Source organism: Phascolarctos cinereus, unplaced genomic scaffold (assembly GCF_003287225.1).
Source record: "Phascolarctos cinereus isolate Bilbo 61053 unplaced genomic scaffold, phaCin_HiC Scaffold_3;HRSCAF=262, whole genome shotgun sequence".
NCBI classification, from domain to species: Eukaryota; Metazoa; Chordata; class Mammalia; order Diprotodontia; family Phascolarctidae; genus Phascolarctos; species Phascolarctos cinereus.
The window spans coordinates 175094069-175166157 of NW_027555736.1; the positions used below are offsets into that span (position 1 = coordinate 175094069).

A 72089-nucleotide genomic window follows, 5' to 3' on the forward strand; every position below is an offset into this window, starting at 1 on the left:
TATCCTGTAGAAACAGCCCCAGGAGGGCAATAGCAGCCCAGCAATTGACCGTGTCTCTTTTCAGAGCTTCATCCTTTGCCAATGTAGTCAGTCCCACAGGGCAATGGAACCATGGGATGGACTGTTACTAAGAGCTACTAAACATCTTTCCTTGGATATCTTTATCAGAAAGGACCATTACCTCTCTCCGGGGAAAGTTTGAGGACACCTAGAGCCTAGCACAGTGACTTACACCTTAAAAGCAGTTAATAAATGTTTTATGAATTGAACTAAATCAAATTGCATCTAATTTGAGAGACTGAACAAGATTAATGCATTTGGCTGGGTTTAGCAACAGGAGAGAGATGGAGTCAAGTCTTGCTTACAATACCTACTAACTGTATGACCAGGGGCAAGTTTGAGCCCATCTGAGACTCAGTTTCCTTGCTTGTATAGTAATACTTGTGCTGTTACTACCTCACAGGTTATTATAAGGCTAAAATATGAGAATGTGAATGCAAGGTACTATATAAAACTTATGTGAAGACGTTGAATGGAAAATGATGATAATGTGTTTCACTTAAGTGTATTCCATTTTTTAGCTTGAAATCAGTTCTGCAGAGAGCAGCCATATTTTGAGCAATATCGGTATTTCATGGCAAATAAAATGTGCAGAAAATAATTAACGTGATAATTACAATGTGAGTTCCTTGAGATCAGGGGCTGTTTTGGTTTTGTCTTTGTCTCCCCAGCGGGGGAGGAGATAAGACAGAGAAACAGCTCTGTTATATAAAAGTTCGTAGCAAATACATTATGCAGGATTGACATAAAGTGCTATGTGAGATCAGGGTAGGGGGGATAATCATTTACAAGGGGCATTAGAGAAAGTGTGCAGGTGGAAGTGCACTTCAGCTGACTCTTCAAAGCTAGGCAGGAATTCATCAAGGAAAAGGTAATCAAAAACATAGACATAGGAAAGAATAAAGCATGTTTGAGAGACAGAGAAAAGTACAATTTTTCTGGAATATGGATTATTTGGAGGGAAATAATGAAATAACTGAAACAATCAGCCTTTACTTAAGGTACCAAAGTATATATGTATTTGAAATTTGTATTTTAATTATTAGATAACATGAAAACCATACCAAAAATATTGATAATGACTGGACCTGTGGTTTCATTGGTATAAGAAACTTCAAGGTGAGAACATTCCCTCACCTGTTCAACAATTTCTCTGAAACTTATGGTCTTAGAGTGGCCTGAAAAATTGAAAGGTTAAGTGGTTAGCCCTGGGTTGACCATGCACCGGTATGTATCAAAAATGTGACTTGAACCGAGGTCCTCCTGGCTCTGAAGTTAACTCTATTTATTATGCCATGCTACATAGCATTGGTTCTTTACCTTCTATTATTCCTTAAATAACTGGCGGAGAAACAGCATGGCAGAGCTAGCCTCGAAGTCAGGAAACCTGAGTTCCACACATATCACTGACATATACTAGCTGAATGATCCTGGACAAGTCATATAACCTCTCAGCACCTTAGGGAACTTTCAAGACTTTAAGTAGATGACTTTTGGTATCTCTCCTAATTGAATCTATTCCATTTTGCAGATAAGGTTCTAGAAATTTCCTCATTGGGAGTTCTCAATACTAGTAAAATTAAAGTCCAGTTTTTATTTTAAGGCACAAAATAACTACATTAGTTTAACCACAATAATTCAATTATATTATTTCCCTAAAAAGTAAATATATGTGGAATCTTGCTAATAAAGTTGCATTCAGGATCTATTTTGTGAAACTGCCTTATAAGAGATGCCACCTTATAAAAGATCCTTTCATTACTTCATTAGGGTCCATGATAGATTCACATTTTATAGAAACAGCATATTCATTCATCACTTTCATTGTTAATAGTTCATATTTAAATAATGCTTCAAGTTTTGCAAAGCATTTTCTTAGAAACCTTAGAAAAAGAAGCTAGGTGACACAGTACATAGAGTGTTGGACCTGGAGTCAGGAAGACCTGAGTCCAAATCCTACCTCAGACACCAACTAGCCGTGGCGATCTGGCCAAGTCATTTAATCTGTTTCTGGCTCAGTTTCCTCATGTGTAAAATGTAGATAACAAAAGCACCTGCCTCTTAGGATTATTATGAGGATAAAATGAGAGGTATTATTTGTAAAGTGCCTTGCACCCCCAATGCTTTATATAAATGGAAGCTATTATTATTAAGCCCCACTGCTTTGTAGGGATTTTTAGATAATATCATCATCATTATTGATTATCTCAATAAGCAAAGAGAGGTTCAGAAATTTGTGACTTTACCAAAGTCATGGTAAGTAGCAGAGACTCATCCATGCCTTCTTATCCTAAATCTAGTTCTCTTTGTTTTACATATACACCTGAAAGATGAGGAAATTAGGAGATGTCAGATAAGTGAAATCTTTCTTATTAATGAATTTTTCACTTATCTGAACATTACCTTTTAAAGTACTAAAATTTCAAGAAAAAATAATGGAAATATACATTTAATGACACTACACATTTCTCTGTCTTCTTAAACATATTCAGCATAATTTAATCTTTTCTTTAAATAGTGGCTCACATTTGCATAGTACTCTGAGGTTTTGTAAAGCACATTTTTTCACAACAGAAGAAGAAAGAATTTTGGCTCTGGAATTGATAGATGTGAGCCAAATCAAAGTTTTGTATTTAGTAGCAGAGATCTGCAACTGAACGTGATCTTCGAAATCCTCTAACAACCTCACTTTAAGATAAAGTGAAGTCCAGAGAGGTTTAGCAACTTCCCTGTGACCATGGGTAGCCAGAAGCAGAGCTGACTCAAACTCAGGCGCTCCCATTTCAGAGACAGTGTTTTTTCTACACTTCACTGTCACTGCCTAACTGACTAATTGATTTGGATATATCCCTTCACTTAACTAAGCCTTAATTCCCTTATCTGGAAAATGAAAATTGTTGGACTACGTACTCTCTGAAGCCTCCTTCAGACTTCAGATTCTATGATCCCAGGGAGGTAGTACAAATTTTATCATGCCCGTTGTGGAGATCAAGAAACTTAGTCTCAGAATTGTTACTCGAGTTTTTTACCCTAGATTTGAATCCATAACACTTGCCTCCAATTCCCGTGCACTTTCTACCCTGAAAGTGTAGAATACCATTTCTAATTATTACACTATTTTATGACAGCAATTTTGCCTCTCTAATTCTGTTCTGCTTATGCCAACATCAAAAATTGGCTGTATGCTTTGTGCAATGCTACCTGATGGCAATCTAAGGTAGCCTCTAAGAGACAGAGTTGGGTTGAACCAGAATTTACCACAGATTTTCTACAAGACAGATTATAAATCATCCTACTGTCTCATTTACTTTATTTCCATCCTTTCTCTCACTTGGGTTCGGGTCCCAGACAAACAATGCTTCTACTCTCCCAGCCTTTCACCCGGGTGAGGCAGAGTATGTCAGACCATATGGACTCCTGGCTGTAATCTCTAGCCAACTACATCAATGACTTATCCTGCTCACAGGATACATTGGTATCCTTATGTATCCTTAGTATCCTTTGCTACATTAGACACAAAGAGGAGAGCACAACACCTCTCGATTAGGCGCACTTCTACCAACATAACCACTGTTCTCTTCCTCCACTTTTCAGTCCCTTGCCTCTCAGTCCCTTCAACCCCCAGGCCCCAAATAATATTTTCAGCATTTGCTGAGGAAAACATGTGGCTAAAAACCAGATTTTTAATGAGTCCCCTTGTGATTCAACTGACGAGGCCTAAATCCCTAAATCACCTGACACCAGATTCCCCAATATGGTCAGTGGAAATACAGGATTCCCTTGACTTCATTCTGTCATCTCAACTGGCAAGATTTCTTAATAGTCTTCTATAACTATTCATACTGCCTGTTCACCATGACCATAATTTCTGAGAGGCCAAACTCTGACGTTTAAAGGTAGGTACTTTCGACACTGAGAGATGAAATTATGGATCGAAAGATGCATGAATGAAACCCATGCTCCACCCTAATGGAGTCTTGGTCCACAGTACTATTTATATTATCATTTCCCCCAATGCTCATTATTTTCTAAAAGTTAAATTAATTTCTTTTTAATTCAGAACAATTCTAGCTTATGGAATCTATGTTTTCCTAGGGAAAGATTATTCTGCAAAACATGCTTGATAAATTTAGAGAGGAGGAGAGAATTAAAAAAAGTTACTGCTTAAGAGTCAGTGAAAATATTTTCAAATATTTCTTCTGTCACTTGCTTCATGTATGATATTGGACAAGCCACTTAGCTCCTCTCAACCTCAATTTTCTCATCAGCAAAGTAAAAGAATTGAATTAGAAAGTCTCTAAGTTCCTTCCAGCTCTAAATCTTGGATTCTATAATCATCTACCAGGAGTATTTTAAGGGGGAATACTTGCATTGGGAAAGAAGTTGAAAAAGTGACATCTAGGGTCACTGGATTATAAAAACAGAGTTAATGGTGGAAGGGACCTCAGAGTCCATCTAGTTTGACTCTCCACATTTTACAAATGAGTAAACTTAATCCCAAAGAGAAAAGGTGCTTTGATCCCTTCTAACCTAATACTCTATAGATATTTTTCATGAACACAAACTTCAAAGAGTGTTAGAATTGGAAGGAAACTTAAGGAATGTTTAACATGCCTCTTTATTTTTCAGAGGAAGAGGAAATTGAGGTCCAAAAGGTTATTTGACTTTCCCATGGATATCTCAGTAGTAAAAGAGCTATGATTTCCACGATGTGGTTACTTCCTCTAAGATCGTGTTATATTCCTTTGTGTCTTAGTAAATAGTCTTCAAAAGTTGCTGTGGTAAACAAATAAACAAACAAGCAAAAATACACACAAATTATTGCCTGGTGATCCATCAGCCTTCTAGTAACAGGCTTCTCTAATTTGGCTAGTACTAGGCTAATTCACACATGATCCATTGTAAGACTGGTTCACTAAAGCCTTTTAAATTAGATAGGAAATGTCAGTTTGTGGCCAGTTAGTACAGACTAGTAGAATCTATACTCCATTTCACTTTTGTGATATAAAGAGGCACAATAATGGTATAAAATAAGAATTTTAGTCCAAGTTTACTTCTTGAAAATAAGTTTTGAGTAAATAAACAATAACCTAAATATGTATTTTCTAGTTTTAAATAAATTTAATCATTTTTTCCTCTAAGCTGAAATATTCTATTCTTTTGGATATTATTAAATGTAAGTATATGTTACATAGTTGATGTAAAATAGTATTTAGGGATTCAGTTAAACCTGTGATTTCATTAGTGTTTGGAACTCCCAGGTAAGGAAACTCTCTCTACCAATGCAAGTCAGTGTCTTCTATGCAACTTATGTCCTTAGAAAATTGTCTAGAGCAATGACAGATCACATGACTTTCTCAGGTTCACACAGCCAGTTATATGCCAGAGGTGGGAGTTAAACTCAGGTCTTCATGGCCAACTTTCTACCCACTATATTACACCACCTCTTAAAGTTGCCTTTAAATTTTTTAAAAATGCACCTTTTATGGAACATTAATTTTTTTTCTTGTTATTCTCATTATTCAAACACACGAAGTGATATGTACCATGATTATGCTTAGGTACTTTTTAATTAGAAGCAAAACTAAATATTTTTTGCTAGCTTGCTCTATACTTCATCACATGGAACCTTCCTTGGTACTCCCGCCCTTCATAGTCAGAATATGTACTCTCTTTTTACTGGCAAAAATCCTTTACCTTTCCTTCTGATTGTTCATTATCACAGTCTGGTAAAGGTCTAATGAGTTTAATATTCAAATTGGGGAACTACAATTGTTTCTGAGCATTTAATTTGTAAAGTCTTTGATCTTTCTGTAAACCCTTTCATGACATTGGGTGCTAAGACTGAAGCCCAGTCTCCTCCATTCCAAAACTGAGGTGGCAGGTTAACTATAGCAATAAGAAATAAACAGTAACAATAACAGAAACAGAAATAAATAGTTGATCTTTCCATAGTGCTTACATTTTAATAAATGCATTGCATTTTTTCCCTCATTCAGACTTCACAACGACTCTGTGAAGTAGGTATGGATATTAATATACCCACTTTGTAGATAAGGCAATTGGTGTTTAGAGAAGTTGTGTCTACGCCTGGTCACATAGCTATTAAGTACTGACTCAGGATTTGGATTCAAGTGCTTTTAAGTTCAAAATAATGCTATGTACCATGACATACTGCTTCACCCACTTCTCTGCTCAGTCAGATTCCCATCAGTCTAAGCAGGATGTATTAGTATGGGAGCCATGTTATCACCATTTTCCCCTCCTTAAGCATTTCTAGCTATTGTTCATGTACAGATTGATTTAAACTGAGACAAACTAAAATAATTTTATGTGAGACTCTTTACAGGAAGAGAGTTTCTATCCTGGGGTTTGAGATAAATCAAATATTTTCTGCACTTTCATTTCCATTAAGGTAGACACATAAGGGTCAGAGACCTGAACCTTTGCTAGTTTTGGTGCCTAATACATGCATGCATCAAATAACTCAATCTCTAGGAAGACAGGCCCTTGAGTAGGTCCTCACACCAAATCAGGACACAGGGGGCTTGGGAGGGTTGTTAAGGCAAATCCATAGCACATTGGCTTAGCTGGATATATAAAAGGCAGCATGTACTGTGGAAACTGCAATAGTTCTTCAGTAAGAGAACCTGGGTTCAAATCCTGGATTGAACACTTAATTATGTGACTCATTATAAATGTCTTAGCCTCAGTTTTCTCATCTGAATAATGGGAATAAAAATACATATGCTTCTTACCTCCCAGGAATGTTTGGGTGAAAAGTAAAACCTTAAACCCCTATAGAAATGGGATTAGTTATAAGGTTTTGAATAAAGAAGCATCTCAGAAATAATACTTTAAGAATTCCATTAATTATGGAAGTATACAGTCATGGCAGAACTGAAGCACTCCCTAAGAGCCAATAATTCCAGCCCATAAAAAAAATCAACAGTTTCTTAAATGTCAAATTCAGTGACTTTTTCCTTCCTATTTCTCATCCTCATGACTTCTCTGTGGTATTGGAACTGTCCTCCTTGGTTTCAAGAGAACATACTTTCCTTCTCTTCCTACCTTTCACAATAATAATAATAATAATAATAATAATAATAATAATAATAATAACAGCTATCGTTTGTATAGTGCTGTAAGGTTTGTGAAGGGATTTACACATATTATCTCATTTTATTCTCATAACAACCTTGGATGGTAGGCACTATTAATATAACTATTTTAAATATGAGGATACTGAAACAGTCAGAGGGTAAGTGGCTTGTCCAGGGTCATACAACTAAAAAAGTGTTACGAGGCTAGACTTGAAGTCAGGTTTTTCTGAATCCAAATTATGTTTTGCCCTGTCTCATAAAGGTGGTAAGTGCCGAGACTGGTTTTGAACTCAGCTCATTTTGAATTCCAACACTTTATCTATTGTGCCACCAAAGTGCCTGCAAGCTGTACTTTGTAAACATTTTTCTTCTTTGCCTACTTCATGGCATTTCCTTCTTCTTATTGACCCCCTTAATATGGATGTTCGCTAAGGTGCTGTCCCAGCTTTCTTCTCTTCTCCCCCTTTACATAGTCTTTCTTGAAAACCTGATTGTCTTTCAAGGTTTCAATGATTATATTTATACCAATGACACCTTTCTATATCTCCAACCCTGAACTCTTTTCTGAGAACCAAACCTGAATCATGACATCTTTAGAATATATCTACACCAGGATTCCTACCCCAGATTCAACATGTCTAAAATCTAGTTGCTTGTCTTTGTCTCTAAACATGCTCCTCGGTATAACTTCATTATTTCTGTCAGTGGCACCACCATTCACTCACTCTCTCCCGTTTGAAGGTCCTATCCTTGACTCTTCTCTCTTCCTTTACTTCCCTTCTCCTTTACCAGAACAATGCCAAAATTCACTTATTTAGAAACTCTTTTATAAATACCTTTCATTCTGTGCTACATTTTGATGATCACAGACACAGGAGAGTGACATAAATTTACATGTAAATTTCTAGACTGTAATTATTGACTCTTAGGGAGGCTTCAATTCTACCATGAGTGTATACTTCCAAAATTAATAGAATCATAATTAATAGAATCAGTTATGTTACTTATCTGCTCAAAAATTTTGACCACTCCTTACTGCTTACCAAAAAAAAATAAATACAATTCAAGCTTTTTTTATCCTATTGTTCAAAGCCATTCACAATTTGACATAAACTTCCTCAATTCTATTTACATTTCTGTCTCCCATGAACATAGACCTTTTTCCCTGCCTCCATACATGTGCTTTCATTGTTCTCTATTCCAGGCATGTTCTCCTTTTTTCTCTTCAGCAGTTGAATTTCTAACCATCTTTTATATCTTTTTAAATCCCACCAGCTACATAAAGCCTTCCCTATTTTCCTCACCATAACTTTTACCTTCTTGTACTTGGCATAACACTTAGCTGTATACTGCACTCATGGATTTTTATGTATTATTATGCATCACAGATATCTTTATACATGTCTGGTCCTACAATAAGACTTGAAAACTCCACCAGGGCACAGACTGTGCTGTTCATAATGTTTCTTCATATATTTGTACTCAGCAACTACTTACTAAAAGTTTTGTGAAGTGAATGTCCTAAATCAAAAAAGAAAAACATAGTGGATGAATGCTTTCTGAGAAAATTATCAGCAACAATAATTAGCATTAATAGTCCTATCTCATCTTATAGGGCAGAGTTTTGACCCTAAAAAGTATTATGTTTTGCTATGAATCAAATCTGTCCCCTCCAGTTCACAGATGCCTGATGTTTTTACCATAAAAACTTTAATCCTTTAGTTTTAGACTATGATCTCTGTTAAAATGCAATTCTTCCCAAAAATATTTATTTTACACATTAGTAAAATATGTTTCAGATACTTTTTTGAAAATAGGCATAAATAGTGAAAACACCGTACTCCCAAGTAGGGAGGGGGGTCCCTGAAATGATCAAATGAGATCATATATGAAAAGCATCTCTAACATCTCTCATATCTATTCCTTTCATTCCACTTACATGGCTACTGTCCTAGTTTAAGCCCTCATCATCTCTCACCTGGACTATTGCAATAACCTTCCAATTGGCTTCTCTTTTTCTAACCTTGCTCCTCTCTGATCCGTCATGTATTCAGCTGCCAAAAGACATGTTTGTAGTATGAATTGGCCCATGTCACTCCTTTGCTCAAGAAGCTCCACTGAGTCTCTGTTGTCTCATGAATTGAAAGCATATCCTTCTATTTCATATTGCATAGCATTTGACCATCTGGCTCCAGTTACAGTTTCTAGGGTTATTTACTGCATTTGACCTTCTTTCATGGCCTCTACATTCCATCCAAACTTGCTGTTCTCTGTACTTGGCATTCCATTTCCAGTCTTTGTAACTTTAAACTTTATGGTCATCCTTTATGGCAGGAAAACACTCCATCTTAACCTCTATTTCTTAGCTTTCTTCTATGTTAAATTCAAGTGCTACCTACTATAGAAGATCTATTCTGATCCCTCCAATAGATAGTATTTTCTGAAGCCCTTCAGACATCATTTTTCATTTGTATATAGCCAAAATAACATAGCAGATAGAGTCAATCTCAGAGCCAGGAAGACCTAGTTCAAGTTCCATCTTTGGCACATTCTGGCCTCTCATCCCAGCAAATCACTTAACCATTTATTGCTCTAGGTACCTCTCTAAAACTGTGGGTTGCAGAGGTACCACCCTGCATTTGCAAAGAGATTTTCTTCATCTTTGTGTTCCTCATATCCAATGAAAATACACATCTAGTCCATCTCCCTATATTCCATATTTACATGAGTTTTCCCCAGAATAAAATGTAAATTACATGACAGAAGTTATGTTTTTGTGTGTTTGAATCACTAGAATAGTGCCTGATAGATATCTAATAAATGAATGCTTGTAATGAAAACTTAAAGTGCTCTATAAATGTCAACTGGTAGCATATATATTGTTATACTTATTGTAATGTACTATTATATAATATCCAAATGGACTATATTTATAATATAATATGGACTATATTCAATATATCCCTGTAAAAACATACTATATACTAACATGCTATGCTTATTATAATATCACATCATATTAATATGCTATATACTAACAGACTATATTTATTATAATACACTATATGCTATACATATTACAATATACTATTATTATATTATTGTCAAGAAAAGTACACAGATCAGAAGGCTGGGAACCCAAATATAAACTTCACCTATCTCACTGTTTTATTTGGGGAAAACATACTGAAGGAGGAAAAATATGGTAGGCCCCATAAAGAAATGAGGTCATTTATGGTACAGCAGATTCTAGACTTGACGTTCCCTATTCCCTCTCATTACGTGTTTCTGATTCCTATTCTTTAATATTTTTGTATAGGTGGAGCCAACTGTAATGGGGCAGGGGAACCAAACAGTGGTACAAGAATTTGTTCTAGCAGGACTGTCGCAGACACCTATAGGACAAGCAGGGCTCTTTGTGTTGTTCTTCTTCTTCTATGTTTTGACTTGGGTGGGCAATTTACTCATCATGGTCACAGTGGCCTCTGAAGCCCATCTGCATTCAACCCCAATGTATTTCCTCCTTGGCAACCTCTCCTTCTTGGACCTGTGCTATTCATCAGTGACTACTCCCAAACTTCTATTCGACTTCCTGGTGGAAGAGAAGCTCATCTCCTATGGACAATGCATGATACAGCTTTTTTTCTTGCATGTCATTGGTGCAGCTGAGATGTTCTTGCTCACAGTTATGGCATATGATCGCTATGTTGCTATCTGTCGATCTCTTCACTATACCACCACCATGAACCGAGAAATATGTTGTGTGTTAGTGATTGCCTCCTGGATGGGTGGTTTTGTTCACTCTACAGTCCAAACAATCCTGACTGTCCACCTGCCTTTTTGTGGACCAAACCGGGATGACAACTTCTTCTGTGATGTCCCTCCAGTCATTAAACTTGCCTGCACAGACACCTTTGTCATTGAATTGTTGATGGTGTCCAACAGTAGCTTAATCTCCACCAGTTGCTTTGTAGTCTTAATTTCTTCTTACACTGCCATTTTGGTGAAGATACGTTCCAAGGAGGGGCGAAGCAAGGCACTTTCCACCTGTGGCTCCCACCTCATGGTAGTCACACTCTTTTTTGGGCCATGTATCTTCATTTATGCTCGACCTTTCTCTACCTTCTCTGTAGACAAGTTAGTTTCTGTGTCCTACAATGTCATTACCCCCATGTTGAACCCACTTATCTATACCCTAAGGAACAAAGAAGTCAAATCAGCAATGAGGAAAGTCTGGGTCAAATGGTGAGTTACCTGGTGAAAGCCAGTCATGAAAAGGTGGGGGTTACATAAACAGGTTACATGCTAACCCCGATGTTGGGAGTACTAATTTTGAGTCTCCTAGGAGTGAACATTAAGACAGTAATTTAATCTTTTGATTTCCCTGCACCGTTGTTCTCCACCCTGTTGCTGTTAGAATTAAATGGAATTTAGTCCCAACTGCTGTCTTTTATAAATTGTCATTCTGTCACCTATTGTGTCTTTTTAATGCAAAGATCTAATCATTATGTCACTCAAAAAAAAAAACCACAACACTCTAGGGTTCCCCATTGCCTACCAAAGTCCAAACCTAGCTTGAAGTTAAAAGACAAAACTGTCATCAGTGTTTTATTCCCTCTACATCCCCTCAGGCACTCTATCCTCCAGCCAAATTTAATCAATCTTCCCCAAAAGCATCATTCCTTTCCTTCATTTTGCTTTTGCTCTACACCATTTCCTAAATCAGTAATGCTCTCCTACCACAGCTATACCTGTTGATATCCTTCATGTCATTGAAGGCCCAGCTCTAATGCTATATTTTCCAGTGAAATGTCTACAATTCCCTAATCCAAAAGTAATATACCATCACTCTTTTGGACTCTCAAAGCATTTTGTGACTATATGTCATCAATTTGCTATGTAATAATAATATTTGTATAAAGCCAGTCTCTGTGCCAAGTGCTTTACAAATCTTTATCTTTTTTTTTTTATCCTCACAACAACCCTGTGAGGTAAGTGCTATTATTATCCACATTTTATAGTTGAGTAAACTGGGGCAAATAGAGGTTAAGTGACTTGTTCAAGATCACACAGATAGTATTTGAGGTCAGATCTGAACTCAAGTCTTCTTGACTCTAGACCTTATGCACTGACACCAGCTGCTTGTTTTATAGTTGTGTGTGCACATCTCACTGTTCTTCACAGCACAGATCATATCATTCTCTCACCACTATAACCTAGATTCTTAGATCTCATTTTGTCTTGTAGATAAAGAGTTACTTGGGCTCAGAAAAGTCCATGTTCAAACTTTCCCTCTGTCAAGGCTGTACATTTCTGGGAAAAATCATTTAACCTCTACTTTTAATAACCTTTAATGACTGTTGTTCTTACTGTTCCTGATATCTTCCATTTCCTCCTTCCCTCTTCCCACCCTCCCAAAAAAAAATCCTGCTTAGTATATAACACATATGAATGTATTAGCTGAGTCTTCTCCTTTCTTTTTTTTTTTTAATTTCCAATCTTATTCTCCCAATACGACTGGTAACTGTAATGTCACATCTTACCTCCACTATACAAGTGACAAAAATACCAGTTAAATTAAAATAATGTTTCTTTGGTTAAAAAAAGGAAACTTGATATATGTTTGTGTTTTCATCTTAGCATATAAGTTTTTAGAGATCACTGACAATAAACTTTTCATGATCTACGACACATTATGGTTACCTATAATAAATCTGGAATAGTTGATGATGGTGTTGGTGAATGGCAATACTAGTGATGGTTGTGATTATACAAATTAATTTCAAAGTGTAATGCAGAACATTATTTTACCATTTTAGGTAGTAGGGCCCTTTAAGCCACAGAAAGCAGAAATTACTGCTTAATCTTGACCCAGACCTCTTTCCTCCTAAATCTAAACAATAGTGATATGTACTCTTGCATAGCTCAGCACAGCCCATACCTCCAACGCAAATGGATAAGAAAGCCTGCAATACAATTGCTTTAGATAATTGTGCTTATACCAGAGACCAGGACACCAGGTCTGGTTTGTGTGCTCTCTAACCTGTAATGATGGGGTGCTTGGGTGCTTGTACTTGTGCCCCAATTTCTCCCTAGTCTCAGAAACACTGTCTCTGACAACTACCCCCCAGCCCAAGGACACTGTGCCTAGCAGTTATTCATGCATGGGCCTCAGCATGACCCATATCTGTCTCCCTGGTACAGCTACACAGAGCTGGGCTGCTCAGGCCCCAGCCCTCAGATCATGTCTCTGGAAGCCTCCCAATTCCTTAGTAAGTTCCTGTGTTGTGAGAAAGCTTTCCCTTGTTGCAGAGCATTCTCTTATCAAGACAGAGGGAGAGGGGTGTCCTTGGCCAGCCCAAGGACTCTTCCTCCTGCCACGCTCCAAAGACCCATCCCCCTGCCTGTCTGGTATACTCCTTGCACTTTCCCATCCATAGCCCCCAAAGACACCTGCACCTTTCAATTACCTCATCAGTGTTCCTTGCATTTTCTTCCCATGCTCTTTTCCATATAAACCCTAGCTCGACCCCTGATTGGAGTTGCTTGATTTGGGTGTGCATACCCCTTGCAGCCATGCTAATAAATCCACATTTTAAATTATGTCTGGGTCTCACTTGCTGATTTCTCGGTACAACAGGTAGATATTACCTATACTGAGGAGACTGCTGTCTAAGCTCCTACTTACACTTGTGAATCCAGCCCAAAGAACATGGGTACCATATTGCTTTAGGGCTCTTGGGGTAGCACTGAGGGGTTAGAAGTATGTCTTTTTGGGACAGCTAGGTGGTGCTGTGGATAGAGTGCCAGCCCTGAAGTCAGGAGGACCTGAGTTCAAATCTGACCTCAGACCAAACACTTGACATTTATAAGCTGTGTGACCCTGGGCAAGTCACTTAACCCTAATTGCCTAAAAAAAAAGAAGTGTGTCTGGTATTCTTGCTACCATGATTATGGGTTCATTGTAAGCCAGACTATATTAGCTCTTAGAAAGAGATGTCAATTTACTATTAGAACTCTAAAGTGACATAGTAAGAATAATTCATGCAAAACATCCACCCAGAAAAGTATGAAATATACCCTTCCTCGACCATATACAGAGTCCAAGGAAAAATGGGCCCAAGCTTAGAGATCACATATGGCAAAGGAGTAAGTTTCTGGAAATCTTTCTGTTTGGTCTGGGAAGAAGATTCAAGTTGCTCAGGTTCTTTAAAAGTCTTTAAGTTAAGTTGTTTAATGTCGCCCGCAACCAGATTGTACACCGAACGGAGAGGCGTGAAATAACTTATGACATGGGCCAGGCGGAGTAGAATTACTGACTCAGTTTATTCATCTGAGGGCACAGAATATATAGGGAAGATCTAGCCAACTTCAAAGAGTCCTCCCCGTGAGATACTCCCCAGAACATCTGCTGAGGATGTAACAATCATAAATTTCCTCCTTATCAGGGTTCCTAGATTGGGCTGTAGATTCCAAGGTTTTCCCAGGCGCCTAGGCGCCACCTGCATAGAGGAGTAAATATGTAAACCTAAGGTTCAAACAGAGAGAAGGGATGTCTCAGAGACCTCTTTATCAGGAAGGAATTTGGGGAGCCATACCACTTAATCCCCGAGCCCTTTGGGGTGAAAGCCTGAGCAGAGGTCAAACTCTGCCTTGGATCTTAAACCCTTATCAGACTCTTAAGATCGGCCCTCAACAGTTTAAGTCTACCCATTTTCTCACCCCTCGTATCTAATCAATTGTGGATTCTACCTTCACATCACTTCCCTGATCCCCTTCTCTCCACTTATATGGCCTCTACCTTTCTTTAGGTTTTTGCCACATCTCTACCTGACAATAAATGTCTTTATTTGGAATCTAAAGCCTTTAGACTCTTTCCTACATTTGCAGGTAGATTAGAAAGTATGAACATTATTCTCCTTTATGCACTCTGTGTTTCAGCCAAACTGGTTCCATAATGACATGGGTTAATATTTTGTTTACTTAACTGTACTTCTTGGTCATAAGAAATGATTATATTGGGTGGGGGTGGTATTGGGAAATGATAGTGATCTTTTTCTAAGAGTCAATAAATCATTTTTAAGGGAAAAAAGGAGAAATGTTTACAGGCAGAGCTGCTTAATCTGGGAAAGGTAGTTCTAAACAATGCAACTTTCATTGCAGGAAAATCATGCACATCTGAAGACTAGAAAAGTATTGCCTCCATTTACTACATTGCCTAAGAAGGGTTGGAATAATGAATTTAAACTTAATAATCAAGATTGTAAGCCAAGTTTCTAAAGCTATTTGAAATGCTGGCTTGGAATATCGAAGGAGGATCTCCTTCCCTAGAGGACCTTGACAGTAAGTTAGCTATGAAGGGAGATGAGGAATATGAGGATGACATTGATTCAGATTCAAGGATGCTTGAAATTAGAGGGAAGAATGAAAATAAATGTTCAGATATTCTGTCGGGAGGTAACTATAGTCTCACAGTTAAGTGCTACCGAGCACATTATTTCCTAGGAAAATTTAGTGATGGCACAACAAAGCTATTTCTAGGAGCAAGACATGATAGTCTCTCATGAAATCATGAAGGGGAGTGGAAGAGACAGTTGGGAAAGGGAATATTTGCCTGGAAAGAACAGGAGGTGAGTGGAATGGGCTTTTCTCAGTATCAGCTGAGATCAGACAAAAATAATGAAAACAATTGCGGCAGATAAAAGAGATGAGGGAGCTTAGAAGCTGAAATTGAGATCCTCTACAAATGGAAGAAGGCAAAGTCATCATATTTGGAAACTGTGTCAAAAGAAGAACAAAGGGGAAAAAAAGTAACAGAAATCATTTAGATGACCATTAGAGGAATCAATTTGTTATTATATATTTTAGGATTGGATGACAAGAAATATTTATGTTGCTATGGTGTTTTTAAAATCCTGTCTAGAGTTCCTTATTTCATTTATTCCTGCCTTGCTCCTAGACCCACAAATGCAGGAGGCACTATGGTGACACAGAAAGAATTCCAAGCATTCAGTCAGAGAGCCTGGACTCATATTTCTTATCTGCCCCTCACTACCTGTGTGATCTTGAGAAATCTCTTAACCATTTTTCTTTCAATTTCTCATCTGCAAAATGACAGGATTGTAATGAACATGACATCTGAGGTCCCATTCAAATCTTAATCTGTGATCCTTAATTTGTTTCTCTCTCCTCAATATTGTTTGTATACATCTCCTTACCTCCACTCCCACAATTGCCACCCTGGTGCAGACCCTCTTCATTTCATGCCTGGACTATAATATTACCCTTTTATTAGTCTCCCTCTAGTCTCCTGCCACTCTGATACTCTAATGCCTCGTCCATCATGCTGTCAAAGTGATTTTCCTAAAGCTCAAATCTGATCAGGTCACTCCTCTATCTTATAAACTCTGTTGTTTCCTATTTCCTCCAGGATCAAATATAAAATCTGTTTGGCCTTGAAAGCCCATCATAACTAGACCCCTTTCTATCATCCTAACCTTCTTATATTTTACTCCTCTTCCTGTAATCTAACCTCCAGAAACAATGGTCTTCTTTCTGTTCCTCACATATAGCCTTCCATCTCTCCAGTCCAATAAATATTTATTAAGCACCTACTATGTGCCAAGCACTGTGCTAATCACTAGGGATACAATTAATTAAAAGAAAGACAGTTCCTGCCTTCAAGGAGCTCACAATCTAATGGAGGCAGACAACATTTTGAAAAAGACAGGAAGGGGCCCCCAAGGGGTACCTGGCAGGACTTTCTTGTTTTGTGGAATAAAAAAAAAAATAAGCAGGTCAGCAGATGCAGAATGGAGTGAACCCAAAATCCAGTTTCTGCCCTCTACGAAGGAAGCTTTGGGAGGAATTTGGTATTCCACCCTCCAGCCTTCCTATCAGAGGGGACAGGAGGTTGAAGAAGGTGGTGTCAGTCAAGGCTTTGGTGAGCAGAACAGTGATGACATTGAGGGTGATGCGTTATCTTTTCACCAGCTGACTCCTATCCCCAGAACGTTCTACCTCCTTATCTCCACCTCCTGCTTTCCTGGCTTCTTTCAAGGTTCAGGGTTTTGTTGATTGTCTAAACTTAAGAATGTGCTGAAAAAATGTTACTAACACAAATTAAGCTAAGAAATTGAGAGCCAGTTGTTAAATATTTGCCAGCACACCCTTGCCTCATCCGCACATCATTAGTTTTCTGATGACTGAGTTCTTCATACTACAAAACAATTTGAATGATTGCCAAGTATTCTGTGAATTTGTTATAAAGTCAGCCAAATGGTGCCTTTCCCTCAGCCAATCAGAGACTAGGATATCGTGGGAAAAATCTAGAACATGGAGCTACAAGATCTGGATTCAAATCCATTTTCTGATTCTTACCTGCTATGTGACCATGGGCAAATCATTTTCCTTCTTTGGACCTCAGCTTCTTCAAATAAATAAACATATGAAATGCACCATATACCAAGGTACTAGGATAGGTGCTGGATTACAAAGACAAAAATTAAGCAGCTCTTGTGCTCAAGGAAATTCCGTTTTCTTAAGGACATGCAATGGAAGGAATAGGCAGAGAAGTATAATGCAATTTGAGTAAGGAAAGATCATTCTTAGAAAAGGTCTGTCTTAGGCAGTGTTACCTGAACTAAGTCTCGAAGGAAGCTAAGGATTCTCAGAGTCAGAGGTAAGACAAGGCCATCTTATGCCTAGAGTATAACCTCTATAAAAGTACATCGATGGGAAATGGAATGCTAAATTAAGACAACACTTAGTAGGCCAGTTTGGTCAGAATGTCAAGTTTGTGGGGGTGTGTGTGTGTGTGTGTGTGTGTGTGTGTGTGTGTTTATATGTGTGTGTGTGTGTGTGTTATGTGAGGTGAGGAGTATATATAAATAAGCCTGAAGCAGTAACTCCAAGCCAATTTATCTGGGACATTAGAAGTGAGACAGGGGAGTCAGCATTTAATACTCATGACAAAAGGAAGGCACTTAAACATTGTTGAGCATTAAAATGGTCAGACCTTTGGCTTAAGATTATTTTGGTAGTTATGTGCCATGGTCAAAGAATTTGTCAGTTGGTCACCCTACTGGTGTGAGCCTTTCCAAGTTTATTTAGGCTAGAATAAGTGATAGTGAAGCCATTGTATTTGGATTTTAACATAATAGTCCCTGATGTGCTATTTTAGGAAGTGGGAATAGTACTTCCCATCATTTAATATGTGTTATCTCCTTCTATTAAAATGTGAACTCCTTGAAAGCAAGAACTGTCTCTTTTGCATTTGTATCCCTTAATACTTTCCATAAACTCTTGAACACAGTAAATATTTAATTCCTTTTCATTGATTCATACATGTGTGTGCTTATATATCTATATCTATCTATCTATAGATAGATAGATATAGATACACACACACACACACGCACACACACACACACACACACACTATATACATATATATATATATATATATATATATATATATATATGTATATATATATATTCATGTACACTACATACCTAAGACATTGCCTTAGGCTGAATAGATTATGGAATATTAATAACATAGAATGTGATGGTTGCATTAAAATCATGAATATGAACTATGCAAAACATACCAATATGAAATAGTACAGAGTGAAATCAGCATAACTAGAACTACGTATAATAGGAAGGAAAGGGGAGAGGAGGAAGTAAGGAAAAAAGGAAGAAAAAAAGGAAGGAAGGAAGAAAAAAGGAAGCAAGGAAGAAAAAAAGGAAGGAAGGAAAGAAGGAAGGAAGGAAGGAAGGAAGGAAGGAAGGAAGGAAGGAAGGAAGGAAGGAAGGAAGGAAGATAAATTCTAGAAGTCCTGGAAGGGGGTGTAGGGCAAAAACATTGTCTTCCCTTGCTTGTTGTTTAGTAATTCATTGATTTCTGCCCTAGGTTTCAAGTTAGATTTGTTTATATGTTTGTTGTTTTTGTTAACTGTAAAGTTCATAATTTTAAAAAAGTAAAGTCAATCTGGTAAAAAGATACTGTGTTTAGTAAAAATCCACATGGAGAGCAATTTATGAGTATAAAAATCAAATGCAAAATACCTTTCTTTTTTAGTTTTCAGCATTCACTTTTATAAGATTTTGAGTTTCAAATATTTTGTTCTTTCCACCTCCCTCCCATAAGACAGCAAGCAATCTGATACAGGTTATACATGTATAATCATATTAAACATTTCTACATTAGTCATGTTCTGAAAGAAGAATAAGAACAAAAGGGGGAAACCACAAGAAAGAAAAAGCAAACAAAAAAAGAGAAAATAGTATGCTTCAATCTGTACTCAGACTTCATAGTTCTTTCTTTGGATGTGGATGGCATTTCCACTGTGAGTCTTTTGGAATCATCTTAGATCATTGTATTGCTGAGAAGAGCTAAGTCTATCAAAGCTGGTCATTGCACAATGTTGCTATTAATGTGTACAATGTTCTCCTGGTTCTGGTCACTTCACTCAGCATCAGTTCATGTAAATCTTTCCAGGTTTTCCTGAAATCTGCCTGCTCAACATTTCTTATAACACAATAGTATTCCATTACATTCATATACCACAATTTGTTCAGCCGTTCCCCAAATGATGGGCATCCTCTCAATTTCCAATTCTTTGCCACCACAAAAGGAGCTGCTGTAAGTATTTTTGTATATGTGGATCCTTTCCCCCTTTTTATGATCTCTTTGTGATACAGAACTAGTAGTAGAATCACTGGATCAAAGGGTATGTATGGTTTTATAGCCCTTTCGGCTTAGGTCCAATATGCTCTCCAGAATGGTTGATCAGTTCACAACTCCACCAACAATGCATTCATTAGTGCTCCAATTTTCCCACATCTTCTCCAACATTTATAATTTTCCTTTTTTGTCATATTAGCCAATTTGATAGGTAGGAGGTGACACCTCAGAATTGTTTTAATTCATTACAATTTTTAACACTGAAGCTTGTGATTGTTTAATTGCACCCGCTTACTCTCAGTTCTAATATCATAGACACGCGAAGTTCAGTTATTTATATACACAAATCAATAACTGGAGGGGGGAGCAATACAGGTTCTATCCATGTAAATACAGGAGAGTTCTAATTATTCTATAGAAAATCAATCACAATCTTGGATTTTAGAGCACTATATCTAGAGTCAGGCAAGGGCAAAAATTGAAAGTCAGTTTTTGACATTTTGTTATCTCCTTTTCCTCTTACCTAGTCTCCCCATCCTTGTCAAATGCCTTTATTCAGACAATGATTCTGCATCCTAGTCTTAGAGTTGACAAAAGTCTGTGATGTAATCCTATTTTTGAAGAAGGATTAGATTCTTAAAGATAGTATAGCTTTCCATTTCCAAAGGAATATGTTCCAAAGTAGTATGAGAAACTGTGAGATAGACTTCTTAGATGGAGTGTAATATCTGGAGATCCCTGAAATCATGCATACCACTTACTCATAAGACTAGATGGTTCACATCCCAGAGATGTTAAGTAGTATGCAAGATGCTTAAGAAAACTTCTTGTGTCTTTTTTCCCCCTTCTGTATTCCAGCACTATTAACCCAAGGTTTTACACAGAGTATGTACTTTATAAATTTTTGTTGAACATTCAACTAGTGATTATAGAGAACTTATGATGCAATCTCAGCCTTCAATGAGCTTATAGACCATTAAGAGAGAACATTGATTTATTGAGCAATAGCTACTCGAATCAATTCATCTTAGCAAGTGATATTCACAGTGAAGCTCTGAATAGGTAAATCCCATATTTCAAAGCCATGATTTTGAATACAAGCCTACTTACATATTCTGGAAGCTGAATATATTATTTGTGTAGATGGTTTTGTGTGCTAACTCATTGGATCCCAGTTTCATATTCATTAAAACTCTAGCTAAGAGTTTAATCATCATGTAGTCCTGGTAACTATATAGAAAAAAACCCACAAAAACCAAAATACAATTTCATATTTTTTCCCCTTCAATATCAGTTAGCTCTCACTGGGAGCTGGAGCTACAAAGAGTGGATGACATAAGATAAAAACCTCTCATCATCATTATGACTAATCCATCCTATACATGGCTAAGGTGCATCCTGTACTAGTGATAGCTATGGGCAAAACACATGTAATGTCTGGAGATCTGGACTTGGTGTCAGGCTAAAGCTGGGTTTGAATCCCATCTCAGACATTTCCTAGTTGTGTGACCTTGCAATACACATATCCTCATTGAGCCTCATATTCCCTATATGAAAAATGAAAGAGTTGAACTTGATATCTTAGGATCATAGATTTAGAGCTCAGAAGGATCCATGTTCTTAAGATCATGATAATATGATATGCTATGATAGCCTATGATATCTATAGCTACTCAAGAATTGACAGCAGAAAAAAATATCCGCCGTTCTTTCTACTCTGTCATACTAGGAAGTATGGTGCACTGGAAATAACAACAATCACAGCAAAAACAACCACAAAAAGTAACAATAATAATAAGTGACATTTACAGGGCACCTTAAAATTTACAAAATATGACAACAAGTTTTTCTATCTCCATTTTACAAATAAAGAAATTGGGGCTCAGAGAAGTTAAATGACTTACTTGTGTTCAATTCTCTTATGAGTGTCAAAGGTGGAACCCACATCTTCTTAATTCCAAGTCAAGAACCCTACCCACATTGAACTGAGAATCAGGAAGTCAGAGCTGTAGCCGGTCTTACCTAGGCCACTAACATTGTTTGATTTGACGAAGGAAGTGACTGCTCTGCACCTCAGGTTTCTTTGCCTGTAAAATGGGAGGGTTGGACTAGATGGTCTCTGTGGTTCTTTCCACTTCTAATATTCTACTTTCTATTAATCTTGTAAAAGCCTATGACTGTGTTTATATCAGGCTGTTAGATAGATCTTTTCCAAATCAAAGATATTAGTGAAACAATCATAGCAGTTCAATTGTTTTTTTTCTGTTTCATTGCCAGATTGTTTGGGAGGCAATGTATCATAATAGAAAAAAAAATAGGACTTAGAGTGCCTAAGTATAAGTTTCATCTTTTATACCAGCTAGTTATGTGGTTTTCGGTAAATGATTTAACTTTTTTCTGAGTTTATGCTTCTTCATTTTTAAGATGGGGATAATAATACCTTAAATACCTGCTTCACAGGGTTGCCGTGAAGATCAAATGAGATTATTTAAATAAAATGTCTTATACCTATTAAAGCCCCATATATTTCATTTGTTTCTTTGACCCAGTCTTGTGATTTCGTTTGTAAAGAGAATTCCTCGTGAGGAAACTTCTACCAATGTAAATCTACAACTACCCTGCAACTTAGAATCTTAGAGTTGACTGAGGTATTTAATTGACATGTCCAGAGTCATATAGGCAGTATATTTGATTTGAGGTCTTCCTGACTCTATAGGTAGTTCACAATGCACTACACAACACTCCCTCCCTCTCTAAATGTAAAGCATCATAATCATTAAACAGTCTAGGTAACAGTGAACTCGTGCTTTACAAAAAGGCTACATGTTACAAAAGTCTAAGATTTTTGAAGATGATACAACATGAATAGTGTCTTTGGCTTTTGACCACTTATAAGGATATTCCTAAAACAGAATGCATCTCAAATTTCATTATATCAATGCAATATAAAACCATAGAATCAAATCAGATTAAATAGAAATAATCTGCAAATTGATAAAGACTATTCTAAGCTAGAGTGGGAGCAGGGGCATATTCATCAAGAAAGTCACCTGGGAATCAATGAAAAGTTATATGCCGGGCCCTTAGTTTTTTCATGGCTGTCTTCACATCCTCATTTCTCAAAGTATAGATTGTAGGGTTTAAGAGAGGAGTAAAAATAGTATAAAACACAGACAGGACCTTATCCACAGAGAACCTACTGAAGGGCCACACATAAATGAAGATGCAGGGACCAAAGAAGAGTGTTACCACCGTGATATGGGCAGAACAAGTGGAAAGAGCCTTGGATGCACTCCCCCTTGAATGCTGCCATACAGTAACAAGGATGATTGTGTAAGAGATCATGAGAAGTAGGAAGCAGCTCATAGATAGCAACCCACTGTCAGCAATCATCAATATCCCCAGGACATAGGTGTCCGTGCAAGCAAGCTTGATCACAAGAGGAAGGTCACAAAAGAAGTTGTCCACAGTATTTGGCCCACAATAAGGCAAATTCACAGTAAAGGCTACTTGGCTGATAGAGTGAATAAAACCAATAACCCATGAAATGGTTACTAGTCCAATGCATGTCCTCCGGCTCATGATGGTCATATAATGCAAAGGTTTGCATATGGCTGCATATCTGTCATAGGCCATGGAGACCAGCAGCACCATCTCAGCACCACCAATGAAATGCAGGAAGAAAATCTGGGCCATGCATCCCCCAAAAGAAATGAGTTTCTTCTCACTGAGGAAATCCCTGATCAACTTGGGGGTAGCAAATGAGGCCAGCCACATATCCAGGAAAGAGAGGTTGCCCAGCAGGAAGTACATGGGAGAGGAATGAAGCTGGGGCTCAGAGATCACCGTGACCACAATGAGGAGGTTGCCCAGCACAGTGGCTATGTAGATCAGAGAAAAAAATACAAAGAAGAAAGACTGGAGTTGGAGGGAACTGGAGAGTCCACTCAGCACAAACTCAGACACCACTGAATAGTTTTGCTGATCCATTGACTCAGTCCTCAAACCTCATTCTGAATCTATCTAAAGATAAAAGAATTTGAAATAGAATGAAGAATAGCTGGAGGAGGGAGAAAAGAGGTTATGTTCACTGTATCCTGATTCCCAACCCCAACAGATAATCTTCTTTCTTCAGGAGTTCTTAGAAATAACTCTCTTCCATGATGATTGCATTCTAGAAACCTTTTCTTCCTCCCACTCCCACCCAACAGGGCAAGGAGTTGGAAATACTTGTATTAATTTTCCTATTGCAGAGTATAGTGGAAATAACAAAGACTTGGAGTTATAAGACCAGAGTCCCAATAACAGTTCTAGTATATTATGAGCCACATGAATGTGAATGAGTCACTGACATTAGCCTCTTCATTTGTAAAATAAGAATAAAAAATCAAATCAAGAGGTATATACACAATTTACCTTAAGAATTTTTTTCCTTGTAGGTAAAAATATATAGTGTTTAACTCATCTGCCTTCCTTTTAATTAAGAAGACAAAACTTTATTCATTGAGCTTGATAATAATAGTATTTAATAATTTTATAAATCAATAAGTCTATTAAGAAATTTATAACTTAATATTTACTAAAATAAATACTTCACTACTAGATTTTTGAGTAACTTCAAATTGCAATTGGCCAGATGAAGGAAATTTATAAGGAAACAGTAAGAAAGAATGCATAGGAAATACAAGACACATACAGAAAGAGACAGTGGAAGAAAGTAGAAGGAGATAGTGGTAAGGTGAGAAAATGAAAGACCTGTAGAGATACAGAGGTTCACAAGGCACTGATGTGCTAACTAGAGGATTCCCTATTCATGTGGGATAGAGATTTAAGCTTTATAAATTCATATCTGCTGTTTACTATTCTTTAATATTCTAATTAGTCTATGAGTTATTATTCATAGCTCTCTGACTATCTTAACCTTTAAATTTTTAATTATTTTAGTATCCATTCTGAATGGGTTAATCAGAACAACTTGCCCATATGGAAATTATGGGCTGCTGACAGCAATGACTGAAATAATAATAATACCCTGAAGACTAGATGAAATTCAGGTTAAGAATTGATTTGATCTCAAGCCCTGAAGTTCTCCACCTCTATTTGAGGGACAGGGGTGCCAAGTGATTCTGTGCTTACTATGAAATATATTAATACAATATAGCACAGCTAATTGTTACAAAACTTCAGATAAAGCATACTTCATCTCACTCCTCTAAATAAAAATCATATAGGAAAGACTTGTTTTTTTTTTTTAATTAAATGAGTATTTACCCTGTTCTGCAGTACCACTGTTTTAAAGGGATCACTAAACACACTATCCTATACTGTCAGAGACTGGAAGAGAAAATGAGAAAGGTAAGTGATAAGGGGTAGCTTGTCTCCTTGATAATACTACAAGATTTCTTAAATACAAAAAGGAAGGCATCCTAGAAAAACAAGAAATCAAATTGAATAAATGAACTTTCATAAGAACTTTTCAAGTTCAAAGGCTTCCTAAATATCATGACTCTTCTAATCTGTGCACATGTCATTGCTTGAGAAGTAAAATTGTATTTTAAGTATAAGACCTAGAAAATGGAACTAAGCTGAAGAGAGAAATTTGGTCTTCCCAGGAAATAATTCCATTGGCTCACAATTGGCTTCCAAATTCCCCTCATCATTTTTATGCTATTTTTTTGCTTTGATTTTGCTTAAACTACTTTAATTACTCACCTACATTAACATAAATTTCTAAAATAAATGCCTAATCTTTTTCATTTTGAAACCATAGATGCTGACAGAGGGATTGAGCTTATATTTTCCAATGACTGGGCTACATAAGAAAAAAAAATCCTTTTTAACAGGAATAGTTCCTTTTACTTCCCACAAAAACCCAATACAAAGCTTAAAATTTAAAGAGATCTGAGGCAACTGACACAAGTCAGGAAAGCTGTGTTATTGTTGGGCTGATAGAGAGAATATTTCTGTACCTTTAAAAAAAATATGAGTTTGACAAAAGTGAAACTCTTGTGATGTTAGTAGAATTATTTAAACATACTATTGAGACTCCCAATCATATTCACATTTGATGCCCTCAAATACGTATTTCAGGAAACTGCTTCTTACTCCTTACCAATTAAAAACAACATTAAAACAGATTTTTCAGCAAACACCTTGCCTGCCTTCCTTCCTCCTCCCCACCTCATGGCTTTCAGGGGTCGCTATTTGGGTGATGCCTAATAGCATTAATTTCCTAAATTTCAAAGTGTAAAATAAACACTAAAGAAAGAGGAAGAGGAAAGAAAAAAATGGAAAGAGGGAAATTAGGGAGACCAGAAAATGAAGGGGAAAAGCAAAAGGGGAGAGATAAATATTGTGAAATGGAAGCTGGCAAATCCTTGAAGTAGACCCCACATTTAGAGTTCTGTCCACTGACTTGTAATCAGTATTTTTGGAAGCGTTGTCTCCCTGCAATCTGTCAACACTATGGGATAAAAGTTTCTCAGCAGCGAAAATAGGCTGTTAATCATCATTGCATCAGATTCATAGCTGGAAAGTACCTTAGAAAAAACTGAGCTCTGTAGAAGCAACTCAAAGATACTTTTGTTTCACAGGAGTAGGTCAAGACAAAGGAATGAATTCAAGTGCATTCAATGTATTTATCACAATGCAACAGTTCTTTCTAGACAGAGATTTTACATCTTGGTCTACTGTTTTACACAATATACCATGGTGAAAAATGCTTAAAGTAGGTCTCGTAGGTGGTATTGCACACTCACAAGTATTTGTCCTGTTTACTGACTGTAGCCAAATATTAAATGATCTCTGCTTCTATTAGAACCTTTCCCTGTCATCAAAAAGACTTTCAAACATCAATGTAAAAACAGTCCAGGACAGCCTACCTGTATTGGTGTTTATAAAGGCAAAATGAAGTAGAAAGTTGAAGTGACTATCTGGTTAATTCAAAATAAAAGCTTCATAACTTGCTAATGAGTGAACTAAAAAAAAATGAACTTCCATGAAAGGATTATTCTATTTGGGTGACAGATACAATGCACCAGAAAACACAACTTTCATTGTGGAGAGCTGAATGGAAGCGTTACTATGTTTCCCTAGTTTCAGCTCTTAGCCCAATTTTATGAAAAGCACATTAGTAAGTATATGAGATTCTCAGCTTTCAAATGTTCACATTATCATCCCTTTTTCCTCCTTCCCTCTTTCATGCTAATTCTATTCCCATCTCTTATGGGACAGAGTATTTGAAAACCATTCTACCTTTATGGAGTTTTAAAATCTTTCTTTCTATCCACCTACTTCAAATCATCCTTTTTTACCTACCTCTTAAAAAAACAATCTGCAGGGGGGAAAAGAGCATTTTAAAGGGTTGGGGATCCCTCAGAGATTCTTGCCTTTCATGGGAATCATGTTCTGAACTTTGTAATACAGACATATATAGTTTTCAAACAAATCAAATTAATAAGCCTAAAATGATTGGCCAAGTAGTATTTTAGAGACTGGGGAATAATAAGTTGTCTTATTTTGGTGTAACTTGCCAATGATAAACCAAGTTCTTGTTCCCAGGGCAAAAACAGGAAGAAATGCTAAAATATTTTTTTTCTGATGTTAACTGTCTACATAGATGAAACTATATGGATAATTAAAATAATTATTATTATCCAGATAATAATGGTTGAGTTTTTTTCTTTGAAGCATCCATTGAGAGTGTGGTATGTGCAAACTCTAGTGTTCTTTGTGCGATACTGACCTACTTTTTAAAGTGACATAAAGACTGTAGCTACAAAACTATTAGCAAATGCCTGGGTTATTACAGTTCTCCACAACATGCCTCCAACAAGTGTCAGTATCAGAATTTCCAGCCCTGTTCTTTAATATTAACAACAATGATAGTTATCATTATCCCTTATGTTTGTATAGTACTTCAAAGTTTACAAAACACTTTTAACTAGATGATTTCATTGATTTCTCATAACAACTCTATAAGGTAGGGAGGGAAACTGAGGACATTAGGTACATAGGGGACTGAGACATTAAGTAAATTACCTGAGATTACACAGCTAGTCAGTAACACCTAAATTGTGTTTTTCTTACACCAGGACCGGTGGGGTGTTTTTTCCCCCTATAGTTCATATTATGAGGTTATGAATATGGGGATCTTTAAATTAAATATAAAAAGCATTTGAACCACTGATCTATTTTTAAGTCTCATAGACACAACTCAAATGATACTGAGTCTCACCCCATGAATGACACAAGATAAGAGTGAAGGATCTCCTTTCTCAACCCAAATCCTATTGCCCACTTTATGTGCTAGTTGCCTAGTCTCAGCTGGATGCTGATACCCTCCCCACAAATCCCTACCTTTGCCAGGGTAACCCAGAACCCACTGTACTCCAACCTTGTACCCACAACTCTGTTGCCATCAATCATTGGTTAGGGTCCATCTACGTTGCAATTCAAGGTCCAGGGGGCATTACATTTCACCTGCTGCTTTACTTGGAGTCCCTTTGGCAGATGGCCTTCCCACATGCCATGAAATGAAACTTCCCTTTAGATGGTGTCTTTCCTAAGTAGAATGTGAGCTCTTTGAGAATAGGATCTGTCTCAGTTTTCTATCTGCACCCTCATTGCTTAGCACAGTGTTTGATACACCAGTAAGTGCTTAATAAATGCATTCTTATTTATTTCATTTATGATATCTTTGGTTTAAGTGTATTGGAGAACAATGCAAAAAAAATCAAGATATTTTGAAGACTAGTCCTGAATATTACATGGCAATGAAATTCAGCAGGTAGATAGCACAATGGATATAGCATAGAATTTGGAGTCAGGAAGACCTGAATGCAAAATTTGCTGCAGGTACTTACTAGCTCTGCGTCCTTGCACGAGTCTCTTAACCTTTCTCAGACTTACTTTTTTCATCTGTATAGTGAGGACAATAATAACACTTCACAGGGTTGTTGTGAGGATTAAATGAGATAATATGTATAAATGTTTTACAAACCTTAAAATGCTATATGAATTCTAGTTACTTTGCTGTTGCTACTAAAGCAGTTTTTTCAGGGCTTTCATTCCAGAGATATGCTAAAGAATCTGACAGCTTTGGTAATTTGGTAATTTTGTCTCATGATCAGGAGCATGTGTTTCTTTGCCATCTTGGCCCCAGAGAGCATTGATCCAATAATTAAGGAGAGATAGGGCCTTCCAATTGCGACTTTCGGATCTTAGATTTAGATCTGGAAGGGATCTGAGAAGGTTTTTAGTCCAGTTCTTTTATTTTACAATGAGGAAACTGAATCTCAGAGAAATCAAGTGATTTGCCCTCCTTAGGAAGGTGGCAGAATTAGAATTTGAACCCAGGTTCTCTCATTTCAAACTGGTACACTTTCCACTATACTATAATAATAATATCAATACTAATTATTATTTTTTATTTATTTTTTAGTTTTCAACATTCACTTTCATAAGATTTTGAATTCCAAATTTTCTCCCCAACTCTTCCCTCCCCTTACCCCTAGATGGCATGCAGTCTGATACAGGCTCTACATATACATTCATATTGAACTTATTTTTCACATTACTCATGTTATAAAGAAGAATTTGAACCAATGGGAGAAACCATGAGAAAGAAGAAACAAACAAAAAAAGAAAAGAAAAAAAAGATCAAATAATGTGCTTCAATTCAGACTCCATCGTGCTTTTTCTGGATGTAGACAGCAGTTTCCATCATGAGTCCTTTGGAGTTGTTTTGGAGCCTTGCATTGCTGAGAGGAGATGACTCTGTCAAAATTAGTCAAACATTGCAGCTGTTACTGTGTACAATATTCTCCTGGTTCTGCTCACTTCACTCAACATCAGTTCATTTAAGTCTTTCCAAGTTTTTCTGATGTCCTCCTGCTCATCATTTCTTATAGCATAATAGTACTACATTACATTCATATAACACAACTTGTTCAGCCATTCCCCAGCTAATGGGGAATTCCCAGTTCTTGGCCACCACAAAAAGATCTGCTATAACTAGTGTTGTACATGTGAGTTTTTTTCGCTTTTGTATGATCTCTTTGGGATATAGCCCTAGAAGTTCTGGATCAAAAGGTGTGCACATTGTTATAGCCCTTTGGGTATAGTTCCAAATTGCTCTCCAAAATGGTTGGATCATTTCGCAACCCCACCAACAGTGCATTAGTGTTCCAATTTTCCCATATCTTCTCCAACATTTATCATTTTCCTGTTGGCCAATCTGATAGGTGTGATGTGGTACCTCAGAGTTGTTTTGATTTGCATTTCTCTAATCAATAGTGATTTAGAGCATTTTTCATATGACTATAAATGGCTTTAATTTCTTCATCTGAGAACTGCCTGTTCATATCCTTTGACCATTTATCAATTGGGGAATGACTTGTATTCTTACAAATTTGACTCAGTTCTCTATATATTTTAGAAATGAGACCTTTATGGTTGTAAAAATTCTTTCCCAGTTTTCTGCTTCCCTCCTGACCTTAATTGTATTGGCTTTGTTTGTGCAGAAACTTTTCAATTGAATGTAATCAAAATTATCCATTTTGCATTTTGTAATGTTCTCTATCTCCAGTTTGGTAATGGATTTTTCTGTTCTCCATAAATCTGATACATAAACTATTCCTTGTTCTTCCAGTTTGCTTATAGCATCAGCCTTTATATCTAAATCATGAACCCATTTTGACTTTATTTTGGTATATGGTGTGAGATTTCTGTCTATGCTTAGTTTCTGCCATACTATTTTCCAGTTTTCCCAGCAGTTTTTGTCAAATAGTGAATTCTTATCCCAGAAGCTGAAATCTTTGGGTTTGTCAAACAGTAGATTATTATAGTCATTGACTATTGTGTCTTGTGTGCCTAACCTATTCCATTGATCCACCATTCTATTTCTTAGCCAGTACCAAATCATTTTGATGATTGCTGCTTTATAACATAATTTCAGATCTTTTGCAGCTAGGCCACCTTCCCTTACATTTCTTTTCATTAATTCTCTTGATATTCTGGACCTTTTCTTCTTCTAGATGAATTTTTTTATTTTTTGTAGTTTGAATAAAATAATTTTGGCAATTACTAATTATTATTAATAATAGTAATTTGTATAACACTTTCTGGTATGCAAAGTGCTATAAAAATATCTCATCTGAGGCCCACAACCATCCTGGGAGGAAGGTGCTATTATTTTCCATGTCTTACAGATGATGGTAGTAAGGTTAAGTGACTCACCCAGGGTCACGTAACTGGTAACAGTCTGAAGCCATATTTAAATTAAGGTCTTCCTGATGCCAAGTCCAACACTCTTTCCCTTGTAACTATTTGCTGTGTCTAATGATGGCTTTCATTTAAAAGCTATCATGTCAAATTCATTGCTACTCTATGTCTTATATAGTATTCTCCTTGTTTACCCATTTAGTTTCAAATCACATATATTCTTCAGAAAATCTCTGATTAGCTCTCCTGTGCCACCTAAAATTTAATATGACTAAGATACATTTCCTTGTCTTCTCCACAAAGCCTACCTGATTATTCAACTACCTGCTTCATGATATTATTTCCAAAGCATTTCTAGTGCATCTGAGAGTGGATCAGAAACGCAGTAGCTAAACTTGCCTGTTTGAAAGGTAATGATTACATGATTCTGACTTGTTGCTGTCTCCAAACCATATGAGCAGAATAAAATTCCATAAGCCAAATTATGCAACTCATAGAATAGCTCTTCAACTCCCTTACAAAAAGTACAACTGAATCTAGCAAAAAGATGGGGCCTGTTATGGCACCATGAGATTCATTTACCTAAATCATTTCCTCTTCATATATAACTAAGATGGACTATGGAAGGCATGAGCAAACATTTATGCCATTATGAATGGGCATCATGACTGCATAATAATTCCATGCATAACACAGAAGAAAAACTTTTAAAAATGGTATATCTTATTGATTGATATAACTCTATATGGCTGACAAAATATGACATAGGTAACACAAGTATCATATAAAAATGAAGATATCTTGTTTGCACAACTGATGTCAGTTTAGACAGTATTTTTTAAAGAATTATAGTATCCTAGAGATAGATCTAGAAGGGACCTTAAGGAAGATCTTTTTTTACAACCTTTTTTTTTTTTTACAGATGAGGAACCTGAGGGCTACAGAGATTGTTACTTGCACAAATTCACAATCAATCAATGAATGATTCAACAAATATTTGTTTGGTGCCTATTACATGCCAGGCACTGGGAATGTAAAGGCAAAATTTTAAGTGATTTATATTCTGTTATAGGAAGTAGTATGTGCATATAGAAATAAATATCGAACAAATATACATGCAAAATAATACAAGGTAGTTGAGGGGACCACAACTTGGGAAAGTAGGAAAGGCATAATATGAAAGGTGGTGCTTGTACTGAGACTTGAAGTATGGAATTATAGGTCCAGCCACCCACCCAGGTCCCTAAAAATGAAAAACAAAAACAAAACAAAACCACAAGAAGTTAAAATGAGGTGGAATATGAAACACATCTACAAAAGTAGGTTGGAAACAGTTTGCAGAGGGCTTTTTGCCAAGCTGAGGAATTTGTGTTTTGTCCTAGAGATAATAAAGGAGCAGGGAAGTGACATGACTATGCAAAAACTGGAGAGACAATGAGAGACAAAAATACAGTCTCTTCCCTCTGGGAGCTCATATTCTATGGTGCAGAAAATATGCAAATGCATGTATTACTTACATACATGGAGAAGAGATAGAAATGATACAGTTACACCCAAAGAGAGATGCAAATATAGAGCTGAGATGGGGATGACATTATTCTGAAAAAGTACACATAGACTTCACCAGACTTGAATAAGATCCATGTCACAAAAATAAGATTAAGGACCTTGACTCTGGAAATTTAACCCCAAATTCTTCCAGACCTGCAATGTACCAGCAGAAGACAAGGTTTTGATCTTACTCCTTTCCCAAATCATGACACTATCCCTTGCTGCTTCTTGGATCCATCCAAGTTGGCATTGAAACTCCATGGATGGATTTAGGAAACTTAGTCTAGGAATTTAGAATGGTTCTAGAAATTCTTCATCTTGGTCACTTTCATCAGGCACATACTTTCCATGGTACTCATAGATTCCTGAAGGAGCCATGTGAATACATAAAATTCCCTTAAGGGAATTGATTCTGTTTGTCTAGCCAATTTCTATTTATCTAGCCTCCCAGCTCTAATTCTCCTTTATCTGTCTCTACTGTCCCTTTTAAAGGCTGTGTTCAAGGGGGTGGCCCAAGTCTATAATTTGGTGGTGAGTCAATCCATAATTTTCAATGTGATAACAGTGGGACAGTGAAGGAAATGGTACAGAATTCACATCTTATCAAAAAGACATCATCAATGTCTTTATCAGAAAGAATAGCAAATATCTAGGACAATTTCTTGACACATTCTTGGAGGGCATTCCTGCTGAAAGGACAATAGTTCTCTTAGGAAATGGTGCTTGTGATGCCCTGGAGTGGCTTTCATGGATGAAGACTTTAAGGAGGAAATGACTTCAAGTTCCTGTCTCTGGCAGGCACACCCTCCCACACACAAACCCCTCCACACACACTCCGATCTCAATACAAAGAAGAACATTGCCAATTCAGACCTAGAAGGAAGATAAGAGCTTCATCATTGGGCAGCATACATACTAATATACTTTGAGAGAAAGAAATATTTTAGACATTACAAAAAGAAAAAAAATAGCTCCTCTGATACTTAGCTCATTACAAGACTTTCGATGTCCTTCCAATGAGAAAGAACTTCTGTCAGAAGAGTCATTTTGCCAAATTATATTCCTTTAAAATGTCCAGAGAAGAAAGTTCTTCAAAATTCTCAATTATAAGTTGTGCTTGGAATTTATTTGTCGATTGTGTATTTTCTTAATGGCTGCCTTTACCTCCTGGTTCCTCAGTGTATAGATAATGGGATTCAATAAGGGTGTGAAAATTGTATAAAATACAGAAAGTATCTTATCAACAGAATATCTGCTGCAAGGCCACACATAGATGAAGACACATGGTGCAAAGAATAAAGTTACCACCATAATGTGAGCTGACAGAGTGGAGAGAGCCTTGGAAGACCCACCAGTGGTTCGGTGCCGAACAGAATAGATTATGATTGTGTAAGAGAAGAGTAAAAGAACGAAACAGATGAGGGACAGGAGCCCACTATCAGCAATTATCAGGAGCTGTAGCACATAGGTATCTCTACATGCTAACTTGATCACCAAGGGAAGGTCACAGAAGAAACTGTCCACAGTATTGGGTCCACAGAAAGGCAAATTCAACATAAAAGCCATCTGGCTTGATGAGTGCACAAAACCAACTGCATATGAAGTCAATACCAGTCCCAGAAGCACCCGATGGTTCATAATAGTCACGTAGTGGAGGGGTTTACATATGGCAACATATCTATCAATTGCCATGGCAACAAGCAGCATCATTTCACTTCCACCAAGAATGTGCATAAAGAACATCTGGGAGAAACATCCCCACCAGGAGATAGTCTTGTGCTCTCGGAGAAAGTCCACAATCATCTTTGGGGTAGCAAAGGAGCCCAAGATCATGTCAATTAAAGAAAGGTTTGCCAGCAGAAAATACATTGGGGTGTGAAGACAAGAGTCAAAGGTCACAGTGATCAAGATGAGCAGGTTTCCTAATACAATTCCAATATATACCATAGAAAACCCCAGGAAGAAGAAAATTTGGAGATTTGGGGATTTGGTCAGTCCTAGCAAGATGAACTCAGACACTACAGAATAGTTTTCCAGCTCCATTTTCTTGAACCACGTTCCAAGCGTTTGAAAGAAGGGAGATAGAGAAATGAGTTGTAATTATTGAAAAGGAATATTGATATCCAATGCTATTATCCAATACATTGTAAAATTAACTGCCCTCATCTTCTTTGGTTTTAGAAGGAATAAAATAAGTATTTATTAGATGTATCAAGGACTTTATATACATTATGTCATCTGATTACCACAATAACCCTGGGAGGCAGATGCTATTATTATTCCCTACAGAAACGGAGGGAAACAGTAGTTCAATTACTTGCCCAGTGTCACACAGTAAGTGTCTGAGATCAAATTTGAACCCAGGTCTTACTGACTCCTAGTGTAGCACTTTATCTACCTTGCCACCAGCTGCCACAGTTTTAGACTCTGTTTCCCCTTTCATTGAGATAAGCTCTTATGACCTCTCCTCTTCATGTACCTCTCTGTGTACCTCTCTGTGTACCTCTCCATGTACCTCTCCGTGTACCTCTCCATATACCTCTCCATGTACCTCTCCCTGTACCTCTCCCTGTACCTCTCCCCTTTATTTAGTACAAGACTGGTAAACTCCCCTAGATTTCCCTTCAATACTCTGATATTTTGTTTCATTGAGATGAGCTCATGAAGAATCATCACTATTCATTTTATAAGCTCACTAAATGACAAAATATAACCATATAATCAATGAATATCCCAGCCATTTTCTGAATCTGAAATCTCTTTCTTCAGGAAAACTAGGTCTTTGCTGGTCTTTTTTTTTTCTTTTATTATTATGTTTTCCTCCTCAAACATATATGATATCTCTTTTAATCAGAGCTTTGTCGACCGTAACCTTTCTTGTCCCTGGGACATGACAGATGCAGAAAGAAAAAGCAAAAGGTTCTAGTGGACTACAAAAAGGAAGAGAATCTGGGAGAGGAAATCATTTGTTTTGAGTCACTGTGAAACTCACACTCCTTGGGATTTTGAGATTTGAGAATTGCTTTTCTTTTTATCTCCATTTCCACTTCTATGTGGGACCTTTTCTAGATCCTTTCTAATCTGAAACAAACTCCAATGAAAGCAAAAGATCAGGATGAGGGACCCTGGAAAAATGAAGAGATTTGAAGTTTAGTGCCTTCTTTAAAGGAATGGAGGACTGGGAAAGTGTAGAAACCTGTCACAAAATACTTCTTGGGATATGCTTACCTCTTAAATTGCCAGAATAAACAGGACTAGGGAACTAGCAAACAGTATGTCGTGAACTATGCTACCCATTTACAGAATTACAGTAAGGAAGACTGAGGAAGGACAAGGAAAGTAGGCAGTTGAGTGTTCTAATAGTCCATAATTCTATGTTTTTTATGCAATTCAGAGTCAGCTGAGAATTTCATAAGTGCTTTGAGAATCAGGGACCTAGCTTGAATCTTAGGATACTGTAACATAATTCAGTCTCTCTATACGTTACTGCCCAAATCATCTCCTTATTGCAGTGTCACTCTCCTGCTCAGAAATCTTATGGGCCTCCCTATTGCTTGGCAAAACGAAGTCCAAGCTTCTCATTCCCTTTGAATGGAAGATACTTCTATACTTCACATACCCCTCTTTACCTCCTCATCCCACTAAGCCCACCTATCACAGACTCACAAAACATAGAGTGTAGACTTAGAGCTTAAAGGGACCTTTGAGGTTATCTACTTCATCCTCCTCATTTTTTATGGAAACTAAGGCCCAAAGAAATTGTGGTTTGCCCAAGGTCCCATAGGAGGTAAGTGACTGAACTAAGAAACAAAGCAAATTTTTGGACTCTTTTGAGTCTGAAACAAGTGCTATCTCCACAGAAACATGATGTCTCTGCCTGTTAAAAACCTTACCATTCTTTTTGCTTTACTTTTATTTACTGTATTTTTAATGCATGCAATACAACAAGCATTTCCATAGCATAGTGTAGTTTAAATATGATTGCACATGAAACTGCGAGTCTATTATGTACAACTTACTATTCCTTTCAAATATAATAAAGTTGTCATGTAATTTTTTTCCCTCCCTCACCCTAGAAATGGCTACCATTACACACACACACACACACACACACACACACACACACACACACACACAACAAAAGTATTCTATCCATACTTCTATTTATCAGTTCCTTCACTAGCTGCAGGTAGTAGCTTCCTTCATAGATCCTTCCTAGTTAATTTGGGTATTTATAATAGTCAAAGTGACTTATTTGCTCAAAGTTTTTCTTAAAACAATATTGCTGTTAGGACATACAAAGTTCTCTTGGTTCTGCTCATTTTGCTCTTCATTATTTCATGCAAGTCTATCAAAGTTTTTCTAAGATCATTGAGCCCATAATTTCTTATAGCACATTCTTGAAGACTGGCTCTAATCCCAACTGCCCTGACACTTTCCTTGATTTCCCCAATTGAAAGTGATCTCATTCTCTTCTGTTTTATATTCTATTGCTTGCCTTGTTTAATCAATCTATAAGCATTTAATAAGGCCTATGATATACCAGGCACTGGTGCAGTGGATAGAGTCCCAGACCTCTAGTCAGGAAGACCTGAACTCAGGTCTGGCCTCAGATACTTACCAACTAGGTGACACCAGGCAAGTCACTTAATCTCTTTTTGTGTCAGTTTCCTCATCTGTAAAATGGGGGTAATAGCACTTAATTCCCAGTGTTATTGCGAGGCTCTTATGAGATAATTATAAAGAATTTATCATGGTGCTTGGCACAGAGTAAGTGTTCTATTAATGCTAGCTATTGTTATGTTAACTGGTGGGTATATAGTTGCAGAAGTAAAATAGTACCTTTCCAGGAGTTTAAGTCTATTGTGGGAAAACCATGTGAAATAATGTCATCATTATTCAATCCTTTTCTGTATTTCATGTTTAAGAATCTAGACAGCATAAGGCATAATGAATAAAACTACCTAGGGCTGGGGCAGCTAGGTGGTGCAGTGGATACAGCACCAGCCCTGGAGTCAGGAGGACCTGAGTTCAAATCTGGCCTCAGACACATAATACTTACTAGCTTGTGACCGCGGGGAAGTCACTTAACCCCATTGCCTAGCCAAAAAAACCAAAAACAAACAAAATAAAACAATCAAACAAACAAACAAAAACTACCTGGGTCTACAGGAAAATACACACACCAAAACAAACAAAAACAAAACCAGGAAAAGCACCCAGATAGATAACCCATCCAGAAAAATGGACTCTGTAGTCCACAGCTCTGCTACAGTGAGGTTTCACATGGATCTCTTAATCTTCTTCTTATCAACATATTGTGCTTTACAGCCACACTATAATGGCCGGTTTAGAAACATCAGTGAAGAGGACTGGAATTTACCTACTTTTACCCACCTACCTATAGGAGGTCTCAAAAAAGTAGAGAGGGGGGCATGTGAAGTTGGTTTTATTGGCAGCAACCTCTAGTTGGCTATTCCTAGGACTTCTCTTCCTCCTCCCCATTCCTAGGAGCAAAGGATCCTAACTCTTTCTTGCCATATGTAGGAGGAAATAGTTCCTACTTGCATGGCACAGACACCCCTCTGTCTCTCCATTGCCATGAAGTGCTGTTGCCAGGGTTTCTACAAATAGCTGTTGTTAGTCAGCCTCCTTTCTCAACATCAGCTATTCAGCACTAACTGGAGTGCTTTTCATTGTTTAGCATTTGCCACACTCTCTCTCTTTCTCCTCGTCTCTCAAATGGCTGCTTTGTGCTAATACATTCTGTTCCTATGCCTATTTAGTACTTTCAGGGATCTTTCAGAAGCGGCAAACAGCTCCTCCTTTACTCTCTCTTCTCAAGGCCTCCCAAGCTAGGGCAGAGGCTTGCATTTATCTCATCTTCCAAGAGCTAATCTTTATGAGATTAAGTCCTTTGAATGTCCATTCTCACAGAGAAGTATGTTGGTCATTCAATTTTCCTGGGTTATCTTTCCTTAGGATTTCAGCTGCTACAGCTGGATATTAGGAGGGTGGCATATTTTCCTCAAAGCCAGGTTCAGAGAAGGAACAAAGGCTTGAGTTGTAATCAAGGCTGCCTTATCCTTTGCTGCCCAGACATCATCTCTCCTGAAGCCATGTTGATTACCTCCAAAACCACCTGACTTGTGAAACCACTGTTACCCTACTGAATCCGTGTAATAGCTGTTGCTGACAACACTATCCTCTATCCATTGTTGTCCCTTGATCTGTAAAAATCCCAGAAAGTCTAGTATTGCCATATTCTAGGAGACTGAGGACTCTGGGTAGCTTCTCCTTATCGAGTCTCAGGGCTTCCATAGCTTTCTGAGGGCTCTTCTACGGTTTCATCTCTAAGCCAAATGGCACTACCAGGTTAGAATATCAGGCTCACCATACTGGGATTACAAACCATTATCAGCCCCTTTCTGCCATCTCCTCCAAGGAGTGAACTCCAAATCACTGCTCAGAAGAAATCAGACTTTTTGATATCCCAGTAGCTATAGACTCCTTAGTGCTGACACTACCTCTATTTCTTAACCTCAAGATAGGAAGACCTGATTTGAATTAAACAGTCATATCAGATGCCTAGGTACAAGATGTTCTTGTCAATAGGTCATTTAAATTCTTTTTTAAAAGCCCTTTCTAAATATTTCCCTTAATACTGCTTCATACCATGTTCAGATTATTCAGTTTTTAAATTTTGTTAATATGTATTATCAAAAGCATTTTTTCCTGACAAAATCGTAACATAGCTATAGTCTCAGCTCATTTGTGAAAAAAAAGAGTCCCTCTTTCATCGCCATCATGCCCTACATACAGTCTAAAAATCTGAGAGTTCCACAATAAGGGCTTCTCCCATAACAGATGATTGGTCTAATATAGGGCAATTTTCTCTCCTCCATACTCTTTGGAAAGAGATTAAGGTTTTGTTTGTTTGTTTGTTTTTTAGAAAATTTGCGAGTAGATTTTGAAGGCTAATATCTGATCCTACTCCTCCTAGAAGGATGGCAAATTCAGGTAGCAGCAATGCCATTGGAGATGTAAAGACTGGGAAAGTCACCAAGGTCCCCTATATGTAAATGTATCAGGTACACTATGAGATGAGCAATCACTCCATCCAGTTCCTGAAGCTGTTTTCCTAGTTTGTGATTGACCTCCATCAGATTCTATGGGAACCAGGAGGTGGGGATGGAGGTGGAATGTAGTTCAAATCTGTAGTTTTGGAATTACTGTCAAGATACTAGAACTGTTGATTGTCTCTCAGTCTCTCAAATGGACAATATGTCCTGATCACCAGGAGACCTAGAGTAGCAAAAGATCTAATTGATGAAAGAGATAGCATAGTAAAGACAAGAGAGCACTAGATTTTAAGTCAATCAACCTAAATTCTTATGTGGTGTTAGATGCTGTATCAGTTTAGGTAAAGATCATAAAATCACTTCAAGATTTGAAAATTGTTTTACACCTAATATTTCATTTCATCCTTACAACAACCATGTGAAGTAGGTGTTTTTTGCTTATTGCTTTTTTGCAGATGAAGAAACTGAAACTTAAAGGAGTTGTGACTTGCCCAGAGTCACACAGCAAAGAAATATCTCCCCAGTTAGATTTTTAGTTCCTTGAGAGCAGAGATTGTCTTTTATCTTTCTCTTGATTCCCCAGCTCTTAGCACAGTGCCTGGCACATAGGAGGTGCTTAACAAATGTTTATTGGCTGATTGTTAAAATTCAGATTTTCCTGACTCTAACTCCAAGCATATTAACTAATATATTACCTAGCTATTATGTGTGTCAGTTTGTTTTTGCCACTAACTGGCTCCATTACCTCTGTTACATAACACTTCATCTTCTTCAAAGATCTCATTTTCATCAGTCATAAAATGGCACTTATTTCCATCTGTGAAGCCTATGACCCCTTGTTTAGCACTTCCACTTGAATTGTTTTCTTTTTTTATAAAAAGGTTTCAATTCTGATTCAGTCTTGACCATTAAAACAATATCTCCTCCTCCAGTTCTTTCTGTCCTATCCATTCTACCAGGTTGCATACAGTTTTTCTATATTATTCCTACCTATACAGTTCCATACATCATTAAAGGTAAATAAGCAAGCATACCATTATATTAGCTAATATATATTTTAATGATGTTTTATTCACCTACCACTTATAGTGAAGGCTCCCAGGAATTAGAATATTTAGGAATAATGATAATATGGAGATTGACTCTACAATTTAATGGTGTTCTTCTTTGAATGAAGACTTAAGTAGATAGACAAACAGACAAGATAGACAGATGGATAGATACACAGACAGACAGACAGACAGACAGACAGATAGATAGATAGATAGATAGATAGATAGATAGACAGACAGATAGATAGACAGATAGATAGTTAGATAGGAGAGAGACTGAGAAAGCTCTGTTTTGTATAAGGGAAGAAAAAAGAAAAGAATAATGAACACATCAAGGAAGGGGTAATTATAATGAGAAAGATGATGCAGCACTTGGAGACCTGAAAATACCCAACTGGCAATCAAACTCAAATGGGAATTTAAAAATACCAACTTGTTTTTCCCTCTCTCATGCCAGGAGAGTACTTATCTTGAGCTTACATCATAAATATCCTTCATAGGTTTTCCTGGAAAGGGCAATTTGCATTATGGAGAACAAGTACTAAACTTCTGGATGGATTTTTTGTAATGTCAAAACATGCTTGGAATGCTTGAAACTGGCAGAAATTTATTCCTTTGAAAAGCTCTGTCTTTATGTGTATTAAATTTTACAGTGCAGGGAAAGTGGTACACAGGTATCTGTCTGCCTGTCTGTCTGTCTGTGTATCTATCCATCTGTCTATCTTGTCTATTTGTCTATCTACTTAAGTCTTCATTCAAAGAAGAACACCATTAAATTGTAGAGTCAATCTCCATATTATCATTATTTGTGCTGATCCTTGAAGGATAGACAGGCTTCCAATTAGCAGAGATAGAAAAGCATATATTTCAGGTACAGAAACAGCTTAAACAAAGGGAGGGAGGTGGAATGGGTTCCATCCAATTTTAGATAGAGTATTTGATAAGGCACTTGGGAATAAAGTGACATGGAGCTGAAAAGTAAGATGTGGCAAGATGACATCTTCTATTCTCTGAGAACTACCTCAAAAAACCCCAGATAACCTTGAAAAGGTAGAGGAAAAATTCTTTATTGATCTGGATTATGTTCTTTCAGGTGATTCCCCATGGTGCTCAGCACAGCTAGTAGATGCTCAATCTATTTCTTATGGCCAAGCATGCTTGCATTCTGGGACTAAGTCTAAACAGACAAAACAAAGTGATTGATCAATGACTTTATCCAGCTGTGTCCATAAAAAGCCCCAAAACTCATTTTACCCGGGTTATTGTAAAATAGGCAAAATACCCTGCCAATTTTAGATAAATTACCTCATTGACTAAATCATATTTTGAGGGGGTAGGCAATGGAATTAAGTGACTCGCCCAGGGTCACACAGCTAGTAAGTGTCAAGTATCTGAGGCCAGATTTGAACTCAGGTCCTCCTGATTCTAGCCAGAGCTCTATCCATTGTGCCACCTAGCTGCCCCTTGAATCACATTTTTTTATCTGCGTGTTTTGCTGTCATTAGTCAGTCAGTAGACATTTATTAAATGTCTGTTACATGTCAGACACTGTGTTAAGTACTGGTGATATAAAAGCAAAACAAAAAACAAAACAAAACAAAAAGAAAGTCCCTATCCATGAGGAACTCCAATATGCACGGTGACAATATGCAAATATTTTGTGCCCAGACTAGTTATATGTACATATATATATATATATATACATATATATATATATATATATATATATATTTATATGTACATATATATATATATGATAAATTTTAGAATTGACAGAGGGAAAGAAATAGAATTAAGAGTAATTGGAAAGGTCTCCTATGTGTAGGCAGAGCTATTATTCCCCCAGAGGATTCCTAGGAAGTAGGAAAACAACTATATATGTATCTTTATTTTCATGTTGGAGTGAATAACTGAAACCCACAGCTACCAAAATGATATTTCTAAAACACATAACTGACCACGTCACTCCTCTATTCAGAAAGCTCCAATGGTTCCCTATTGTTTATAGGTAAAATACAAACTTATTCGGCATTTAAAGTTCTTTGCAATGAGATCCAGCCTCTATATTACTCATAACTCTTTCACACAGTCTACATCCCAGCTCAACTGGCACACTTGCTATTCTTTGTACATAGAATTTCATCTCCCACCTCTGTGAATTTGCAAAGATATATATTCTCCATGCCTAAAATGTCCTCCCTCCTCAATGCCATCTCTTAGTATCCATCAACCATTTCAGAGATTAGCTTAAGAACCATCTCCTACATGAGGATTTCCCTAATCCCTATCACTACCAGTACTCTTAAAATAAATTACTTTGTATTTATTGATATAGTTAAATATTGTTTCCAAGGATAAAGGAATAATCCCTTGAAGGTAGAGATTATTTTGTTTTTCTCTTTGAATCCCTACCACCTGCATAGATGTTGGCAGAGTAGGTGCTAAGTGAATGTTTGTTGATTGATTAATTAACATTGCATGAGAAGTGCTCAGTTAAAATATAAATGCTAAAGGATATTTTGATATGACATGGTGGAAAGAGCACTAGATTGATATCAAAGGACCTGGATTTGGATCCTTGTGTTGCCATCACAACTTGAACCTGGTCAAATCTTTCAGCCTCTGCTTACTTGTCTATAAACGGGGTGCTACAATCTACCTCATGGCATTTTTATATTAAGTTTATTGCTAGCTTTCAAGTGCTATCAACATGTAAACTGAGAAAAAGCTGAGAAAGAATTTTTGCAGCCAGTATTTCTAATAAAGACCTCATTTCTAAACTATATAGAGAACTGAATCAAATTTGTAAGAATACAAGTCATTCTCCAATTGATAAATGGTAAAAGGATATGAACAGGCAGTTTTCAAACAAAGAAATTCAAGATATGAAAAAAATACTCTAGATCACTGTTGACTAGAGAAATGCATATTAAAACAACTCTGAGATACCACCTCACAGCTATCAGGTTGGTTAATATGATAAATGTTGGAGAGAATGTGGAAAATTGGAAAACTAATGCATTGTTGGTAGAGTTATGAACTGATCCAACTGTTCTGGAGAGCAGTTTGGAACAATGCCCAAAGGGTTATAAAACTGTGCATACCTTTTGATCCAGCAATACCACTACTATGTCTATATGCCAAAGAGGTCATAAAAAAGGAAAAGGACATGTACAAAAATATTTATAACAGCTCTTTTTGTGGTGGCCATGAATTGGAAATTGAGGGGATGCCCATCAACTGGGGAATGTCTGAACAAGTTATGGTATATGAATGTAATGCAATACTATTGTGCTGTAAGAAATGATGAGCAGGCATATTTCAGAAAAACCTGGAAAGACTTACATGAACTGAGGCTGAGTGAAGTGAGCAGAACCAGGACAACAGTATACACAGTAACAACATTGTGTGGTGATCAACTAAAAATGACTCAACTCTTCTCAGTAATTCTAAGATAATTCTAAAAGGCTCATGATGGAAACTATCTACATTCACAGAACTATGGACTCTGAATGCAGATCAAAACATACTCTTCCCACTTTGGGTTTCTTTTTCTTTCTTGTGGTTTTCTCTTTTGTTCCTGATTCTTCTTTCACAACATATCTAATGGGGAAATATGTTTAATATGACTGCATGTGTATAACCTATATCAGAGTACTTGCTGCCTTGAGAAGAAGGGAGAGGAGGGAAAGAGGGAGAAAAAATTTGAAACTCAAAATCTTATGGAAATGAATATTGAAAATTATCTTTGCCATAATCTAGAAAAAAATAAAATATTATTAATTAGGAGAAAAAAGACATGTGAGCTGAATAACAAATGATTATGACATGTCCAAGCTCATTGAGGCAGCTAAGTGATACAGTAGAGGTTTGGAGGCAGAAAGACCTCAGTTTAAATGTGTTCTCAGACATTTAAAGCTGTGTGACCCTGGCTTGGTAACTTACCTACTCATTGCTTCAATTTCTTTGTCTGTAAAATGGGAATAACATTAGCACCTACCTCCCAAGATTGTTGCGAAGATCAAATGAGTTAAGAATTGTAAAACACTTAGCATAGTGCTTGACACATAGTAAGGACTATATAAATGTTAAAAATAAATTCTCACTACTAATCAGATCAAAACTGCAGGTAAGAATTACAACACTGAAAGGAACCTCATTGGTCATCCACTCCAAACCCTAGGAGAATCACGAAATTCTTCTGCAATGTCCCTGAAAAGTTGCAATATAGTATTTCTTTGGTTATCTTGAGTGAAAGGAATTCTAGTAATCCCCAAGGCTGGTTTTTGAATGAGTGAGTTGTGCATTGTTTAATTCTCTAACAACTCTGTACTTTTCTCATGCAAGGAAAAACATGCCCAGAGCAATACTATAGCTCTAGAAGACTGTATAAGTCTCTGTGTGGTAAGGCTCACCAGAGAAGGTGGAAGTAGATTTTGTCAGATTAAATAAAGGTTGTACTTCAGTCTCTGCTATAGACACTGACTATGTCTCATGCCTGGTATGCATTCCTTCCTCATCTCTGTCTCTGTTTTTCCTAGCTTCCTTCAAATCTCAGCTAAAATCCTACTTTCTGCAGGAAATCCTCCTTAAAACTAGTGCCTCCTCCTGAGATTATCTCCAATTTATCATATACATATGTGTGTGCGTATGTATACATATGTATGTGTATATGCAGTATAAGTAGAACTATATAAAACATGCATCCACCTCCACAGGAAAAATTTATATGTGGAAGTATGTGATATGTATGTATATGTGCATATATGTGTCTATGTGTTTGTATATGCATATATATTATACATACACATATAAATACATATATATCGTATAATTGGAACCATATAAAATATACTTCTATATATTAATTCTTTTTCTGGAAAGTGAATAGCATCTTTCTTCATAAGTCCTTCATAAATGATTTGAATGGTCATTCACAGTTGCTCTAAACAATACTGCTGTTACTGTATGCAATGTTCTCTTGGATTTGCTTGTTTTACTCTATATTATTCTATGCAGGTCTTTCCATGTTTTTCTAAAACCAACCTGTTCATCATTTTTACAGCACAGTCATCATTTCTGTCACAATCATATACTACAACTTATATAGCCATTCTATAATTGATGGGTACCCACACACTTTTCAGTTCATTGCCACCACAAAGGGCTATTATCTATTTTAGAACATATAGGTGATTTAACATTTTCCCTAATTAACATGGGGAACAGACCTAATAGTGTTGTTCCTGAGTCAAAGGTTATACATAGCTTTATAACTTGGGGCATAATTCCAAGATACTTTCCAAAATGGTTGGATCAGTTCATAATTCCACTAATAGACATTAGTGTCCCAACTTTTCCACATCCTCTCCAATATTTGTCTTTTTTTTTTTTTTGGTGAGGCAATTAGGGTTAAGTGACTTGCTCCAAATCCCATAGCTAGCAAATGTTATGTGTCTAAGGCTGAATTTGAACTCAGGTCCTTCTGATTCCAGGGCCGGTGCTATATCCACTGCATCACCTAGCTGCTCCTTATCATTTTCTCCTATCATTTTAACCAATCTGATTTGTGTGAGTTGGTACCTTAGCATTGCTCTAATTCTCTAATCAATAGTGATTTAGTGCATTTTTTTCATATGACTACATATAGCTTTGATTTCTTCTAAAAGTGAAAAAAAATAACCTTTGAACATTTGTTAATTGGAGAATGATTCATATTCTTATAAATTTGACTCAGTTCTCTATATATCTGAAATAGGCCTCTGTATCAAGAAACTGGATATATTTTTTTTCCTTCAATTTTCTGCTTTCCTTCTAATCTTGGCCACATTGATTTTATCTGTAGAAAAAATTTTAATTTAATGTAACCAAAATTATTCATTTCACATCCCACAAATCTACCTCTTGTTTTTTCATATATTCTCTGATCCACTTATCTGATAGATAATATGTTCCCTCTTTAATGCCCTTCTAATTATATCTACCTCTATGCCTAGATCATATATCCATCTTAACCTTATCTTGGTAAATAGTGTAAGGTGCTGGTCTATGCTCTGCTTTCTAGTTTTCCCAGAAATTTTTACCAAAAAGTGAGTTCTTATTCCAAAAGATTAGATTTGACTTCCACTTCTGGGAGCCAAGATAGTGGAGTAAAAAGGTAGTCACTTTCACCCTCCCTATCAGCCTCTGAAAACCCAGAAAATATCACCCCAGGAAAAAAAAAACCTGGAACAGCTGAACTAGAAGAAAGATGGGGAACAGCAGTGCAGCAGCCCAGCAAAGGGTCTCCCAGTGCCTCAGCAAAAATAAGGGAGGCAGAACTACAAGGGCCCCAGGCAGATAAGTACCCTGCAGCATTCATCTGAAAGGAGGTGAAGAAAACAACCTAAAGGCTTCCTAAAGCCCAGCCTTGCTGATTCCAACCCAACACCAGGTGAGCTATCAGAGTCCGGCAGCCTCCAATTGTGAAGAAATCCTGAAGCCCAGGTGGTAGAGCAGGCAAACACCAACACCTGGACCTCCGAGTGCCTCAGTGAGGGTGGGGGAACCGGTGGAAACCAGCTCAGAAAACCACCAGGTGCCTCGGCACTTACCCAAAGGAATCTCCCAGTGCATTAGCAGAAATGAGGGAGACAACACTGCAGGGGCCCCAGGCAGATAAACACCCTGCAGCACCCATCTAAAAGGAGCTGAAGAAAGCTAAAGGAAAGGAAAAGCAGGCAACCTAGAATTGCCTGAAAGTTCCAGCCTTGCTGATTCCAGCCCAACAAGGTAAGCTGCCAGAAACCTACAGCCTCCAATTCCCAGCATAAGAGGCCCCAGACACAAAGCCAGTGACCAAGACCTAGGCTCCCAACACAAGAAGCTTGGGTCAGTACCCTCTGTTCCCCAGCAGGAGAGCTCAATCTCTTTAAAGGCCAGGGAATAAAGAAACACCATGAGTAAAAAGAAACGTACCATAGATTCATATTATGAGAAGAGTGAAGATCAAGACAGAAATTCTGAAGAGGACAACATTGTCAACAAACCCACATCTGCAACAACAAAAGGGAATATGAACTGGTCTGAAGCCCAAAAAGCCTTCTTAGAAGAGCTCAAGAAGGATTTTAATAGTCAAATGAGAGAGGTAGAAGAGTCCTTCAAAAATACAATTGGCCAATTGGAAAAAAAATACACTGAAGAAAACAAGTCCCTAAAAAACACAATTGGAAAGGAAAAAAAAAGTACACTGAAGAAAACAAGTCCCTAAAAAACACAATTGGCCATTGAAGAAGGAAGTACAAAAACTAACAGAAGAAAACAATCTGTTAAAAACTAGAATTGGACAAATGGAAACTAATGTCTCTATGAGAGAGCAAGAATCAGTCAAACAGAAACAAACAAAATGAAAAAATAGATGAAAATGTAAAATACCTCATCTAAAACAACCGACCTGGAAAATGACTCAGGAGAGACAATTTAAAAATTATTGGACTACCTGAAAATCATGATGAAAAAAAGAGCCTGGACAGTATCTTTCAGGAAATCATAAAGGAAAACTGCCCGAAGTCCTAGAACCAGAAGGGAAAATAACCATAGAAAGAATCCACGATCACCACCTGAAAGAGATCCCAAATTGACAACCAAGGAATATAATAGCAAAATTCCAAAATTACCAGATGAAAGAGAAGGTGCTGCAAGCAGCCAGAAAGAAACAATTTAAATATCATGGAACCACAGTCAGGATTACACAGGACCTTGCAGCTTCTACATTAAAAGACCACAGGGCATGGAACATGATATTCCTAAGGCAAAGGAGCTTGGAATGCAGCCAAGGATCAATTACCCAGCAAAAATGAGCATCATTTTTCAAGGGAGGAGTGGATATTCAACAAAATAGGAGACTTCCAAACTTTCCTGATAAAAAGACCAGAGCTCAACAAAAAATTTGATCTTCAAGTACAGGACTCAAGAAGGACTTAAAAAGGTAAATGGGACAGAAGGATACAATATGTTGTTAATAAGGGGGGGCTGTTTAAACCCCTACAAGGGAATATGAGACTTGCAACCCTTGAGAACTGTATTGTTATTACACCTTGTTAAAGGAGTATACATAAAGAGGGTGGATATTAGTTGACTTTGATGTAATGATAAAAAAAAATCTAATCAAGTGGGTTAAATGGATCCAAATAAGTGGATCAATCTGATCTTAGAAAATGTACTGAGAAAGGAGGAGGCAGACAAGGGTAAATTACATTACAGGAAAAGACACAAAATCCTATTACAGCAGAGGGAAAGAAGGGAGGGGGGAGCATTGTTTGAACCTTACTCTCATCAGATTTGGCTCAAGAAGGGCATAATAATCAGTTAGGTATAGAAATCTAACTTGCCCTATAGGCAGTAGGAGGGAAAAGGGGAAAAAAAGGAGGGGAAAGAAAAGGGAGGGGGAAAATAAGGGAGGGAAGAAGCAGTAAGACTAAAGGGGAAGAAAAGGGAAAGGGATAATAAAAGGGGGAAGGGACTGAAGGAGGCAGTGGTCAAAAGCAAAACACTAGTGAAGGGGGAAAGGAAAAAGGAGAAAGAAAAGCATAAATGGGGGGAAAAGGATGGAGAAAAAGACACAGATAGTAATCATAACTGTGAATGTGAATGGGATGAACTCTCCCATAAAACGGAAATGGATTGCAGAATGGATTAAAAACCATAATCCTACAATATGTTGTTTACAGGAAACACATTTGAAAAAGAGTGACACATACAGGGTAAAGGTAAAAGGCTGGAGCAGAATATATTATGTCAGCTGAAGTAAAAAAAGCAGGGGTAGCAATCCTGATCTCAGACAGAAAAGCAAAAAAAATAGATCTAATCAAAAGAGATAAGGAAGGAAACTACATCCTGCTAAAAGGCACCATAGACAATGAAGTAATATCATTACTAAACATATATGCACCAAATGGTATAGCATCCAAATTCTTAGAGAGAAGTTCAGGGAGTTACAGGAAGAAATAGACAGCAAAACTATACTAGTGGGGACCTGAACCTCCCCCTCTGCACTAGATAAGTCTAACCACAAAATAAACAAGAAAGAAGTTAAGGAGGTGAATAGAACATTAGAAAAGTTAGGTATGATAGACCTCTGGAGAAAACTGAATGGGGATAGAAAGGAATATACTTTTTTCTCGCAGTACATGGCACATACACAAAAATTGACCATGTACTAGGGCATAAAAACCTCACAATCCAATGCAGAAAGGCAGAAATATTAAATGCATCCTTTTCAGATCATGATGCAATAAAAATTATATGTAATAAAGGGCCATGGAAAGATAGACTAAAAAATAATTGGAAACTAAATAATCTAATCCTAAAAAATGATTGGGTCAAACAACAAATCATAGAAACAATCAATAATTTCATTCAAGAGAATGACAATAATGAGACAACATACCAAAACCTATGGGATGCAGCAAAAGCAGTTCTTAGGGGAAGTTTTATATCTCTAAATGCTTACATAAATAAAATAGAAAAAGAGGAGATTAATGAATTGGGCATACAACTAAAAAAACTAGAAAAAGAACAAATTAAAAATCCTCAACTAAACACCAAATTAGAAATATTGAAAACCAAAGGAAAAATTAATAAAATTGAAATTAAGAAAACTATTGAACTAATAAATAAAACTAAGAGCTGGTTTTATAAAAAAACCAATAAAATAGATAACCTTTGGTTAATTTAATTAAAAAAAAGAAAGAAGAAAACCAAATTACTAGTATCAAGAATGAAAAGGGAAGCTACCACCAAGGAAGAGGAAATTAAAACAATAATTAGGAATTATTTTGCCCAACTATATGCCAACAAATTTGACAATCTTAGTGAAATGGATACATATTTACAAAAATATAAATTGCCCAGATTAACGAAGAGGAAGTAAAATACTTAAATAACCCCATCTCAGAAAAAGAAATTGAACAAGCCATTGATGAACTCCCTAGGAAAAAATCTCCAGGGCCAGATGGATTTACATGCAAATTCTATCAAACATTTAAAGAACAATTAATTCCAATACTATATAGACTATTTGGGAAAATAGGTGAAGAAGGAGTCTTACCAAATTCTTTTTATGATACAAATATAGTGTTGATACCTAAACCACAAAGAGTCAAAATAGAGAAAGAAAATTATAGACCAATTTCTCTAATGAATATAGATGCAAAAATTTTAAACAAAATACTAGCAAATAGAATGCAGCAAGTTATCACAAGAATAATACACTATGACCAGGTAGGTTTTATACCAGGAATGCAGGGTTGGTTCAATATTAGGAAAACTATCAGCATCATTGAGCATATCAACACCAAAACCAACAAAAACCATATGATCATCTCAATAGATGCAGAAAAAGCTTTTGATAAAATACAATACCCATTCCCCTCTTAAAAACACTAGAACGAGGAGCAGCTAGGTGGTGCAGTGGATACAGCACTGGCCCTGAAGTCAGGAGGACCTCAGTTCAAATCCAGCCTCAGACCAAACACTTGACACTTACTAGCTGTGTGACCCTGGGCAAGTCACTTAACCCCAATTGCCTAAAAGCAAAAAAAATTTAAAAAAAATAAAAAAAAACACTAGAAAGCATAGGTATAAATGGAGTCTTCCTTAAAATAATAAATAGCATATATCTAAAACCTTCAGCAAGCATTATATGTAATGGGGACAGGCTGCAAGTATTTCCAATAAGATCAGGGGTGAAACAAGAATGTCCATTATCACCACTGTTATTCAATATTGTACTGGAAACCTTAGCTTTAGCAATAAGAGAAGAAAAAGGAATTGAAGGCATTAGAATAGGCAAAGAAGAAACAAAGCTATCACTCTTTGCAGATGACATGATGATATACTTAGAGAATCCTAGAGAATCAAGTAAAAAACTACTTGAAATAATAAACAACTTTAGCAAAGTTGCAGGCTATAAAATAAACCCACATAAATCATCAGCATTTCTATATATTACCAACAAAGCCCAATGTCAAGAGATAGAAAGAGAAATCCCATTTAAACTTACTGTAGACATTATAAAATATTTAGGAGTCTACCTACCAAAACAAACCGGAACTCTATGAACACAATTATAAAACACTTTTCACACAAATAAGATCAGATCTAAATAATTGGAAAAACATCAGTTGCTCATGGGTAGGCAGAGCTAATATAATAAAAATGACAATCCTACCTAAGCTAATTTACTTATTCAGTGCCATACCAATCAAACTACCAAAAAAAATTTTATAGAGTTAGAAAAAATAATAGCAAGATTCATTGGGAAGAACAAAAGGTCTAGAATATCAAAGGAACTAATGAAAAGAAATGCAGGAGAAGGTGTCCTAGCAATTCCAGATCTTAAATTGTATTATAAAGCAGCAATCATCAAAACTGTTTGGTACTGGCTAAGAAATAGGGAGGCGGATCAGTGGAATAGGTTAAATATGCAAGACACAGTAGTCAATGACTATAGTAATCTATTATTTGATAAACCCAAAGACCCCAGCTTCTGGGATAAGAAACCACTCTTTGAAATAAATTGCTGGAAAAACAGGAAAAGAGTATGGCAGAAACTAGGCATAGACCCAAATCTCACACCATATACCAAAATAAAGTCAAAATGGTTCAGGACTTAGATATAAAGGCTGATACCATAAGTAAACTGGGAGAACAAGGAATACTTTACCTATCAGATCTATGGAGAACAGAAGAATTCATGATGAAAGAGGAGATAGACAACATTACGAAAAGCAAAATGGATAATTTTGATTACATTTAATTGAAAAGTTTTTACACAAACAAAGCCGACGCAACTAAGATTAAAAGGAAGGTAGTAAATTGGGAAAGAATTTTTACAACCAGTCTCTCTGATAAAGGCCTCGTTTCTAAAATATATAGAGAATTAAGACAAATTTATAAGAACACAAGCCATTCCCTAATTGATAAATGCTCAAAGGACACGAACAGACAATTCTCAGATGAAGAAATTAAAGCCATCTATACTCATATGAAAAAAATGCTCTAAATGGTTATTGAATAGAGAAATGCAAATCAAAACAACTCTGAGGTACCACATGACACCTATCAGATTGGCCAACATGACAAAATAGAAAAATGTTAAATGTTGGAGAGGATGTGGGAAAATTGGAACACTAATATATTGTTGGTGGAGTTGTGAAATGATCCAACCATTTTGGAGAACAATTTGGAACTATGCCCAAAGGGCTGCAAAAATGTGCATACCCTTTGATCCAGCAATAGCACTTCTAGGACTATATCCCAAAGACATCAAACAAATGGGAAAAGGACCCACATGTACAAAAATATTCATAGCAGCTCTTTTTGTGGTGGCAAAGAATTGGAAATTGAGAGGATGCCCATCAATTGAGGAATGGCTGAGCAAGTTGCGGCAAAATGAATGTAATAGAATACTATTGTGCTATAAGAAATGATGAACAGTCTGACTTCAGAAAAACCTGGAAAGACTTATATGGTCTGATGCTGAGTGAAGTGAGCAGAGCCAAGAGGACTTTTTACACAATAACAGCCACATCATGCAATGACTAATATTGTTAAACTGAACCCTTCTCAGCATTACAAGGATCTAAGACATCTCCAGAAGCCTCGGGATGGAAAATGCTGTCCACATCCAAAGAAAGAACTATGGAAGTCAACTCACTATCACTTACCTTCTGTTGAGTTTTGTTTCATGTTTCTGATGGTTCCTCCTGTTGGTTTTAATTTTTACTTACAGCTTCACTAATGTGAAAATATGTTTAATAGGAATGTAAATGTAAAACCTATGTCAGATTGTGCACCATCTTGGGGAGGGTGGGTGGGAAGAAGGGGGAGAAAAATTTTCAACTCAAAAGCATATGAAAGTGATTGTTGATAAATCAACAAATTAATAAAATTTGGAAAAAAATTAGAATGGAGCAATTGGAAGCTAGTGACTTTATGAGAAATCAGGACACTGTAAAACCAATGCAAAAGAATAAAAAAATAGAAAACAATGTGAAATATCTCATTGGAAAAACAACTGACCTGGAAAATAAATCCAGGAAAGAGAATTTAAAAATTATTGGACTATCTGAAAGCCATGGTCAAAAAAAGAGCCTAGACATCATCTTTCAAGAAATGATCAAGGAAAACTGCCCTGATATTTTAGAACCAGAGGACAAAATAGAAATGGAAAGAATCCATTGATCACCTCCTGAAAGAGATCCCCAAAGGAAAATTCCTAGGAATAGTGTAGCCAAATTCCAGAGTTCTCAGGTCAAGGAGAAAATATTGCAAGCAGCTAGAAAGAAACATTTCAAGTGTTGTGGAAACACAATCAGAATAGCACAAAATTTAGCAGCTTCTACATTAAGGGACTGGAAGGATTGGAATATAATATTCTGGAGGGCAAAGGAGATATGATTACAACCAAGAATCACCTACCCAGCAAAACCAAGTATAATTCTTCAGTGGGAAAATGGAAATTCAGTGAAATAGAGGACTTTTAAGCATTCTTGATGAAAAGACCAGAGCTGAATAGAAAATTTGACTTTCAAATACAAGACTCAAGTGAAACATGGAGGTAAACAGGAAAGAGAAATGATAAGAGACTTATTAAGGTTTAACTGTTTACATTCCTGCATGGAAAAATGATATTTATAACTCATGAGACCTTTGTCAATATTAGGGTAGTTGGAGGGGAAAAAATTATATGTATGTAGATAGATAGACAGACAGATAGATGAATAGATAGATACATGCATACATACATACATACATACATATGTACATACATACATACATACATAAAGGGCACAGGGTGAGTTGAAGATGAAGGGGGTCATATCTGGAAAATAAAATTAAGGGGTGAGAGAGGATTATATGGGAGAGAGAGAAAAGGAGAGGTAGAATGGGGTAAATTATCTCACGTAAAACAGAAAAAGAAAAGGCTTTTAGAGTGGAGGGGAAATGGGGGAAGGTGAGAGGGAATGAGTGAATCTTATTCTCATCAGATTTAGCTTAAGGAGGGAATAACATACACACTTAATTGGGTATGGAAATCTATCTTACCCTACAGAAAGATAGGGGGGAAGGGGGCAAGAGAGCAGGATGATAGAGGGCAGGGCAGATTGGGGGAAGGGGTAATCAGAAGTAAACACTTCTAAGGAGAGACAGGGTCAAAAAAGAAAATAGAGTAAATGAGGGGGTGGAAGAGGATTAAGGGAACTATAGTTAGTTTTTCACAACATGACTACTATGGAAGTGTTTTGCATGACTGTATATGTATAAGCTGAATCAAGTTTCTTGCCTTCTCAATGAGGGTGGGTGGGGTGGGAGGAAGAGAGAAAATTTGGAGCCTGAAGTTTTAAAAATAAATGTAAAAAAAAATTGTTTTCACATGCAACTGGGAAATAAGATATACAAGAAGTGGGGTATAGAAATCTGTCCTGCCCTACAGGAAAATAGAAGGGGAAAGGGATAAGAAAAGAAGGGGAAAGATAGAAGGGAAGGCAGATTGGGGAAGGGGCATTTAGAATGCATGCCATCTTGGGGTGGGGGGAGGGATGAGATGAGAAGAAAATTTGGAACTCAAAATCTTGTGGAAGTGAATGTTGAAACTTAAAAATTAATTAATTAAAAAAAGGAAAAAAATGAAATCAATGATGTAGAGATAGTTATCTTCACTTTAAATTCCACTCAAAGTGTAGAGTCATATTTATACAAAGTGAGAGAGCCCAGAGCATCAGTTTCAGCAACCTTAAATAGAATGTGAATACACAAGCTAGATTTTACAGAGAGCAGGAAGGGAAGATAAGGGTATACACATCTGGAAATAAGTAACAGAAATGGTAAGATAAGAGCACCCACTACCTGGTCAAAACAGGAGCTATGGCTATCTCCCAGCCTTCTTTCCTGAGGTGTTGTGATCTTCTAGCTTCTAGGGGAAAAAAAGATCTGGAAATTCAATATAGAGACTAGAGTATCAATAGTGACAATCATCTAGGCCAGAATTTCTTTCCCAAAATGGCCTTTGCTCAGGTAGTCTTTTTCTACTAAGAAATCAAGCATATCCATTTCAATGCACTGGTTTATTCATCCCCCAAATGGAATTTTGTCTTCACAGACCTAACTGTCTGACTGTATAGATCTGGCCAAAATGTATTTCTTCTTCCAAATTAACTATCAAAACTATTGCTTCAAGCCTCCTCATGGGCTACATTTATCCTAACAGATTAAAGTCTCTCCTCCCTCATGAGAAAGACAGTAGAATGAAGAGGAATGAATAGTAATTAAAATCACCAAATCTCTCCTTAACACAATCAGAAAATAAGTCAAATATATGCTAACTTTCATCCTTTCAGTAAGTATTTATAAAGTGCCTATTATGTGCAAGTCTCTGACCTCAGGGAGATTATATTTTACAGAGGCTTACATTCTTATTTAATGAATTAATTTTCATATTAGTCTGTACCCTGCTGCTATAGAATCTGTTTATGAATCACTCAAGACTGCTGATCACTTTTCTACAGAATAGCCAATTCTACATTTTTTTTTAAAAAAAGATATCACCTATCCATCCACATTGCCCAGGGGAATTAGCACAGGTTCTGACACATAGTTGGCACTTAATAAATGTTTATTGATTGATTACTAATACTATAGAAGTTCTTTATGCCTTTTGGCTCCTTCAATTAAACAAATATCAATCATATATCCAATGGACAGTCATCTCTAAAAGGTTCTTCTTTAAAATCCCCGGGAAACCAAGATAACTTATTATAACAACCCCCATTGCAATTTACTCACTGGCTACAAACTACTTGGTCTCCAGTGTATCATCTGTGGGTTATGAACTAAACAAATTGCTTTTCCTTAAGAAAAATATTTAATAATATAAAAATGAGTTGTGGGAATGTCATCACTATATGACTAAAGCAAATATCTTAGAAACATCATAATAATAGTATCATCTTTGTGTTTCTACCAGAGCTAATCTATAGAATCACATATGCATAGAGAAATACAGACATTAAGAGAGATCATCTTTCATGATCCCCTCAAGATTCTTTTTCCTTAAACTCCACTTTTGAATCAGTAGGTAAGATGTACAATCTTAAAATGATGCATTACAGACGCTGAGAATAACAAAACAAAAAATGAATCCAACTGTAGATTTTACCTGCTTGCCAAGCATGAATTACTAAATACAGAGAAGTATGACATCTCAGAAGACAACATGGATCTTCACAGCACTATACAAGGACAGCATTGTGGAGGCAGCCACAGGTATGATACAGCAAAGAAAGGGAATTGCAACTATTTATTTGCCATAGTAGCTTCACTTCAGGGCTAAAATAGTCCCAAGAAGAAGAAAGAAAAAGTTAATTTTCATTCCGAAGACATACACTCAGATACAGGCACACATAAGATTAGGTAGATGAATGAACTAGATGACAGCATTGCCTATTTCTCTAAAGAAAACTAATTCTTGTTTGCATTATTATAAATTTGGTTAAAATCATCCACCAATGTGCAAACAAAACATCTCACTGATTGAATTATTTTCATCAATATGTTTTGATGTAATATATGCATAGCCATTATTTCTGTCATATATGATAGATATTTAGATATAGATATGGATATAAAATATATGATAGGTGTGTGTATGTATATGTGTGTAGATGTGTGCTCCAAAATGTTTCTAATCTTGTACTGGAACTGAAGGTGTATCTTGCACATCTGGATTGACTTTACATTTTCTGGTTCCCTTTGGCCTCAGATAAATGTCTGGTCTAAATTTTAAGATATGACTTATATAGGAAAGTGGAGAGTTTAAGAAGCAAGATTTTTGCACATTTACAATTGAGTTAGGACTTCCCCATGAACTCTATTCAAAAGAATCAGTAAATTAAGAAAATAGCTCCACTTTTTCTTACAATACAGATCACAAATTGTAGAATTTTCAAATTTGAGGGATGTTAGAGACATGTTAGAGATCAGTCATCCCAAACCTCTAAAGGAATCTGACTCTACCTCTCTTACAATGACAGAAAAGTGGGTTTCTTCAAAGAACAGTACTTTTTTCTGTTGCAGATTCAGAGCTAATCTTTGGAACACAGTTATACACAAGGGCAATATACTCAGAGTGAAGTCATATTCTTCTATTTCCAATTTGATACATCCTAAATTCTTGCTCCTAGAGTCCTTTTCAAGTTCAAAAACCTCAATAGAGCTCTCGGGCAGGGGAGGGAGAAAGACAGAAAGGTTATATGAAAGGCAGCATGATGAAGTGGACAGAGCTCTGAATTTGCACTATAGCTTTATAGCTGGAAGAGACCTTAGAAGTCCTGTAATCTAAACCTTCTCACTTTGCAGGTGAGGAAACTGAGGTTTGAAAAGGTGGTATGACTTGCCCCAAGGACACATATAAATGATAGAACAAGGATTGGAACCCAGGTGCTCTGACTCCAAAGCTAGCTTTTTTTCAACTGAATCACATTGCTTTCTAGGTCTGCATTTCCCCCCTTTGACATTTACTACCTTTATGACCTAAACAAGTCATTAGCCTCTCTTGGACTTAGATGATATCTGACAACCTATCTGACAACCTTTTCAGCTCTTAGTCTTAGGATTCTATAACTGCTTGCTGTCCATACCCCTTCATGAGGGGATAGATTGATTATTTCAGCTTTTAACATCTTATGGACATGCCTTATAAATCAAGAGTGGTGGGGGTGGGGCAGAGGCTCCGAATATAGACTTCTGAATGTTATAGTTGAAATCATCATTGAGAGAAAGGGTTTATGTTCTTGGTCTGTTCATTGTTGGGGGACTTGTTTTTCAGTAAGTGGTATGTGCCTGAGGTTGATATGTAGTCAGCTTGGGTTGTATGTATAGATCACTAAGATTTTCCTTTGTGCTGCTCTCAAAGCAATAAAAGTAGTAATAGTTGCTTGAGAAATGTTTGGGTATATAGTTGGGAGAGAAATATGAGGGAACCAGTGGGAGGCTGAAGAAAGAAGATGGTGAAAAAGACAGTTTTCCAATAACAGACTCATAGAATAGTAGTGCTTTAGGAGACCTTGAAGAGCATTGACTCCAATCTCCTCACCTAAGGAAGAGATTGAGCACCTAAGAGATGAAGTGACCTTCCCATGGATACACACTCTGTTATGGGAAGAATCAGGGCTGCAACCCAAGTACCTCCCAGGCCAGTGGTCTAGTTCCTGCTTCATCTTATGTGATTCCTTTTTTTTTGTGAATTTTTAAAAATTTTATCCATTTATTTTGATTTGTCAACAATCACTTCCATATGCTTTTGAGTTAAAAATTTTTTCTCCCCCTTCCTTCCCACCACCCTTGGTCACCGGCTTTGTGTTCTGGGGCCTCTTATGTTGGGAATTGGAGGCTGTAGGGTTCTGGCAGCTTACCTCATGTTGGGCTGGAATCAGCAAGGCTGGAACTTTCAGGCAATCCTAGGTTGCCTGCTTTTCCTTTCCTTTGGCTTTCTTCAGCTCCTTTTAGATGGGTGCTGCAGGGTGTTGATCTGCCTGAGGCCCCTTGCAATGCTGCCTCCCTCATTTCTGCTAATGCACTGGAAGATTCCTTTGAGGTGTAGTGCTGAGGCACCTCGTGTTTTTCTGAGTTGGTTTCTACTGGTTCCCCCACCCTCACTGAGGCACTCGAAGGTCCAGGTGTTGGTATTTGCCTGCTCTACCACCTGGGCTTCAGGATCTCCTCCTGGTTGACATTGGAGGCAGTAAGGTTCTGACAGCTTACCTAGTTTTGGGTTGGAATCAGCAAGTCTGGAATTTTAGGAAGACTCTGGGTTGCTTTCTTCAGCTCCTTTCAGATGAATGCTGCAGGGTGCTGATCTGCCTGGAGCCCTTTGTAGTGCTGCTTCCCTTATTTTTGCTGAGGCACTGGGAGACCCCTTTGCCGGGCTGCTACACTGCTGTTCCCCATCTTTCTTCTAGTTCAGCTGTTCCAGGGTTGTTTTTATTTTCCTGGGTATATTTCTGGGTTCAGAGTTGATAGGAGGTGAGAGCGACTACCTTTTTACTCCACTATCTTGGCTCCCGGAAGGGGAAGCTTATGTGATTCCTAAACCCATCAATTGCCATTAAAGAAAAGACTTCTCTTCTATCCCTTTCATACCCCTGGAGGCTACAGGCAAAAAAAAAAAATTGGATTATTTGTTAAAGACTAAAATGTATTTAGATTTTTTGTTTAAAATCAATATTTGAGTGAGACAGTTGTTGGCTAACTCTGGAATGCTGAGAGATTTTTCTCATCTCCTTTATCATATAGATAACCTTCAAAATAAATTCAATTTAATTCAATAAATATTTATTGAGCACCTACTATGTGTAAAGAACACAAGAGGTCCTGAGTCCTTAAATTTGTTGGTTCAATTTTCATTTCCTGAAATTCATTAAAAATGTTCCTTAATAAAGTCAGGCAGAAGGACGGCTCAAGGCTTCTTCCAGGCTTTCTGTGTTACAAATCTTGTAAGACTAGAAAATGAGGATATTGGCAACATGACTAATTGCTTTCTTCATAACATGATTGTGATTCACACACATACTGGAACAACCTATGTACTGATCTCTCTTTAACCCTCACATCCTTTGTCCTTTTCTATCTCTCCTTCCAGAAATCTTACAGAAATACAATTAAGTAATGTCAGTGGTTCATCTATGGCTGTAGCTATAGATACCTATTTTTAAGATACATATTTTTGAAGTGGAAATGAATAAAAATGATTTGGAAACAACTGTGTTCCAAAGATTAGCTCTGACTCTGCAATAGAAAAAAGTACTGTTCTTTGAAGAAACCCACTTTCCTGTAAGAGAGGTAGAGTCAGATTCCTTTAGAGGTTTGGGATGACTCATCTTTAAGATGATCTCTAACGTCTCTCAAATTTGAAAATTCTACAATTTGTGATCTGTGTTGGAAGACAAAGTGGAATACAGGCTAGATGAGTTTAAGCTCCTTTTCTGCCACACACTGGCTATAGGAGTAGATAAGTCACTTCATTTATCAGTGCCTCAGGCATCTCTCTAAGACTCTAAGTTGAAGACAAGGGCCCAGATTCATAGAGGAAGTTTCTCACCAAGAATTTTCTACACTGACAAAATCGCAGATCTGGTTTAAAGGAAAAAAAAAAGATCTGTGATGCTTGAATGTTTCAGAGCTGTGAATCCTTCAGTACAGGTACTCCCCCCACAAATGAAGACTACAGCTAGAGGTGTGCTGGAACCAAATCACATAGGCCAGTTGTGAAATTTTCAGCATGATCATCTACATCTCAGAAATTGGCACACTTTGCAAATGAGGGCTTGAATCACTATTTTGCTGATTTTTAGAATTAAGAAAGGATTAGGGAAATTTTAATAATGTAGATTAATACTGTGCTATGCATATTTTTTTTAAAAAAAACTGGAGAGCCAATCATTAAACATTAAATCACACCAGTGATGCCTATCCATACTTTAGCAGAAGGCTTCCTGAGTACCTACGGCCAACAATAACAACAACAACAACAACAACAACTAAATAATCATTAACAGGTAGCCAAACCTCTAGTGATAAACCTCTTGCAATACAAATAGGTGGGTCCTTTGATCACAGATACAGTGTCTACCTCAGTTCCCACATCAAAGTCTTCCAGAATCTAAGTGTAGCTTCATGGTATAGATGTAAGACTTCAATAAAATCTGTATAGTGGGGATAGTTATACCTCACCTAAATCAGATGACTAATTAAAGTCATTTTCAGATCTACTATCTATAAAAACAAGTATTCTGATTCCCAAAGATAAATAACACAAATCTTGGAGTATTCAAACACCAGTAGATTTGGATCCCATCTAGTTCAACATGCATAATTAAAGATTTGACTTTCTCTTTTAAAATTTGAGTGCTAAATCCTATCTATAGAAAAGTGAGTGCTTCCTAATTATCTTCCTTTTAGGTAATTTCAGAGCAGAAGTCAAGAACTGAATCAATGGAACAGGGAAACCTCTCAATGGTAGCAGAATTCATTTTGCTGGGATTCACTGAGAATCGTGAATTGCAGATTTTCTTTTTTGTATTTTTTTCCATTACCTACACAGCCATTGTGTTTGGCAACCTCATTATCATCCTTACAGTGACTTTTGACCCTCATCTTCATTCTCCCATGTACTTCTTACTGGCCAACCTCTCCTTCATTGATATGTCCTTGGCCTCTTTTGCCACCCCTAAAATGATTCATAGCCTAGCCAGTAAGCACAAGGCCATCTCCTACCAGGGCTGCATGGCTCAGATGTTTTTCCTCCACCTCTTTGGTGGCAGTGAAATGATGCTACTTGTTGCAATGGCAATTGATAGGTACATAGCCATATGCAAACCTCTCCATTATGCAATCATCATGAATCATCGTGCCTGCTTTGGGTTTGTGCTGCTCTCCTGGACCACTGGTTTTGTGCATACCATGAGCCAGATGATTTTTATAGTGACCTTGCCCTTCTGTGGTCCCAATGTTGTGGACAGTTTCTTTTGTGATCTTCCTCAGGTGATCAAGCTCGCCTGCCTTGATACTTATGTCCTGGAGCTATTGCTCATTGCAGACAGTGGACTACTTTCACTGATTTGCTTCATTCTCCTGCTCATCTCCTACAGCATCATATTAGTCACTGTTAGACTTCACTCCCCTAGTAGGTCCTCCAAGGCTTTGTCTACACTGTCTGCACACATTACAGTGGTATCTCTCTTCTTTGGACCATATCTTCATTTATATGTGGCCCTTCAGTAATATCTCAATGTTTAAGGCCTTTTCTGTGTTTTACACTATTTTTACCCCGCTTTTGAATCCAATCATCTATACATTCAGAAATAAAGATATGAAGAGATCTATTAAAAAACTGAAAAATCAGCATATGGGTTACAGATTGACCTTCTAGTTGACATGTCATCACTGTAATTATTAGCTTCAGCAGCATCATTATCTAATGGACCTTAAGTACATCATCCCGTACCAGGCCTTGTAAAAAGCAAGTTGAAGGGGCAACTAGGTGGTGCATTGGATGGAACACTGGCCCTGGAGTCAGGAGGACCTGAATTCAAACCCACTCTCAGACATTTGACACTTACTAGCTCTGTGACCCTGAGTAAGTCACTTAACCCTAATTGCCTCACAAAAAAAGCACATTGAATTATTCTTGTCATCCACAAGCTTGTACACAATGGGATGATCTTTGTGTGACTGCAACATCTCCAAAATGCATCCAGTCATGATCTGATGGTCTTTATATTGTAATATTATATCTGAGCTTACTCAATAGAACTGATTTTGGTCACATACAAGTTACTTCACTTGTCCAGGTGTATTTCATTATCTAAAATGATAAGGTAAGAGTTCATGTTCTCGGTGGCATCTTCCAGAAGTATATATTACAATCTATGATGGTTCTAAAAGCCCAAGTATTTTAATTCCCTTCTATATGAAAACCCAAAAATGTTCCCCAAGAAGACTCATCATTAGGAGGATGTAAAACTACTTGGAACTAGAGACTGAAGGCTAATCAACTACTGTGCTTAAAGGAAACCAAAAATAAAATAAGGTAAACTTCTCGTGTCCTGCTGTTCGATCTGTCAGCAAGGGGACAGTATAGTAGGAATAGTACTGGCTCTGGAATCAGTGAGCATCAGTCAGCATTCGAATCCTTCTTCCGTAACTTCATACCTGTATGACCATAGGGAGGTAACCTAACTGCCCTGCCCTGCCCTCACACACACACACACACACACACACACACACACACACACACTGGCTTGAGTTTCTTATGAGAAGGGAAAGTAAGGGAATACATATTTATTTAGTACTTACTATAGATAGGCACTGTGTTAAGCACTTTACAAATGTTATCTTATTTGATCTTCACAACAACCCTGTGAAGTAGATACTATTATTATCCTCATTTTATAATTGGGGACACTGAGGCACGTAAAAGTTAAGTGAATTGCCCAGGGTGACATAACTAGAAAATACGTGAGACTGAATTTGAACTGTGATCTTTCTGACTCCAGGCCCAGTGCTCCAAAATGAGGAGCTTGGCATAGATGGCTTCTAAGGTCCATTCGCTAATAAATGGTGATTGTATTGGCAGGGGCAACTCACAGATAGGGAAGCTCCTTCAACTGATATTATTTTTGGTCATCTTCTCTGCAGCTTCCAACTTAGAGAGCTTTTTGAGGCACTAAAAGGTTAAATGGTTTATGTAGCATCACATAGCCAGTATTGTCAAAAGGAGGATTTAAATTTAGGTCTTTCTGACTCTAAGTGAAGCTCTCTGTCTATTATACCATGCTATATATGGAATAACACTAAAAGTATGAATCTAGAAGTGGGAACAGTTAAAACAAGTAATTGATAGATAAAATTGAGATTCATTATCAATTAATCAACTAGCATGTATTAAGCACCTACTATGTTTCAGATACTCTTTAAGGTCCTGTAGATATGAAGACCAAAAAAAGAACATTATTTTCAGAGAACTTACTCTTTGTTGGGGAGAAAAATATAAATATAAATACATATTTATGTAGATATGTAAATATATATTTATTATATACATGATATAATAAATCTATATATAAAGACATAAATATAAATTATTATACATTTACATATAAATATAGACTGGATAAATACAGAGTAAATTCAAGAGAGCTACAGAGATGGAGCCCTAGCAATTGGGGTGGGGGTAGGGGAATCATGAAAGACCATGTAGAAGAAGGTGCTTGAACTGTATCTCCATGAGGTAGAAGTGAGAAATAAGTGGATTCCAGGCATGGATAAAAATCACTGCAAAGCACACAGATGGGAGATAGAGTGCCATGTATGAAGAATAGATACAAGACCAGTTTGGTCAAATTATAGCATGTGGGAAGGGGAGAAACATACAATTATGCTGGAAAGATAAGTTGAAGACAATCTGTGAAAGACTCTAAAAGCTAAACAGAGAAATTGACATTTTATCCTGAAGGCAATGGGGGTATTTTGTTGAGTAGGAAAGTAACAAGATTTGCCCTCAGGGAAAATCAGCTTGGCAGGTATATGGAGAATGAATTGGAATGGGAAGACACTTGAGGCCTGGAGACCAATTAGGAATCCCTTGCAGTAGTACAGATGAGAGTCAATAAGGGCCTGAACTAAGATGGTGGCTTTATGAGTAAGAGAAAGGGTCAAATGGGAAATGTTGTGGAGGTGGAACGGCAAAATTTGGCAACTCAATGGCTCTGTGGAGTGAGACAGAGTGAGGATTTGAGGGTAACATTGAGATCACAAACAGAGGAGAATACAGAAATGATGATTCCTTCAACAGAACTGGGAATAATTTATAAAAGAATGGGTATGTGCTAGAAAAATACAGTTGTGTTTTTGTCTAAACAAGTATCTAGGGAAAGTCCAGGGACTCTCTGATGTCTTTATTTGTATTTCCATTGTGCTTTGCACAAAGTAAATGCTTGATTCATTCACATTTGTAAAATGCTCTGGTAAATCCTAAAACATTATGTAAATTCTAGCTATTACATTTGTTTCAACCCTATTGCTCAGCTTCATTTGTGCAGATGCCTTTGTAAATTTAAGATTGATAAAGCTTCTTGGGCCATAGACATTTGTTCAGACCAAGTTTGGAGAGTCACAGTGATACAAGAACCAGTTTAATAATGATTAGGGAGTGATCACCAAACCCATAATTGAGTAGTGAAATTAAAATGGTGGCATTTAAGAAAGTTGACCTTGGTGGCTGTATTAAGGAAGGTAGATTAGAAAAGAGAGAGAACACTTAGAATACTGTTTTAATAATTCATGTACAAGGTAGTAAGGGTTGAAACTAGGATGATGTCTGAGGAAATACAGATAAAGTAAAATTCAGGAAGGGGCAGCTAGGTGGCACAGTGGAGGGAGTGCCAGGACTGAAGTCAGGAAGACTTATTTTTCTGAGTTAAAATCTGACCTCAGACACTTACTAGCTATGGCAGGGCACTTGACCCCTTTTACTTTAGTTCTTCCTCTGTAAAATGAACTGGAGAAGGAAATGGAAAACCACTCCAAGATCTTTGCCAAGAAAACCCCAAAAGGGGACACAGAAAGTTGGATATGATTGAAAATGACTAAACAACAACCAAAAAAAGTGCAAAAAATACTGGAAATGGGGAGAAATGGCAAGTGACAGCTGATAAGATTTAGTGAAAAGGCTCAGATTCTTATAATCTAGCCAATAGCTTACTAATGTTCAGACTCCTTAAGGGTCTGCTCAATATGACAGATGTTCTAATAAACCATGTCTTTGGCTGAAAGAAGGCTTGGGTCAAACTCTTTTGGACAGGACCCATGTGTTGTGATTTTGGGGTCCCAGCACCCCTAAACCGCATCACTCCTACTACTGCTGTCATAGGATGGTAGAGAACCAAGGAACCAGGAAGCACTCAGGATTTTCCCTGTCAAATCAAAGTGTCATGTTCTTTCATTGCTGAAACACTTAGGGGCTTGTGATTCCCAGAGAATTAAGCCGCCTCAGCACAAAGTCATACATGTGTGGTAAATGGGTAGCAGGAAGGTCAGTTTTGTACATGCCTGGAGAAGGTCTCAATTATGCATATGATGGAGACTGACCAATGAAGGCCCACATCTGGATGTAGATGAACCCCTGTCCTAAAGCCCATTCACGTGAGAATCTCCTTATTAATAGAGATGAATAGTCTTCCCTGGTGAGAATAGGAGAGCTCCAGCCTTCTCCAGTTGAGGAACTGTTTTCAAGTATCAAGTTGCTTCTGGCTTCCAGTTTGGAGAAGGAAGAGGGAAGAATCCCACCCCACTTCAGACTGCTAGAGGAAAAGACTCTGGGAAGACATGAGAGGAGCTGGCAGTCTCCATTACATCCCTATCCCCAGCTAGCTACTCTAGAGACTCTGGGGAATTTCTCCTTGGGTGAGATCTAGATCTCTTTTTCTCTTGGTTGAGCTGGGTTGCTTTGCTCCCAATGGGGGGGCTCCTTCACTCTGTATTGTCTTGCATATATTCTACTATGTATACCTTCACTGATTTGTTTGGCTATGATTTGGATAAATGGATTTCTTTTCTAAAAACAAAAAACAAAAACAAAAAAAAGGTTTAGTGAAAAAAGGAAAGGGAGGAAGCAAAGATAACGCCAATGTAATTTTGGCAGGGTTCTGGAAAAGGAGAATAGGACTGTTGTTGGCACTAATGGAGAAAATAGGAATAAGTATGGATTCAATTTTCTAAAGGAGGGGTGGGGTTTTTTTCTGGTGAAGAGAAGCCAAGTCCAATTTTTTTTTAAGTTTCGTGATTTATTAGGAAATACAAGTTAACTAATCTTTTTTTGGAAAATGGAGATACTATTATTGTAGAGTTGGGAATTACCTAAATGTAATTTTTTTTATTGAAATGTGAAAATGGATGAACTCTTTGAGGGAATGAGCGTAGAGAGAAGAGAGGAAAAGTCAAATGACAGCTCTTTTGATCTAGGATGACAAAAGAAAAAGAGGATTCAGTCATGATAACAAAGAAAGAAATCAGCAAAGTAAGGGAGGGAAAACTAAGTACAAAACCTATGAACAAAATCAAGATTGAAGAGATCTTTAAAAAAACAAAAGTTAAGCTTATTGGAAGATGCATCACATACACTAAAGGTGCTAGAACCTGAAAGGCAACTTGCAGTAATACATAGAGAACCATCAATTGAGTTAAGGAGAGCTAGATTGAACTACTGCCTCTAACATGTACTGGCTGTATGACACAGAGCAAGATTTCACCTCTCCTAACATTAGGCAACTCTCTAACATTATAAGTTGCAAAGTATAAATACGTACATGTACACATATACGTGTCTGAGAGAAGTATAGAACTCAGTCAGGAATAGAACTTATTTGATTTCAGAAGCTAATTAAAGGAGAATTGGAGATGTTAAAAAAATTATTTTTTTAAATATAAATTTGTTTATTTTTAGTTTTCAACATACACTTCCACAAGTTTTTGAGTTCCAAATTTTGCACCCCATTTCCCCCTTCCCCCATCCCAAGATGGCATGCATTCTGAATATCCCTTCCCCTAGTCTGTCCTCTCTTCTATCTCTCTCCCCTTCTCTTATCCCCTTCCCCTTCTATTTTCCTGTACAGCAGGACAGACTTCTGTACCCCATTTCCTATATTTCTTATTTCCCAGTAGCATGTGAAAACATTTTTTTGAAACATATGTTTTTAAAACTTTAGGTTTCAAATTTTCTGTCTTCCTCCCTCCCCACCCACCCTCACTGAAAAGGCAAGCAACTCAATATAGGTACATGTGCAGTTATGCAAAACACGGCCATAGTAGACATGTTGTGAAAAACTAACTCTATTTCCCTTAACCCTATCCTGCCCTCCCATTTATTCTATTCTTTCTTTTGACCCATGTAGCATGTACTTCTGATTACCCCCTTTCCCAATCTGTCCTCCTCTCTATCATCCGCCTGTTCTCTTGTCCCCTTTTCCCCCTATTTTCCTGTAGGGTAAGACAGATTTCCATACCCAATTGAATGTGTATGTTATTCCCTCCTTAAGCCAAATCCTATGAGAATAAGATTCACTCATTCCCTCTCACCTTCCCCCGTTTCCCCTTCCACTGTAAGAGACTTTTCTGTGTTTTTTTTGTGAGATAATTTACCCCATTCTACCTCTCCCTTTCTTCTTCTCCAAGTATAATCCTCTCTCATCCCTTAATTTTATTCTCCAGATATGACCCCTTCATCTTCAGCTCACCCTGTGCCCTCTATCTATCTATCTACATATACATACATATAATTTTTTTCCTCAACTACCCTAATACTGACAAAGTCTCATGAGTTATAAATATCATCTTTCCATGCAGGAATGTAAACAGTTCAATCTTAATAAGTCTTTATGATTTCTCTTTCCTGTTTACCTCTTCATGTTCCACTGAGTCCTGTATTTGAAAGTCAAATTTTCTATTCAGCTCTGGTCTTTTCATCAAGAATGCTTGAAAGTCCTCTATTTCACTGAATGACCATTTTTTCCCCTGAAGGATTATACTCAGTTTTGCTGGGTAGGTGATTCTTGGTTGTAATCCTATCTCCTTTGCCCTCCGGAATATTATATTCCATGCCCTGGTCCTTTAATGTAGAAGCTGCTAAATCTTGTGTTATCCTGATTGTGTTTCCACAGTACTTGAACTGTTTCCTTCTGGCAGCTTGTAATATTTTCTCCTTGACCTGGGAACTCTGGAATTTGGCTATAATATTCCTAGGAGTTTTCCTTTGGGGATCTCTTTCAGGAGGAGATCTGTGGATTCTTTCAATTTCTATTTTGCCCTCTGGTTCTACTATATCAGGGCAGTTTTCCTTGATAATTTCTTGAAAGATGATGTCTAGGCTCTTTTTTTGATCATGGCTTTCAGATAGTCCAATAATTTTTAAATTCTCTCTCCTGGATCTATTTTCCAGGTCAGTTTTTTTCCAATGAGATATTTCACGTTTTTCTAATTTTTCATTCTTTTGGATTTGTTTACTGTGTCTTGATTTCTCATAAAGTTACTATCTTCCAATTGCTTTATTCTAATTTTTAAGGAAGTATTTTCTTCAGTAATCTTTTGGACTTCCTTTTCCATTTGGCCAATTTTTCTTTTTAGGGCATTTTTCTCCTCATTGGCTTTTTGGACCTCTTTTGCCATTTGGGTTAGGCTATTTTTTAAGGTGTTATTTTCTTCAGTATTTTTTTGGGAGGTCTCCTTTAGCAAGCTGTTGACTTGTTTTTCATGATTTTCTTGCATCACTCTCATTTTCTTCCCAGTTTTTCCTCTACTTCCTTACTTGCTTCTCAAAATCCCTTTTGAGCTCTTCCAAGGCCTGGGACTGATTCATTTTTCTTGGAGGCTTTGGATGTAGAGCTTTGACTTTGTTGTCTCTTCTGGTTGTATATTTTGATCTTCTTTTTCACTAAAGTAAGATAATATAGTCTGACTCTTTTTGCGCTGCTTGCTCATGATCCCAGCCAATTACTTGAGTTTTAAACTCTTTGTTAAGGTACGAATCTGCTTCCAATGTGGAGAATGTACTGTCCCAAGCTTCAGGGGGTTTGTACGGCTGTTTTCAGAGATACTTGTAGGGCCCTGTAAATTTTCAGTTCTTCCAAGGCGGTATGATAAGGGGTGAGGTGTTTACTCCTTTCCTGGCCTGCGACTACAAGTACTCCTTTCTGTCCTGTAACTGTGAGGAGGGGCTCCTCTCCACAATCACTACAAGCTCCACCAAGCCAGTGCTCCTCCTCACCCCAGCACCACTGGCCCAGATCCAAACATGGGCAAACTAAGAGATTCCTGCCTCAGCACTGGCAAAGAGATCCCTGCGATCCCTCTCTGATCAGCCACTGGATTCCCCCTCAGTCTGTGGGCCGGAAGCTCAGAAAGCACCCCCCCCCCCCCCCCCCGCCACACTCTTGGCGAATGGAGCTGAAACCCCGCCTTCCTTTCTCAGGCACCGACAGAAACAGACTTTTCCCACTGACCTTCTAAGTTGTCTTTGGCATTGGTGGATTGAGGAGTCTGGAAACCTCCACAGCTGCCTGAAATTCCATCCTCTGAGGCCTGCTCCACGGCAGCCTGCGCACCCACACTGCACTGCATTGTGCTCCCATGCCAGTGATACACCTTTCTGATCAATCATCCAGGTTGTCTTGGGCTGAAAATTTGTTTCACTCTGTCTTTTTGTTGTTTCTGCTGCTTCAGAATTTGTTTAGAGCCATTTTTTATGAGTATTTGCAGGGGTTTGGAGGAGAGCTCAAGCAAGTCACTGCTTTCACTCTGCCATCTTGGCTCCAAAAAATTATTTTCAAGGGGCAGCTAGGTGGCACAGTGCATTGAGCACCGGCCCTGAAGTGAGGAGGACCTGAGTTCAAATCTGGTCTCAGACCAAATACTTGACACTTACTAGCTGTGTGACCCTGGGCTAAGTCACTTAACCCCAATTGCCTAAAAATAAATAAATAAATAATAAAATGTTTTTAAAAAATTATTTTCATTGATTCACATTTAAGTACTTCGTGTGTGTGGTCAGGGTCTAGTGCACCCATTTGATATGATGGAATTTTGTTGACTGAAAAAAGTACTGTATTTCTGGCAAGCAAACAATTCCAAAGACAAATACAATAATAGCATGTGAATGAACAAATAAAGCATTTATTAATAACTTCCATGTGCAAAGGACTGTGCTAAGCACCTGGGATACAAGTTGAAAAATAAGAAGGTCACTATTATATTGAAGATTTTATTTTGGCTATGTTGAATCAATGAATGAATTTGTAAAAGGGATTTATTAAGCACTTACTATGTGTCATTCAAGGTGTATTTTGTAAACTTAGATGATAAGTTTGGTTTAATAAATTTTGTCAATTCTTACTTGTCCTTTCCTTCCCTGTTTTCATAGCATACTTCAGGTTCTTGTCATCTGGATTATTACTATGCTGTCCTAATTTATCTTTCTGTCTAATTTATCTTACGTAATCCCATAGATTAATTGTTGTAAAATAAGTGCTTTTAACACAGCACTTCAAATTCAGAAATTTTCAATGCTCTTCCCATCCTCAGTTTCCATTTTGTCAGTTCATTGCCACTCATATACATTGTTTTAAATGTGCATGTATATAAAGATATATATATGCACATATCTGTTATATGCCATGTATGTTAAGAAAATATATGCATATGAGCACATACATATATATGTTTTACCTTTCCTTATTTTATTATAGGGTAAAGTCCAAATTTATAAGCTTGGTGCTCAATGCTTCTTAACACCTACCCCCTACCTTTAAACAGAAAATCTCAAAGTTGGAAAGAACCTTAGAGAACTCTTCTCCTTCATTTTATGATTGAGGACATTGGGTCACAGATAAAACTCTTTCCCAAAGTCATTCAGGTAGTTAATCACAAAATTGGAAATAGGCCAAGGTCCCATAGTAATATAGGTCACGTAGTAATATATAGGATGTATATTATGTACTGACAGTAAAGAAATATATTTGTAAACTATCTTTGGGATAAGAAGGGATAAGAGAGAGAACCATGTTAGGTAAAGAGAAAGCAGAAGAAAGTGGACTGATACATCCTGAAACAATTTTTTTTTATATTTTCTATTTAACTTAGTCCACTTCATTTCATGACCCACAAAAGTCATTAAGTAAAGTGCATGATCATCTCTAGCATTAGCATGTGCTTTATTTGTCATTTGATACAAATCTAAACT

The 72089-nt window shown here is 37.1% G+C and overlaps 4 protein-coding genes across 4 annotated transcripts; 2 read left to right on the forward strand and 2 right to left on the reverse strand.

Moving 5' to 3' along the window:
- The first annotated feature begins 10497 nt into the window (after positions 1-10497).
- LOC110216717 (olfactory receptor 4Q2-like) lies at positions 10498-11412 on the forward strand. Its single transcript, XM_020998674.1, has one exon. The coding sequence runs from the start codon at positions 10498-10500 to the stop codon at positions 11410-11412; it is 915 nt and encodes a 304-aa protein (XP_020854333.1).
- An 11499-nt stretch (positions 11413-22911) lies between these two features.
- On the reverse strand, positions 22912-23844 carry OR4K14 (olfactory receptor family 4 subfamily K member 14). Its single transcript, XM_020998548.1, has one exon. The coding sequence runs from the start codon at positions 23842-23844 to the stop codon at positions 22912-22914; it is 933 nt and encodes a 310-aa protein (XP_020854207.1).
- Positions 23845-33732: 9888 nt separating this feature from the next.
- Positions 33733-34671, reverse strand: OR4K13 (olfactory receptor family 4 subfamily K member 13). Its single transcript, XM_020989706.1, has one exon. It carries the CDS (start codon positions 34669-34671, stop codon positions 33733-33735), a length of 939 nt encoding a protein of 312 aa, XP_020845365.1.
- A 27121-nt stretch (positions 34672-61792) lies between these two features.
- Positions 61793-62581, forward strand: LOC110210570 (olfactory receptor 4K3-like). Its single transcript, XM_020989587.2, has one exon. The coding sequence runs from the start codon at positions 61793-61795 to the stop codon at positions 62579-62581; it is 789 nt and encodes a 262-aa protein (XP_020845246.2).
- The last annotated feature ends 9508 nt before the right edge of the window (positions 62582-72089 follow it).

Excerpts from the sequence above, each read along its gene's own strand:
- LOC110216717 (XM_020998674.1), top strand. The coding sequence starts at position 10,498 with ATGGGGCAGGGGAACCAAACAGTGGTACAAGAATTTGTTCTAGCAGGA.
- OR4K14 (XM_020998548.1), bottom strand. The coding sequence starts at position 23,844 with ATGGATCAGCAAAACTATTCAGTGGTGTCTGAGTTTGTGCTGAGTGGA.
- OR4K13 (XM_020989706.1), bottom strand. The coding sequence starts at position 34,671 with ATGGAGCTGGAAAACTATTCTGTAGTGTCTGAGTTCATCTTGCTAGGA.
- LOC110210570 (XM_020989587.2), top strand. The coding sequence starts at position 61,793 with ATGGAACAGGGAAACCTCTCAATGGTAGCAGAATTCATTTTGCTGGGA.